We start from the raw sequence: 71,591 nt of genomic DNA on the forward strand, positions 1-71,591 counted from the left end.
TTGGGTGTGGCGCACTTGGAAGATGAGAGAAAGGGTCACGCGCCAAGGACCATGGGTGACCTGTGCAAGCTAGAAAAGAAAAGGGTTCTCCTACCGAGCCTCCGTGAGGGACGCAGCACTGCCAGCACCTTGATTTCAGACTGCTGACCTCCAGAACAGAAAGAGAATAAACTTGTGTTGTTTTTTAGCCACTAAGTTGGTGGTAATGTGTTACTGCCACCCCAGGAAATGAGGATACCTGCCTAGTATTCCTACCTTTGGGCATCTAGACCAGTTCTTATTTTCTGTGCCCATCTTTGTAAACATGTCTGCATTGCTCTTCCTTTAAAGTAATCCCTTTATTGACCTATAATTCACATACCATACAATCACTCATGTAAAGTGTATAATTCAATGGTTTTTATACAGTCACAGAATTGTGCGACAATTACCAGTTGATCGTAGAACCTTTTCAAACACCTCAAAAAGAAACCCTATATCCTTTACCACTCATCCCCCATTCTCTCCAGTCCTAGGCAACTACCAGTCTAGTTCCATCTCTATAGATAGGCGTATTCTGGACGTCTCACATAAAAGGGATCATACTGATGTGGTTTTGGAATACAGGTGAGGTTCAGTGGGGTGGAGTCCAGAGCCAACGACCAAGAAGAATTCTTGAGGCATCTTTGGTGCAAAATGGTGGTTTATTAAAGCACAGGGACAGGACCCTTGGGCAGAAAGAGCTGCTGCCCCGGGTTGTGAGGGGTGACTGATTATATACTATGGGGTTGGGGGAGGTTAGGAAACTGGGAGGTTGGGAAAGTACTTTCATATGCTAAAGAAGACTCAAAGGATACTGGGAGGCCTTGCAATTGTCAGGTTAAGGTGTTTTTCCCTCTAGCAAGGCATTAGCATTAAGACGGTTGGGGGCTTGCTGGAAGAATGTCACACAGGTCCCACCCAGGAGTAGGGGGTGGGGGAGGGTTGCAGGGTGTCAGTTTATGCTTTGTCTTCAGCCAGCCTTCTGCTCCCTCATCAATACACCATGTGGTCTTTAGGTACTGGCTTATTTCACTTTGCACAGCATTTTCAAGTCTCACCGATGATGCAGCATGTACTTCATTTCTTTTTATTGCTGAATAATATTCCATTGCATGGATAGACCACATTTTATTTATCTAGTCATCAGTTGATGGACATGTGGGTTGTCTCCGCTTCCTGGCTATTATGAATAATGTTGCTTATAAACATTCACGTTTTTGCAGTTGGTTATTAACAAGCATTTATTGGGGCACCTGCGTGGCTTGGCCAGTCGGGCATCTGCCTTCGGCTCAGGTCATGATCCCAGGGTCCTGGGATTGAGCCCCATGTCGGTCTCCCTGCTCAGCGGGGAGTCTGCTTGTCCCTCTCCCTCTGCCCCTCACCTGGCTTGTGCTCTCTCTCATAAATAAATAAGTAAAATCTTAAAAAAAAAAAACCAACAAGCATTTATTAACTGCCTATTGTGTACATAGCATAGGGGTAGAAGTGGGGGTTGGGGGGAGGGAGATGTAGCAGGGCAGATACCCAAGATAAACATAAGTATAAAATGTAGCTCCTGTCCTCTGACTAGGGGGGGAAGGCAAACTAAACTTTCAAGAAATATTTAAATAACTAATGATAAATATGTGAATTATTTTCTTGGGACAATTTTCATTTCATGTCTATTCTCCAAACTGAGTATAAAAGTGGGCTGGAGTCTTTAGAGTGTGTCAGTTAACAAAGAAAAGAAGAGACAGAACCCCTTTAAAAAGACAGCTTTGACCCGTATAAATATCCCACAGGGTGATGATGTCCTAGTATAGATGTTTGTCCCCAGAGATGTACTTTCCTCTGCAGTTTTCATCATAGGCAGGGACTTGGTACCAGGTCCGAAGAGCTCAGCATCAGGCTGACCTCAGCTCTCCTTGCTGACGTGGGAAAGGAGGCTGTTTGTTCTTTGCTCTCTGGCTGCTTCTTTCAATGGGCCCAAATCACGTTTGTGAAAGTCTGGCAGGATTTCATCAAGGGCAGACTTCAGGCCCCTAATTCATGGCCAGTATCATTAGCATCATTTGTTGAGTGTCTGCAAGTGCTTGGGAATGAGCAACAAATCTTTCCTGCGTTGTCTACGGCTTTAATGCAGGAAATAAATTTGGGTTCTGTCTGCACCATCCAAGGATCAGAGGCAATGGCTCATTGGCTCTGCAAGAATTGCTTTTTGTCATCCAGGGATACAGTACGAACCGGACTCCATGTGGCTATGAGGCATGAATAACATCGCAGTTTCTCAAGCTGTCAGGGATAAGTTGGGTTTTCTCATTCATTCATTATAAAGCTGAGGCAGTGCCATGTACAACTGGCGTGACTGAACTGGAGGCACTTAGCTAATGTGATAATATCTATTTACTCAGCATCTCCTATTATTGTCCACATTTGATCCTCAAAATAGTGCTGAACAATATAGGAGAGGCAGAAAACATGTTACCATTTGACAGAGGGGAAGTTTAATGCATACAGAAGTTATACCTTTAAAAGTTCTAATCTGTACCGGGACCAAAATCCCAGGTCTCCTAACCCCCAGACCTTATCTGCTGCTACTTCTGTCCATGGTGAAGGAGTAATAAACAGAAACGAAAACCCACAGGTAATGTGGTCTGGCTGTTACTGACTCCTTTGGCGCCCCCAGCTGGAGCCTTTCCAGAAAGCCTCCTTGCTCACTATCTAACTCACCACCGTGTGTTGATCCCAGACCCAGAGGCGATCCTGAATAAATATTTGATGAACGAACAAATGATTGATTGGTTCTAATCATTTTATTCCTTCTCAACCACTGAATCCAGATAGTTTTGTAGAACAGGTTTCCTTTGACATCTTTGTCCTTTATCTGCTCAATGTTTTGTTCTCCTATTGCATTTGCAGTGACAGAAAACTCCTCCTTTCTTGCCATGGGAAAGGCAAACAGCCAGGCAACCCTGGAAGATAGCCGAGCCGCCTGGGCAATAAAGGAGGCAAGCCAGTTAGCTATTAACCAGGAGACAAGATGATTCAGCTACTTATCAAGCTAGGCACCTCCTTCTGGAGGCCCTTTCCTTACTTTTCCAGCTCAAAGTGGTGAGGCAGATTAAGGCCTTGGGCAATCACAGCGTGCTCTTCCCCTCCCTCCCTTCCCCCACTGCACCCAAGTGGCAGGAGGTTATAGTAAACAGCAGGAAGCTTGAGGTGTAGGAAGTAACAGACAGGCAAGCAGTCTACAGACTGAGGGGTGAGGATAGCTGGAAAGGGGTTGGGGTGATGTCGGAAACAAAGGCAGAAGAAAAACTATTAAATTTCCTTACTGCCTACAGCCCATTGACAAGTCCTTGAAACAGGCAGAGTGACATTCCTCTAGGGACTCAGCTCCATGTTAAAACGTTGCTAAGGGCAATAGGCAATTTTAGCCAGACCCCCAGGATCTTGTAAGTCTACTTTAACATACAAAAATTCCTTTGGAAACTTCCTTTATCTCTACCCTTCAAGACACATGCTGGCAATCATCCCCCAAGCATATAACCCACGGATATACATCAGAAGGGTCTCTTGACTAACGGTTTACCAAACAGTAAAAAATGACCTTTTCTCAACAATACCTAGCCCCCTCAGGGTCCTGGAAACCTTGTTGCCAAAATACCTGGGAGGCTTGTGCTATCCCTAACCCCCTCCCAACTTGAAAGTATATAATGGGCCACTCCCTCTGACCCCACTACAGCTCTTTCTGCCCAGGGGTGCTGTCTCCACGCTTTAATACAACCACCTTTTTGCACCAAAGACATCTCAAGAATTCTTTCTTGGCCCTTGGCTTCGTATCCTCTTTCCCACGTCAGGGGGGAGACTTCAATAGCTCCTTACATTTTTCTAAAACTTCACGTTTATTTTGGTATCATTTAAGGCTTATTCACCACTGATGACCTCTCAAGGTATCCTTTTATTTTATAATTGAAGCAAAGGTACAAGTCACAGAATTGTGAAAATGTTAGGATATGCTTGAGAGATTGAGTAGTGTAAAGATATACAGAGGATAAGCTAATGTCTGTAATGGAAAATGAGGCAGAAAAGAGAGTTTGAGGTGAGGTGCTAGCAGTTAAGATAAAATATTTTTTACTTTATCTCACCAAGTTGATATTGTGTAAAAACACAGTTTTAATTTCTTTTTTAGCACTTAGTATCTCACAAATATTTATCCTATGGTGACTGAAGATTTCTGAACATGGAGACACATCTGTCTATGAACCTGGAAGTGAGCGCTCATCAGTGAATCTGCCAGCCCCTTGATCTTGGACTTCCCAGCCTCCAGACTATGAGAAATAAATTTCTCTTGTTTGTAAGCCACCCAGTCTATGGTATTCTTTTACAGTATTCTGAACAAAGACACCACTCTACCCCAGCCAAACAACATGGAGAAAAAACAGGGCCCGTCCCCACCCCTGTCGACAAAGGCCAAGGGGGTGACCTAAACTTCCATCCTTGCTCAAGGTACCCCCTGCCCCCTCAAAGAAGACCTGGTGGGGAGCTGGCCCTTTCATTCCTACTCAGTAATAATAAAGCTCCCCCCTCCCCCAAAAGGGTATCGGTGAAAGCCATGTGGTATGCTGGACTTCCATCCCTACCCAGCAATAATGAGGCACCCTTCCCCCTCCCTTCCTGGATGGTGTCAGAATTGGCCAAGTGGGAAGCCGGAACTTTCACCACCATTCAGTAGTAACAAGACGTCCTCCACCTCCTGAACTATCATTGCACTTCCCATAAATCCGTAATTCTTTCAAAACAAAAGTTAAAAACAAAAACAAAAAACAACTTAAAGACTTTGCTGTCTTCTTTCTTGACATCTCATGATCATGCCAGATGACTATATGGGGGTGGGGGGAGGGCATCAAAGAGAGAGAGAATAATGCAACACGATTGAGCCAATATCTAATTGTTTCTCAATTGGTAAATACTTTGAAACACTGTTTCTCTTTGCAACATTCTGTTGTCCTCAGTACCAGCTCACCGGGCTCCAGTGTATGGCACAAAGAGTACAACCAAGGTGTTAAGTATGAACTCCTAAGGACTGCTGGTCAAAACCAGGGAGCTGCCACATGCCAGGGGCTACATGAGGAGCATTGGGGGAGCTTTTTAAAAATATAAATTCCTTGGGACGCCTGGGTGGCACAGCAGTTGAGCGTCTGCCTTCGGCTCAGGGCGTGATCCCGGCGTTCTGGGATCGAGCCCCACATCAGGCTCCTCCACTATGAGCCTGCTTCTTCCTCTCCCACTCCCCCTGCTTGTGTTCCCTCTCTCGCTGGCTGTCTCTCTCTCTGTCAAATAAATAAATAAAATCTTTAAAAAAATAAAATAAAAATAAAAATATAAATTCCTGAGATGCCTCACTTGTGAGATTCTGATAGCTTAGATCTTGAAGAAGCATCCCTGAGCCAGTGCCCCAGTGGTTCCTGTTGGCTCCAACGGTTGCTTTGACTCAGAGTGGACAAGGTTAAGAGATGTCTGTGATAATCCTTGATCTGTTCCTTTCTAAATACATGACTTAGGGCATGTCATTTCTCTTCACTCGCGTTCGCATATTGTTTTTGATGACAGAGTTTTTGCTTCCCCAGTTCTGACGAAATTTCGGAATAAAATGGAGTGCAAGAAGAACCTGGAGTTCAATGAAACCTGTTGCCCTCACTGCTTTGTGTTGGCCACCTCTCCTGTGTCTGACACCTGCGTTCTTAACTGCTTCCTCTTGGGGGCCTGGATCCTGCTGGCAGGAGCCAGCCAGCCAGGCAGGGAGGTATGGAAGCTCTCCTCGGCCTCTACACCGAAGCTGTACTCTTGGAACACTGTGATTGCCTCTGACAGCAAGAACAAACTCACTGCGAAACCTGGAGTGCCGTTCGGAGCCGCACCGGCCAGGCCCTGACAGCGACACTCAAGTCTGTTCCGAGGAGCGGCCTCCAGACGGTAGTTGTTGGAAACAACAGCTGTGGATCTGGGGTTGCTTCCTGTCATGAGTGAGGACAACTGGGCTGCACAGATCCCCCAGGTGGGCTTAAGGCTCCAGGAAGACAACCCACTGTCAGCTTCCTCAGGAGGCAACAGGTTGCACTCTCTCTTTTTGTTTTTTTAAGATTTTATTTTTAAGAAACCTCTATCCCCAACATGGGGCTCAAACCTACAACCCCAAGATCAAGAGTTACATCTCTTCCAACTGAGTCAGCCAGGTGCCCCTCTCTACCTTTTTAAAAATGAGTTGATTATATTCAATAGCTTGATACATTAAGTGCCTGACTGGTTTTATGTCACTTTCAGGAAGATCCAAAGCTTTTGGTCATCTATTTTACCCAGAGGCATTACCACCATAAAAATAACTAGTTGGATCAGAGGGGAGGTGAACTAACAGTTCAGTACCAGGGAGCTTATATGTGCCAGGAAGTGTGCCATGTACTTTTTGTACATATTGTCGCTTCTATTCCTTATGATAACCCTGGGAGGTAGGTGTTACGATCCATATTTTACACAAAAAATGTATGGTTTGTGGAAGCCATACAAGAGGTGTACTCCCCAGAGATTAAATCTGTGAAGGTATGCATGTGTACGGGGGGTGGTATCCTCCCCTTCTTTAGCAAGAGAACTGCCACCTATGTCACGGCAAAAGCAGAGGCAAGAAATCACCTGGGGACTTTTGAAATCAGCTTCCCTTAGATGAGTAGGGTGGACCTCCCCGGGATCACAGGGTGGGACCTCTCTTAGAGGCAGGTGTAGAGGAACGACAGTTGTTTAGGAATCGCAGGTCACCAGCAACAGAGGGTGGTGGATCTGTAAGGTGGACTAGTCTTGAACCAGTACTCCAGGGTCACTGGGACACTGCTTGGGAGGAAAGGGGGGCTTGGCAATCGGTGTTGCCTGAGAACATGGACTTCCACAGCCTGGACCACTGTCACCTATTTCTGTCAGAGAAACAGCCAGCTGGGGCATTTTCTGCCCCCTTCAGACGGTCATAAGCATCAAGAGGAACAGAAAATCAGATCTCCTTGCTATTCTCTGCATATGGGGAACAAAGCAGACCTTAGCAGTCGCTCCTTGAACTTCATTAAAAATAACCGAGGAATCTGAGATTCAGAGAGAGGAGGCAATTTTTCCAAGCTGATACTGCTGTGAGTGCCAGGGCAGAGCACTGGGCTGTCTGACGGGGAAGCCCATGTATACTCTGTTCCCTGTGTTCGTTATAGCTGTGTCCCCTGCACCAGAACTGGATGCACACATAGGAATATTTTCATTTGTTCTTCAATCTAAATCTTGTTTCCTTCCTGTTTACCATTTCATCTTGCCTGTCTTTGGGTTCAGTACATAGAGACTCATTTTTAAGGAAAGATACCATGTTAGTTGTTATTAAGCATTTGAAAGTCTTAGCCTAAAATCATGCAGCAGAGATAAGCAGGACGATTGGGGTTGTGTACAACTTTAGGGTCTTAATCCATGCTAGCGGGACACAGATTCCAGGGTATGGAGTCCCTTGTGTGTCTCTGCCTCTACCTGGAACACCTGCTGCCCGCTGCTGCCCGCCCCACTGGCCCCTGCACTGAAGACCGCACCCACGGCTGTCCAATCACGTAGTCCCAGTGTTCTTGCTAGAGGAACCAGGACAGACGCACGCTCTTAGTGAAGGGTTCAGTTGGAATTCTGAGGACACAAGACCTCATGACTTACTCACACTATACCTAAAGGATACACCCTAGATTTTCCAGTTAAATGAACTTCTAATAACAGGCAACATTCATTGAGTGTTTACTATTGATTGTAGTCTTTTTTCTAAGCACTTTATGTGGAGTATCTCATTTGATCCACACAACAAACCTATAGGTACTATTATTATCCCTACTGATAAGAGAAAGTGAGGCACAGAGATTTCCAAGTGACATATACAACTGGGAAATATCCAACAGGGTAATGATAACATAAACTTTGAGGGATGAGTTTTCTGCCAGATAGAAACTATTTACATCTCTACCAGACAAAAATCTACAAGTTAACAGAGAACTTCACACAGTTTGGGTCCTAATCCTATCATTTCATCCATAAAAAAACAAAAACTATCGATTTTTTTTCTGGTTATAAAAATAATGTCAACCTTGGAGAACACGTGGAAGATATTGAAAAGAATAAATCCCGAAGTAGAAATTACCTGCAAAATTTGTAATGAACAAGTATATTACTTTTGTATTAACCATGAAAGAAGTTCAATAAAGGTTCATCTTTCTAGAGAATGAAGGAATAATTTGGAGGGCATGTTAGACAATGTTCCAGAATGGACCGAAAGGTGTGCATCCTTTTGGGTCCACGTAGTTCCCTTCAACTTCTGTCGGGATATCGGACTTCAAAGCCCAACACTCTCTCTTATTGCACAAATATATGAAACCCCGGTGGAAAAGGCAGCCTTCGTAGCTCCAAGCAATGATAATGCTGACCACAGATGAGTGATGGAGCCTGGGCCAGAGCCACCATAACCTGGTAGCTGTTGGAGTTGTTTTTTTGTGGAGTGCTTGGTCTTCCAGGAACATGGATCTCCTCCTTTCTCGGGCCACAACCAGCTTCCCAAGAATCCTCTTCTTTCCTTTCCATAGATCTCAGAGCCCTGCTTTCTCTCCTTTTAGCACTAATTCCTGGGACTCTTCTTTGCCCCTCTACCAGGCTGCAGAGTGGGACATGTGTCACAATGTCTTCAGCTACATTCCAGAGTCTCAGGGAATCTTGTTCTCTCCCGGTACTCCGGATTTTCATCTGCTACAAAAAATAATACATACACACACACACACACACACACACACACACACAGAGAGAGAGAACTTACAGAAGATGTACTTGATGAAGAAGGAAAGTTATTCTAGAAGGATCAGAGGCAGGTGGAAAAACAGCTTTCCTGGATATAATTCCAGAAATGCTCAACATGAATTGCTCATTTGTGTGAAGACATTGGCAATCTCTGTTAAAATAGACAACAAACATGTAATTTGGGAGGGATTATCAAAGGAGGCCAAAGTCCTAGTGTATTTAATCCCTAGGAGACAGCATTGCCCTGAAAAGTTGTTAGAGGTGGTGAGAGAATGGCCGGGTCCCGCACTGGGCAGCGTGAGAGCACTGGCTATCTAGGGAAAAGGAGAAGAGTCAGCCTTCAAAAGAAGGGGAAAAGAGGGACACTCAAACCAAGCTGTCTTCTTTATGGTTTTGCTGAGGACTGATTCTTGCTTTCCTATCAGACTTTCTCCTGGAAGGGGCCTCTGGTGGATACTGTGATGCACCACCCAGATGCCCCTTCAGTGAAGGACACGCTGCCCTCCTAATGGGAATGCTGTTGGTAGGGAGTCTTCAGCTCCCCCAACCCTTTCAGGAATTTCCTGAACACAAACGGCTGCCTCAACCATACCACATGATCATACCCTTCCCAGAGCTGCTCACCCCTTGGTGACAATCCATGCAGGGGTATAGAAGCCTGACCATCTTGCCCAATTCAGGGCCATTCTGAAGGACATTGGCCAAGACTATTATTGGACCTGCACAAAGCAGGACCTCTCCCTCTTGCCAACCTTGTTCTCTTCCCTACCCTTCTGCAGGAGCTGGGCCCCAGGATACTCTTGCCCAGGGTGTTCAGGGCACGAATTCTGCAACAGGGCTCAAGTATGGGGAAAAGAAATTCTATTTGGAAACCACTTCCTCTAAAGGGGAGGTCAAAGCTCTTGACACTCCTGTAAGAATCCAGTGCAGATGAAATCTCCCCTTTGCAGGTGCTGAGTGGATCAGTCATTCAAAGAAGTGTAAGAAGCTTTCAGGAGGGCCATGCAAGTGCATTTCAGAAAGTTCTTTGCCCTCAGGACAGCCATGGTGGCACTGCCTGTCCCTGTAAAGGGGGAGGGAAAGGGCCTGTCTCTGCTCAAGTCGGCCTGCGGTGTTAGCTGGTTCTTTCTTAGGATTGTGCTGTGCCATTCTGCCTCTCTTTGAAGCTGCACTTGAGTTGAAAATAATCCCCGGTCTTTCTGCCTCATTTCCAAAGGCTGAAGCTGTGTCTGAGGTCACGTGTTTCTGATTTGTGCTATACCATCTTCCATAAGTAAGGGCAAGAATACAAGCTCCTATTCTCTACATTTGTTTTATGAAGGGATTAGTCATACCGACAGTGGCGTCTGAGGGCTCAGGCTGGATCATTGGCCCCAAAGGCCCCCCCAGCCTCTCTTGGCTACAATATGTTTCTCTTCAAGCGTGCCTGTATCACTGAGGATGAGGCAGCTTTTCTCCTTTTGGAAGGCAGCTGGAGGTTTTGTTTTTTCCCCAGAAAGAAGTTGGCAGAAGTAGGCCAAGACCCCCATTCCTACGTTGAGACCTAGCCCCCAATGTGATGGGAGGAGGGGATGGGGCCTTTGGGAGGTAATGAGGTCATGAGGGTGGAACCCCACGAACGGGACCAGGGTCCTTATAAAAGGGACTTCAGAGCACTGTCTTGCCCTCTTTCTGCCAGGTGAGGTTATTAAGAGGACAGCCCAGAAGAGGGCCCTCGCCAGCACCTCACCATGCCGGCACCCTGATCTTAGACGTCCAGCCTCCAGAAATGTGAGAAATAAATCTCTGTTGTTTATAAACTACCCAGGCTGTGGTGTTTTGCTACAGCAGCCTGAACTAAGGCACTAGAGAAGGTTCTTTTTGTTCCATTTCCACGGGGCAGTCAGACTGCCTAGGTGAGCACATACAAAGCTTCAGCACGTCCACATTGTAGCAGGAAGGTAAGCCGTAATATTAACTGATGCTTTTCCTTCCAGCATCTTCTATTCTGGGACCCTCTTCTCCCTGATATTTCTACTCCTTCCCCTCATCAATTTCTTTTTGGTCTTCTCAGTCCATTGCCCCAGGAAAGGAATGTGTACCTTCTGAAAGCCCCTGAGAATGACAGAAACAACTTAGATTTAGGCCAAAACTGTGAGTTAATGTTTCCAAGACCAGAAAAGGATCCCAGGCTAGGAAAGAGGCAGGGAGCAGGAGAGCTTAGGTGTTGATTCCCCCTAGCCCCTCTGCTTGAAGGTGGAGACAGGTGAGTACTCAAAAGAATCACCGAAAAGGTTATATGAAGCAGGCTGTATTAGTGCATTGAGTCTGCCATAAAGCATTACAGACTGGGTGGCTTAAACAACACAGATTTATTTCTCACAGTTCTGAGGTCTGAAAGTCCAAGGTCAAGGTCCTGGCTGATTTGTGTCCTGGTAAGAATTCTCCTGCTGGCTTGCAGATGGCTGCTTTCTCACTATGTCCTCACATGGTGGAAAGAGAGAGCTCTCTGGTATTTCTTTTTATAAGAACACTAATAACATTGGTGTTTAATTCTAACTTACTTAATTTAACCCTAATTACTTCTTTACTCTGAATACAGTCAAACTGGGGGTTAGGACTTCAAAATGTGAATTTGGAGGGGGGAGATAACTTGGTCCATAGCCCAGGAACTTGTAGCCCCCAAGAAAGAGAGAGAGAGAGAGATGGAGAGACAGAGAAAGAGAGAGAGAGAGAGCGCGCCAACTGGTTATAAGATTTTGCTAAACGATGTGTCTAGGCAAGCAGGGATATTTACTATGTCCAACACAGAACCAGAGGGGCTGAGCGGTTCTCACGTATCCGAGAAGAACCCAGAGACAGCTGATAGAGCTAGACCAAAAGGAGTGTTGCAAATAGGAGGAAGGCATGATATAGCAGTAGCTGAGAAAAAGCTAGAAGGATGCACATATGAGGGGCTGCCTGTGTGGACAGAGGATCAAATGCTTCTTCCACCTCATCCACCCACCTTGCCCCAGCACTACTCCAAAAATTTAGACAAAACTCTGGTGAAAGGAGATGGATCTGAAATCCTGGCAAAATGGGGGCTCATAATAAAATCAAGGTAAAATACAGAATTATAACTCCTCTTATATATATAAAAAAAATCATATTTCCTTTACCAAGTAGAGACTCCACCAGAGTCTTGGTCAGATGCTCTTTTCTGGTCTGATCTGATTATAAATATCAGACTATAGATGATTTATTTCCTTAAAAACAATGCAAATGAGAGACTTTGTTCCAATAGATTGAATCTCTTTACTTAGCTCAGACCTGTCAAGATTCTTGGTGGCAAAGAGCAGAGACCACTTCAGGTTAAGTTAAGCAGAAAAAGACACTACCCTGGGGTTGTCAGCATGGACACCAGTTGCCTTGACTGCTGGGCTCCTAACTCCTCCACCAGCCCTGTTCTTAAGTCCCAGTTGTCTCCTTTTCCTCCCACATTAATGGCAACACAAAAGAGTGATGTGGTAGGAGGATGGATATATATGTATGCTTGTATATACACAAAATAGATCTGGAAGGCTGCACAAGAAATTGGATAATACTGATTTCACCCAGGGAGAACTGGATGGTGGGGAAACAGGTAGAAGGAAGATTTCTCACTATACACATTTTTTGTAACTTTTGATTTTTTATTCATTGGAAAAATAGCCTCTTTTAAAAATTAATAATTCTAAGTCCTGTTCAATCCAATTCAAAACATAAATCTTATACCTAATTCAAAGCTCCTTACCCTCTCCGATGTTTGGCATGATCTGTGGCTCCTCAACCTGCAGCTGGGAGGGAGTCAAGGTCTGTTTTCTCCTTCTTCTTTTACTCCTCCTCCTCCTCTTCATTTTCCTTGCTCTTGGCTCCAGCAGGGGTGGGGTATGGTTTGGATAAAATCTCTTGAATGGTGCAATCTGAGGTTCTCTCTGGTCCTTACACTCTGGAATGCTGGCTCTTTGTGGGTTTTTCAGTGGCCCCTCTCCTCCCACCCTGCCTAGGAAATTCCATCTGAATAGTATCCTGATGACTTACGTGCTCTTTGGCTGACCTCTTGTAAACCCCTCCCCACCATCATCTCCCTCCTGTCTCTGGGGGATCTTCCATGGTCTTTTATGCTATAGTCCTTTGCCCCAGCAGAGGATGCTTAGACGGAAGCTCAGCTTTCTTTTCTGGAATCAGTTTTACCCATGGGAATATTTCACATCTTGCCATACCAAACAATGCCCTGCCTGCAAACGAGGTTGCTCTAGCCAGCCTCCAGCCTTGAGTTCTCCAGTCAGGAACCAGGCATCAGTCTGTATGTTTAAGTCTGACATCCAAACTCAGGTTTTCCTGAGTGCTCTTTGACTTTATCTGCTCTCGGGCACTGAAGTAGGCTCATGGATTCTGGGGTTCTGCAGGGATTTAGCCTGGATTTAATGCCAGTCCTTTTTGTAAGGAGCCTCTGCCACCAACTTGTCTGGGGGTGGGGGAGAGGGGAACATTTAGGGGACAACTCATGACCCAGAATTCCCTCATTCAATGAATTCCAGTCTTTTGCTTATTTGAGCTGTAAGGGTGTGAGTGTGAGAATCCAAAGACAAGTTTGACCTCCTCTTACCAAAATCCGGAGGGAGGTGGCTCCTAGGCTGCCCTCCTCAGAATGTGGAGTTACTTATGTCCTGTTGCCCTCAGCTTTGGGGTTTTAGCTAACGTTTTGATATAAATGGAAATGTCCTATTCCACATCTGGTTACTCATATCACTAAAAACTTCAAAACATCATCCTGCCATGTGAAGAAGAAAGTTCTTATCTTTAATAGTAATAACTACCATTTACTGAATGTTTACAAGGTACAAAGAGCTTTACATATTAATGCATTAACTGCTCACAACACTATTATGAGATAAGGATTTTCATGCCCATCTCAGTGAGAAAGCCTGAGACCCAGAGGTCACATAAATCAGCATCAGAACTGGAATTTGAATCCGGATCTGTTTGACTCCAAAATCAATCTGCATATAAAAATGGGTAGTATAATTGTATCTACTGCAACTGTCTCCCACTAATGAGCTATAGAATTATGGTGGAGGTGTAGTTACTGTGAGTGATTGAAATACCCTCAGGTCCATCAAACATTGTGTGTGGATTCAATAAATAAATGTATATACTATTTCTTATCCATCAATTCAACAAATAATGCTCAACGAATACCTCAACAAATAATGAGTTCTCTTTTTGTGCCAGGTGGGGATACACCAGTACACAAAACAAACTAAAATCCCTGTCCTTGCAGGAATAAAAATTCATTAAAATCATACCAGAATTATATATTTTTTTGTCATCATGCATTTTACCAGTTAACTAAAACTGAAAATATAACTATTATCATGTGAAGGCTCAGGAAGAACTTTGCTATTGAAAATGGGTCTTCATACGGGGCCTGTGTGGAAACCACTAATAGTATTTAAATAAATGATTGCAAGGACGCAATACATTAGATGAAGGAGGGATTTCTGAGTAGTCAAGTCCAACCTGGGGCTGACAGTATCTGGGCCATAGAGGAAATATTGGGCAATCTCTGTTGGGTAATCCTACTCACACATCAGACAGCTCAGTGTAAATTATAATTACTACTTCAGTAAATTAGGATCATAATTCCACTGATGAGTATGATGAGGAATCTCAGGAACATGGTTGGAGGCAGGGAGATGGATTACTCTATCTCCTGTTTACCCTTTGACTCTGGGACTCTGAGATTCCTTCTAAAGCTCTTACAGGAGTGGGCGGTTTGTTTAAACAGGGAGCAGTCACATTTGATCTATAACTTCAGTTCTCCAGGATCCGCAGGAAAGAGTCACTCATTCACTTAGTGCTACTCAGAGGCTGTATCATAGCTTGTTTAACCCAAATTCCAATTCTTAATTCCAAGAAATTAACTGTCAGTAAGGTAGCTTTTGATCTTTCTCGTCACTTCCTTACCTTCATCGGACTAGAGCATGAACTCACTTTGTTACCATCGGTAATTCTTCTAGGTCCTCACAGGGCGGGGCCGGTGAGGAGTATGAGCCTCTCCACGTGCCAGCCGAGCTAAATAAAAGTGCAGATTGGTTTAGGGACACGGAAAGTCCTGCACTGCTCTTCGCACCACGCCACGGGCTCCTCATTCCTCTTGCCACCCCATCCGCTGGGTATGCGTAACCTCTTTGCGGCTCGCTCCGCCTCCCGCAAACCTCCACTTAAACTACAAACAGGTCGAGGTCACCAAACTACATTTCCCATAATGCTTAAGGGCCGACCGGCCTCGCGTAGAGTTTTCCTTAAGCTGGCGTTGTAATTAATGTTAGATCAAAGCCACATTTCCGGGGAACGGCTGAGTTGTTATCCACTTCTGCGTTCAGATACCTTTTTTCTCCTCCACCTGCGATCCCCAGTGTTCGGCGAAGAAGCCTCCGCTGCGGGAAATTCATTCAGGCAACTGCTATGGCCACCCATTTCCTCTTCGAGCCTCGGCCCTTGCTAGGTCCTCGGGGGCTTGGGAGTGTCATTGGTGGATGACCGCAGGTCTTGCTGCTGCCGCTGTCACCGCGACCATGGCCTGTGGCAGCAGCGGCCTGGCAGCCGCCCGCCTCCTATCGCCCTCCTTCCTCCGTGAGTCCAGCCGAGACTCTCTCCTCCAGGCCTCCGAGAGTTCCTGGCCTCGTCGGGCCCAACGTCCTGGTCCAGGCCGCGGCTGGGCCCTCCGGGACCGGACCTTGGCGGGGGCCTGGGAGCCGCGAGAGTGCGGCTCCAAGCCGGGGACCTTCTGGGGTGGAAGGAGCTTTGCTGGATTTGTGGGATGGGGACATGATCTGGGCAGCTGGCCTAAGTAGCTTGGCCGAGCCAAGATTCGGGTGTGGGAGCCCTGCAGAGCTGGGGGCATGGTCTACCCCCCGCGATGATGACTGGCCGGATGGGGGCGGCATCTAGACTGTCCCTATTTGGGAGTGAGAGGTGGGGTGGTCGAGGATTAACTCAGCTGGGAGAGTGAGTGTCTGGATTGAGAGGTAGGAGGAGGAATGTCTCAGTAGCAAATTGAGGGGAGAGGGTAAGGCGGTTTTTCCTGCAGATTGTAGGCTTAGCAGAAAGGTGGGTTCTGCACCCCAGAGTCAGCATAGCCCAGAAGACTCCTAGAAGTTTAGGGTTGGCTGGGACTTGAACCAACTATTTGCAGTGTCTCCACCAGGCGGTGTGAATTCCTCAGTTCCTGAAAACTTAAGAATACCCAAGGTTGCTAGTTTTTGAATAACGCTGACTGTTGAAAATTCTTGCTATGTTCAAAGTCTCTGTGTTAGGAAGGCTGTATAGAAAGAGACTTTGGAATCAAACCAAATCACGTTTGAAGTCTGGCTAGTCCCTTACAGTCTGTGTAATAACCCTGGGCACTTTTCTTAATCCGTTTCTCAATTTCTGTTTCCGGTTCCATAAAAATAATATTTTAATGAATCTGAGACACCATCATTTGTAAGGTGCACCATTATTTTGTGTACTACTAACAGTAGAAAATGATCTCTAATTCAAATTGTGAGACGCCATTAGTTGTCAGATGCATCCAGATTTAAGAGATGTTAAAAAGTGAAAAAAATGCGCATCCTGGAAATGGTGAAGTACAGGATAATCTGGGTTCCTGTACAGAATAATTGAAACAATTTACATAAGGCATGGGGGATGTAATATACACTCAACTAAAGCTCATTTTCTTCTGTCTTCCTTCCTTACACTTTACTCCCAATTCTGCTTGAACTGAATATTGGGCAAGAGTTAATTTATTTCTTGAGAAGATCAAATTCCAAAAGTGTTCAAGGAGAAGTGTGCACTCAATAGCTGCACTTACTTACCAGACCACATGAGGACAAACATCTGGCTAGATAACTTTGGCAAGTAGGAAGAAGTTGGGTTTATTTGGGAAAGTTTTCTGGAGATTCTTATTGTATAATTTAAAGGACAATTGAAGGTGTCCTAGGCAGAAGGGAAAAAGGGATTTGTTACAACCATGTCATTCTTGCCTGGGGTCCTGCTCATCCGAGTTTCTGAAAATTCCTAGCCTCAGATAGGTCTGCTCTCTTAGTAGCAGAAGAGTCTAGCTAAGTGTCTAAAGATCAGAATCTTTAATCTGCCCTTCGCAATATTTAGCAATCCTTTTCTTACAGAACTAGAAGTTTTTTGTTTTTTGTTTTTTTTCTAGACTCTCAGGACTACGAGGCCTTAAAGGGTCATCTAGTTTAGCTTTCTGATACTGGAGTGCTCTTCATTTATCCTAGTCATGTGATTAATGTGTTATTAAGGGTCTGAGAGGTCTCAGATCTAACCAAGTTATCTCCTGTATTAGAGGGGTTACAGACTATAGTGTTTAATGCAGAAAAACCTCTAAATCCCCAAATCTTCTCTTTCTCATGCCACACGTTTAAGCCCATTTCCACTCCTACTAGGAAAACAGCCACAACAATATCACCTTACAAACTTTTTTTAAAAGGGTGGTCACAAATTATTTAGGCTCTAAGGTTAGTAATAGACTTGGAGATGGCTAGGGAGTTTTGTTACCTCTGTTTTATTAAGTTTCAGTTGATGGTACATTTGTGCTAAAGGTCACAAGTGTTGCAATATTGATTTGAGTTAGAAAAAACAAAAACAAAACTCAAACGCTTGTAGACGTCTTCCAGAGCTCTGTTGGAATGTTTAGAAGTTTTTGAGCCAAAAAAACAAACTAAACCAGTTTTATAGGTTATGAAAAAAGGGAAAGAATCCAGTTGAAGTAGGGAGAGAAAATAAAATGAAAAGTAGGGAAGATTTCGTCCATGAGAAAGTTTAAGGATTTTATAAGCACACTTGAAGTTAAGATAGTAAAGTTTTTCAAGAAATATAAAGCTACGCAAGGTCATTTTAAACATAAGCCAGGAATTCCTATAAATTAGGTCTTGTAGAGTAAGTAGGGAACAGGAGCCAGTATTTTTGAGCCTCTGAATTACTGTGTTTTAATGCCAGAAAGTGAACCTTACAATCCGGCTGGTCTCATATCTGTTGGCAAGTGAGGAAATAAACCCAGAAAGTTTCCTGGCCAATATCAGAATGGGTATTAGAACTCAGATCTTCTGACTCTTCAGTGTCCTTGCTGGTATTACACGTTGTGTGATACTGTGAGTCTCCTTTTTTGAAGCTCTGGTCTTTCTTCCTTTCTTTTTCATTCTTTTTTTTCCTTTTTGGCCACCTTGTTGTTTTGCTCAAAGGTGCCACCTGCTTTTTCCATGTGTTTGCCAAGTTTTGTAGGCCACTGTTGGAATCAGGCATTTAGAAGTGTAGTTGGGAAAAGGGGACCCTCAACAGTGTGTCTGTTGCCATTGCATCCAAGAACCAAATCTCAATTTCAGAAATACAGAATGGTCTTGATCTAAATGTACCAGTGTAGCCATGAGAAGGCAATTTGACTTTCTCACCTCAGACTCATTTATTATAGAAACATAATTGGGGATGTTCAAAATAATTTCTGTAAGTATAGGAGAACAGTTTCATTTTACTAAAGGAAGGGGATGTTGTTGCTATGGATGCACCTTTTTTTTTTTTTAACACTATAACATTTCTAAAATTGGGATGTGTCGCAGTTGATAGTATCTACAATAAATTGGCAGCATTTTTTTTCTTTCTTACTAGTACTTACTAGTACTTAAGTGATATTTTAGATTTGATGAAATATGACACTTTTGGCCAACTAAGCTTCATTTGTAAGTAAATATTAAATGAATATATAATTTTGCCTTTGAACAGTGGATTGTTTGGTAGTAAGTGGCTGCTGAGTTACTCTGCTATAAGGTTCTATAGGTAGGGACTGCGATAGCCTATATATATTATGTATATATAATACATGTGATTAATAAATAACCACTTATTAAATTGATGAGTGCATGCACAAATAAATGAGTAACAAGGACACAGTTTGCGAGGTGACGTTGGAAGAGGAGTATTTTCATGAACAGAGTCTCAGATTATTGGTTGGGAGTGTGGTATTGGTCATATAAGGCTGTGGGTTGAGTCCCATCTGGGCATGCGCTCTCTGGCCATACCTCACGTGCATCCCATAGCTATCTCACAAATGCTGCTGTTGCTCTCTTTGGGGAAGAGGACTCAGCATGTAGCTAACTGATACAAATTTATCACCCTTCTTGAAGGCCTTGTCCTTCCTAGGCTTTGTTACAGTTTGCAACTTTTGTAGTTTCATGTTTCTTTGTTTAATATTTAGCAGTCTTACAGGGTAGGGTGCTTCACGTGGGTAGGACCTGAGTTCATTTTGTTTGCTCATGAATTCCTAGTACCTGGCAGATAGCTTGGCACAAAGAGTACATCAAAGCAGTATGGTTTTCTCATTCTGCATTGGTAATCATAATGATAATAGATAGCTGTGAAATAGTGAAATAGCACTCGCTGTACTCTAGGCATTGTTCTATGTGCTCTTTATATTATGAACTCGTTTAATTCTCATATCACCTATGAGGTACATAGTATAAATATCCCCATTTTTTTTTTTTTTACAGTGAGGCTGCACCTTTAAAAATGTTTCATATGGTAAAAATTTACAAGTATGTGTGTACATGTGTGTACATGTTATATGTAGACATGGATTAGTATATTTATAGATAAACATAGGCTATGCATGAAGACTATATAAAACATTTCTCGTTGGATTTTTTTTTTTTTTTAGAGAGAGAGAGAGAAAGGGAAGGAAGGGAGAAGCAAAAAGAAAAGGAGAGAGAATTTTAAGCAGGCTCCATGCTCAGCTCAGAACCCGACATGGGGCTCCATCTCACAACCCTGAGATCATGACTGAACGGAATAAGAGTCGAACGCTTAACCAACTAAGCCACCCAGGCGCCTCAACGTTGAACTTATTTTAAAATATGAATTATATGTTCTCTATTTTTAGGAAATGGTTTACCTTTTTGTTCATGTAGGATGTGAACCCAATATTGGGAGCATACCCTCTACTTTGCTACCCAATTTACAGGCCTCATCTCATATCAACATCACAGAATCCTTGTGGGCAGCTGTTATTCCATTTATAGATGGGAAGACTGAGGTTAAGGGAGATGGAAAGATCTGTCCCAGCTCAGTGGTTGGTGAGCAGCAGAGCATAAACTCAGGCCCACGCCTGTCTGATTCCTCAGAGCAGTTCTCAGATGCTCCTGGGATACAGTCCCAAGGTTAGGCCGGCTGATTCCTAAGAACCTGAAGAGAAGGCGACACCACCACATTCCCTGGAGGTGGCCCAAGGTGTGGCAGCAACAACCTTCATCATTGGGAAATTCTTCCTGGTGTCCAACCTCAGGTCTTCCTGCTGCCATAATATTTAATTTAAAATGCTCATTTTCTTAACATTAGTTAAGTTAGGTATCTCAGCATCTATTGATTTATCATTTGTCTGTCTTTAGCTTTGTTTCTTGTTCATGGCCTTTATCCCGCTTTTCTGTTAGGTTCGGGCTCTACCTTGTTGGCGCTTCATGTTGCCCAAATTAATTCCTTGTCTGTTACATATTATGAAAACACTCTTCCTGGTCTGTCACCGCCTTAACTCTCCTGTTGTGAAATAGTCCATTTGTATTACATTAGTGCTTCTGGATTTTATTTATTTTTTAAAAAAAAGTTTGTATAGAATTTATACTAGATTAAGATAAGAGCTTTGAGGATTGCTAATAGCATTTAGGGCTGGACTTCTGTACAATCTTTCTAAGAATTTTAGGGCGACCTATGATCTTTGCATACACAAAAATGGATGTAGGCTTTTCTCCTAAGTGGGAAAAAAGAGATGGAACTTATGACATTTAGCTTAATGTATGTGTGTTTTTTATAGACTATCTCTTGGCCTAAAATTCAGTGAAACATTTCTTGTACCCCAGCTCTGTAAGGCACTGTACCATATGGGAGACACCACTATGTACACGGCGTGGGCCTTATAGCCGTGGCATTTTCACTTAGAAGTTCTAGAGTATTGAGATGATACTTGAAATAATCTTGAACTAAACTTAAATAATTTTTCTTAGAAATAATGGAGTAAACAAAGTAACAAAATGTGTGCACCCCTCTACATACGGCGTGTGGCATAGTACTGTATACCACGTGGGAGTGTTTGCAGGTTCCATTCTTCTTAATCTCAGATCCCCTAAATACCCCCCATTATAGTCACAAGTCAGGAATGTCATGTGAGGATTTAAGGATTCCTCACTGTGCAGTGTTTTATTTAAATGTGAACTTATATGAATTAATGCCAGTGAAATTCTCAGGGAGTTGTTGAGTACATTGACTCTGTCATTGAAATGTGAGAGATATTTGCAAGATGGTTTGACCACTGTTGTATGCCCTGTGTTCTTGATTTTTGGCTTTACAGAATAACTTATTCTGGTTACTTGGTAGTTTTATCATAGAATCGGGTTTGTATTTAAAACCAAAATATGATTGAACATCTTTTAGCAGTGGACAGACAATTGAGGGTTTGTACCGTGAACTACTTAGCATTCTTCAGCAGAGGTGGAAGAGGCCATTTTTCATTACTTAAGGCATTTGGTTTGGGTGGAGAGGAAATCAAGTAGGGAAAGAAAATGCAAAGAGCTGCTCTGACAGATTTAATGTTTACAGCAGCTAGGAGGTTACAGTCTACCAGCCCACATGAAAGAGAGTGGTGGGATTGTGGGAGGGAAGGTGAACAGGTGCAAGGGTGGGGTTGAGGACAGGCTGCTTTCATGGCGAGCCTCCAACCTGTGATTCTGGACTTGGATATTATAAAGTAGGGAAGAATGAGGAAAATGGTACAAGTAAGTTAGAATTTGGTGGTTTGACTTGGAGTATAAGCATATTTTGCATTATTTCCATCCTAAAGCTGTAGAGGAGGCAGAAATTAAGGTGAGGAGAATGGTAGTGTACAGTCAGCCTGCATAGTTAGGTCCTCCTCACAGCCATGGTAGCTGGGAGAGTGTGCTTGGTGTAAGGGCCAGGGACAGGGTAGGTTCATCTGCTATGGGGCGAGTTTCTGGGATTAAAAGAGCATTTGTGGTGATTATAGAGTACCATCATGGCTTGCTGGGGGTGCCTCAGGTTTTCCTCTGGGTTTCAGAAGCCATTTTTTAAAAAGGATTTTATTTATTTATTTGAGAGAGAGAGAGCGTGCACAGGAGTGGGGGGTGCAGAGGGAGATGGAGAAGCAGACACTCCTCTGAGCAGGGAGCCTGACTGGGGCTCGATCCCAGGACCCTGAGATCATGACCTGAGCTGAAGGCAGATGCTTAACCGACTGAGCCACCCAGGTGCCCCAGAGGCCATTTTGATTGCGGCATTTCTCATTCAGTCCTAGAGCAGCGTTTCAGAAAAAGAGGACTGTAATCAGTGGTTCCTTATCTAGGATCTCCTGTGACATGTTGATCTTTACCATACAGGTGCAGGTGTCCGGTTGGCTGATCTGGGGCCAAGTTGGGTTGCATGGGCCGGGACTAGGGCAGAGGTGAAGAGAGTTTTTAGTTGTGGAGAGATCACAGCCATGGCCAGGAACCAAACAACCCTCTTCACTTTCTTTAGGAGGTTGGAGGTCAAGTATCAGGGATTTTAGGAGTGAACTGCTGGAAGTTCTGGGCTCATTTTGGACGAAGCCCCAGTAAGGAATCCATCCTTTAATCCTACCCACTCTGGGGCTGTATTCCCCAAACCCTCCCCACCCCCAACATATACAGACTTACTTGGAGCAGGAGAGTGCACCTGCCCCAAGTGTCCACAGCTTATTCCCACCACAGTACTTTTCGCACTGTGCACTTAGGCCTGTTTTATGTCAGTTCAGGTAGATTGTGAGTTCCTTGAGGGCTGAGACTGTCTTATTCAACACTTTATCCTTGATACCTGGCATTGTGACTTGGCATAGGTGTTCCACAATGTTGATTGAATAAACGAATGATGACAACTCCAAGAACTGGGATATGCGTGATTATTCTAGCATCCTCTCATTTCAGTACCAGTGGTACCTGGTCTGGCATCATGTAGGTTTCTTGTCAGGAATATGATCAGGAATTTCTTATGTTTGAATATAGATTTTGGGTTTGGCCCAAAGGTGATGGTAGTCTATTAGTGCTAGCTTCCCTGCAGGTAAGTCTTATGAGCCTGGGCTGATATGGTAGATGGGAGATCACATGCACACTTGTACACATGTGCACACACATACACGTGCCAGGTTTCCCCAGATCGACTTCCACAGAGGGTTAGAGTGCAGGGTCACTGCACAGGCTGAGTGGTACCAAATGGCTAGGAAACTGGCAGGTGAAATGCTAGTCATCACACTTCCTGATGCGGTTCCTGCGGGTACTGGAGATCTTGGGTTGTGAGTTCCTGAGCTCCATAGGGTTGATCTAGGAGGTCTGGAGTAGAGTAGGAGAGAGTGATCTTAGCTGTTCTGCTATTGAGCCATGCTTTATGGATGTAGGCAGACCTGTCTTTTCTCAGGATGACCAGGCCACTCCTGCCCCTGTGGAAGGAGAGGTGAACTGTCTGATTGCTCCTTTCATAAGAGTGAGTGTAAGAATACTTGTGGAGGCCCAACTTTACCTTCAAAAAGCAGGGATTTCCTTTTAGCAAGTGTGGGCTCCAGATATCTTATAATTGGATCTTATAATCAAATCTGCTATCCTGTCTGAAAACTGATAGATGGATCATGTATTGAAGATTCCAGGAATGGAAAGGACAGGTGGACAGATTCTGCCAGGAATAGCAGCAGGGATACTTCCAGCTGGGAGAAGCGGGAGCCACAGGCAAGAATGAGCCTTAAGTGACAACCCTGGCTAGGGTGGGCCCTGATGCTGCAAATTCACTTTGTAGTGTCTCTTGTCGCAGGTTCAAGTGCTTAGCTGTGCCCACTGTGGCAGGACTTGACCCTCAGTGCCCCCTCATGGCCCCTAGTTCAGCATAATCTAGTCCAGGAATTCAGCTGTCTGTTACCCAGGAGATCTGTGTGCACACAGAACACTCCTCTTCCAATTGGTAAGGGTGACATCTTGGCCTGTCTCTTCCCTAGAGGTACAGGGGATTCCAAAATTCAAAGTTGTTAGGAGCTGACGTCAACACGGGAGTGGAAGACAACTTGAGAGGTGCCCAGAGGGCCAGATACAATCGATGATGGAATCTCAGTTCTGAGGATTTAGGAGGCCATGAGGCAGTGATTCAAGACAGAAAGTATGAATGGACCCTGGACAAATATGTGATGAGAGATTCTTTTCTGGAGCTAGCTCTTATGGGCTACCTCAGCGGTAGGAGGAAGGCCTGACAGTTCAGAAGGGCCAGGGATGGGCTACAGAGACGGCAAGATGGGGCTGGAATGAAGGTTTAAAAGTAGAAAGTAGCCCACAATTTTAATTCATCATGCCCTACTTTCTACTGACTTTTGAAATACGGTGAGCTGGCAGTAAATAACTACACAGATTTCTCAGTTTTCACTGAGGTAGATTGCTGAAAATAAGATATTTATTACATGTCTTTCCCTCATCTATTTTATTTTCCCTATTTCATCTATATGTAAGGTCTGGTGTCTTATATCAGAGGATACCAAATTAAGTAACTTTGGATTATACATATTAGACAAGCTTTCTCTCTGACTTAAGATTTAATCTTAATATTTAATATTAACATTTAATATCATTTTGGGGAATGAGTTGCAGAGTAGTTCCTACAAGTTCTCTTAACAAAGTGTACCTCTTAGCTCACCTGTTATTTGTAGATGTTGAACTGAAACAGGTTGGGTAAAGGGCGCCTGCCTGGCTTAGTCGAAGAGCATGTGACTCTTGATCTTAGGGTTGTGAGTTTGAGTCCTATACTGGGTGTAGAGATTACTAAGAAAATAAATAACTTAAAAAAAAAAAAAAGTTGAGTAAAATGGGCAAAGGATGTGGCTGTTTTGCAAACATTGTTAGTACAAGTGATACCTAGTTTCCTGTCCCTGGGTTTAGTTTTGAGCCATTTGTTGGCAAGCCCCAGTTTTCCTTCTGAGGAATGACAATTATAAATTTAAGCTTTTCTTTGTACATTTAGAACAAGCTGCAATATTGTGGTTCTCGGTAAAGGGGGGCTTCTGGAGAATAGGAAGTTGTCTTTGTTTTTCTATTTCTGTAGTCTTTGTGTCTCATTTGAAGTTGCCATGACCACAAGATAGCCCCTCTATTAGAGGATTTTGTGTGTGTGTGTCACTAAGTTCAATTCATGGTCCAAAAGTTTGGGTAAATTATAATGTGTCATATTTTCTTCACTTTTCAGTGCAACAGAATGGAATTCGGCATTGTTCCTATATAGCTTCCCGGAAACATCTCTATGTTGATAAAAATACGAAGGTTATTTGCCAGGGTTTCACTGGTAAGCAGGTATGTGTCAAGATGTTTTGTAAAGATGCATCTTACAGATACAGAAACATTTAACTATTTTCTTTTTTTTTCTTTTTCTTTTTTTTTTTTAAAGATTTTATTTATTTATTCGACAGAGATAGAGACAGCCAGCGAGAGAGGGAACACAAGCAGGGGGAGTGGGAGAAGAAGAATCAGGCTCATAGCGGAGGAGCCTGATGTGGGGCTCGATCCCATAACGCCGGGATCACGCCCTGAGCCGAAGGCAGACGCTTAACCGCTCTGCCACCCAGGCGCCCCTATTTTCTATTTTTTTAATAATCACAGAAGTTACACGATTGTTGTAGAAAAGTACCGGTACAGCGATGGAGTTGTATCTTAGGAGGGGGTTCGGTGTGATAGTCAGGGTGTAATATGAAAATAATGAATCATGGAACTTTACATCAAAAACTAGGGATGTACTGTATGGTGAGTAACATATACTATAATAAATATAATATTAATATATAATAAATATATAATTTATAATAATATAATAAAAATATTATTAAATTTAAAAAAAAGAAAAAAAAGAAAATTATGTTTAAACTTACCTTGAAAATCCCTTCTTGGAGCCCGTTATGTTGGAAACCCACATACTCTCTTTCAGCAAGTTTAACACCACGGGTTTTCCTCCAGCTTTGGAGTAGATTACTGTTTGGTTAATTAAAAACTAGGTAAAGTAAATGGCTTGCGTTTAGGCCCTTTGCAAAAATGTGCCCAGTAAAACACAGATCAGTGTGGGGAAATGCGCCAGCCCAGAGAGGCTCTTGGGAACTGAGATGGGCAGTAGCAGCAGCACGCTGACTTTTCTCATCTTATACTCTCTCTAGGCAAATGGTCTTTGAGGGGACTAGCCGGCAAAATTGCCTGAAGTGTTTTAATTTGTTCTCATTCACTTATATTCATTCTCTCCCTATCCCTGCTTACATCGTAGAATTTGCTAAGTTTTAAGTATATTTGCAATGTGATTCCACAGAATACAACGTAACACAGTAAAATGATCATATCTATCATTTTACTCTATAATGTATATGCTACATTTATATATAATCTATAAAGTAGATTCAAAAAGAAAAATGAATGTCAGGGTTCTGTGTATTTAAAATTTTAACAGCTATCGCTAAGTTACCCTTTAAAATATTTATATAAATTTGTTGTTCCACCAATGTAGATTCGGATGTTTTTAAAACAAAGGAATGCTACCAAATCAATTAGAAGATGCCCTGAGTCTTAACCCGGAGTATCCCTTTCATTATTAAAAGAAGACATGACAAAATAAAAACAGTTAATGACTTTTGTGTGTGATGTAAAAGTTAATGATTTTTCTGTAATTACAAGAGTTGTCATGTCCATTCTGTGGTATTTTGTTATCTAGGGCAGGAGTCTGCAACTTTATTCTGGGAAAGGACCAGACTGTAAATGTTAGGCTTAGTAGGCCATGCAGTTTGTGTCAACTACTCAATAGCATTGTAACAGCAAAAGCAGCTGTAGACAATATGTCAGTGAATGGGAGTGATTGTATACCAATAAAACAGTTTATAAAACCAGTGGCAGGCCAGACCTTTAGGCCATAGTTTTCCACACTTTGATTATAGAATAATACCTAAATATCCAAATTTCTGTAGCTTTTGTTTTTAAATTGCTTTAAAATTCTGTAGGTTTTTTTTTTTTTATGAATTTGGTTAGAAGGTTGTTTCATATAAAATATCCTTTCACTTTTTGACTTTTTTCTGAAGTAATTGAACACAAAAATGTGTTATTTTTCTGAAATAACTAGACCTTTTTCTTCTTCTAGTCCTCTGCTATCTTAAAAAAAAAAAATCCACACCAACAAAAAAAGGAACACCCAAAACCTTGAAATTTTGTTCCTAGGTAAAATTGGTTTACTTATTTTGATAGCCATATATTTTATGAGTATCACTTCAACATCTGTATATTCTAAAGAAAATTGATGCTCATTTAAGATTTGAAGTACATTTTATCATTCCTCTGCCAATTAAAATCATATTCAGTCCCTTTCTGGTTATATATTAATTGTGTTGGCATATAATCAAATGTTTGATTAATCCAAATTCTCCACATAAGCTTATTATATGTGATGTTTTTGTTTGTTTGCTAAATTTCATATGATCCTGTGACATCTTCACCTCTGACCTTTTTTTAAAAGAACCATTGTCCATGGTGTAAGCAATATTTGGAACTGTCTCTGCTTCCTGAATTAAGTGATGGTTTGCCTAAATATTGAAATCCAAGGTTGGTTTCAGTGTCTTTCAGTTACCTGCAAGTACATTGCTTCTCATTCACTGTTTGTTTGTTTTTTTTTTTAAGTAATTGAGAGTCTTACTTGTCTCAGCTTTGTTAGTTAAGATTCTCTTAGTGTAGAGGTAACAATGAGGTTTGAAATCTAGAGTCTACAGACTACAGTTTGAATAGCACTGCTTAAAGAGAGAACGTTAGCTTTCAAAACAAAAATTTCTGAAGTCCCTCTTAACCCCAACTCTTATGCGTTTAATAGAACTTGAGTAGTCGGGTCATCATGTGTAGGTCCCTGTAGAATGACCACATAGATCCATTCAGTGTCAACACCGCTTATCGAGTGTCTCCTGTGTGTCAGGTCGTGGGTTAGGTGCCACCTCTCAGTAGACAGAATCACTGCCTTCGTGGAATTTACGCATTAGTCGTGGGAGGGAGAGAAACATAGCGACAAAATCAGTGAGTAGATTACGTGGTAGATTAGAAAGTACAAATGCTATGGAAAAAATAAACCAGAGATAGAAACGTGTGACTGTGTGTGGAGTTGTGGTGGTGTCCGGGTTGGGGGAGGGAAGATTTTGTGTCAGGTGGTCAGGGGAAGCCTGACCTTAGTCAAGATCTAAGGGAGATATGGGCATAAAGCAGGTGGATATGAAGGGAAGTGCATTCAAGGCAAAGGGGAGAGCAAGGCCGTGAGGCAGGAATGTGCCTGTTGTGTGGAAGCCATAAGGCCAGTGTGACTGGAGTGAAATGAGCAATGGGAGAGCAGTAAATGAGGCCAGGCAGGTAAGGAGTTTGGATGTGAGGGTGTAGATTGAATATTGACTTATGAGCCAGTATAAGGAGTTTGGCTTTTACTGTGAACGAAGTGGAAAACCACTGGAGAGGTATGATCAGAGGAATGATATGATCTTGCTTATGTTTTAACAGGGTTACTCTGGCTGCTGTGTTGGGAATAGGTGAAAGGGAGCCAGGGGCAACATTCTGTCAAGAGTTGATGATGACTTAGACTAAGGTGGTAGCAGTGGAAGGGATTGAGACATTGTCAATTATATTTTAAAGGTAGGGCAGTAGTGTATCTGGTGTGAGATATAACAGAATCACGGATGACTTCAGTGTTTTTGGTCTGAACGTCTGTTAGGAGTGGAATTGTCATTAACCAAGTGTGGAGTGTGGAGAGGAGTGGTTAGGAATTTGGTTTTGGGCACATTAAGTTTGAGATACCCACTAGTTGTCCAAGTGGAGATGTGATATAGGCAGTCGACGGTGTGAGTTTAGAGCTCAAAGCAAAGATCTGGGCTGGGTATGAGTGTGTGTGAAAGAGAGAGAGAGAGAGAGAGAATGGGAGGGGTCGCCATATGGATGATATTTGTTGCCGTGAAAAGGGATGAGGTCACCAAGAGCACAAATTTAGGTGAAAAGAGAAGTCTAAGGAGAGAAAAAGAGAAGGGGAGGTAGAGCCCTTGAAGCCTAGTGAAAAATAATCTTTCAATTTGTGGAGACATTTTTGGTTGTCACAGCAGCTGATTGGGGTGGAGAGGAGGGCATGGTACTGGAGTCTACTGAGTAGGGGCCAGGGATGCTGCTAAACACCGTACAAAGCAGGGGACAGGCTCCCATGACAGCGATTCCATGTGACCAAATGTCTGCAGCGCCAAGGTTGAGGAGGGAGAGTGAATGGATAGGGAACTACAGGGTATTGGCTGGGCAGCATTAAAAGCTCACCTAAGGTTAGTGATCATGGATTTAAAGACCGGTTATCATGGTTCTGTTTTTTTCTCCAGCTTCTGCTTGGCCGCACATGTGCAGTCTTAGAGTAGGTAGGTGACTGGATTTAACCAAGACTGTGGTTTTGCCAGATGTGGAAGTTGAAGTGAGAGAGAACCAGTGTCGTTGTGTGTTTATAATGACTGACCATGGATTTTATAGTCCATAAAAGAGGGATGTGAGGACATTAGGAGTTGACAGAGGAGCAGTGAAAAGGAGGGTTTTTTTTTTTAAGTAAACACGAGTGTTTCAGACCATCAGTCAAATTTGAAGATGGAATGAAAAAAGATCCTCCTTAAAAAAAAAAGTTATTTTGGCTTTTCAGAGGATTATACTGTTTCAAGGTTCAAAGCTAGGTTTAGCAAGTTTTTGAGATTGCTGGATATATGTGTCTGTCACATTTTGTGAAATAGTTAACCTATTTGTTTTTCTTTTCCAAGTTGCTGAAGATTGCCTTCAGGCTTCCCAGCCTGCCTTTTCTCCTGAGCCTTGTGTTTTCCCCACCCCGCAGGGCACCTTTCACAGCCAGCAGGCGTTGGATTATGGCACCCAGCTGGTTGGAGGAACCACTCCAGGGAAAGGAGGCCAGACTCATCTGGGCTTACCAGTCTTTAATACTGTGAAAGAGGTAATTAATGGTACTGAGTTTGTTAAGCAAAGAAAAGCAGGAGAAGAGCAAGCATATTTGGGTTGGAGATCTTAATTGTGTCCCTTTTGGGAGAGTCACTGCTATTTTAAAATCCAGTAACATAAAGAAATTTGAATCCCAGTAAAAACCTCTGGGTTCACTTTAGTCACACACAGTCAGGATGCCTTCCCACGCCTGTGTCCTCTTGTTTATAGGCATAGATCAGCGTGAAGAGAAGAAGTGCTATAGCTTGGCTTCCATTTGGCTTCTTCTCCTTTCCGTACTCTTTCTTCTTCCAGGATATTAGCAGTGCACGTGTCAACATCCAGCCCCTAACCTGACTGAGAACGGGCTGTTTGCCAGGCACCGTGCCAGGTGCTTTATAGACATTGCTTCATTCGGGCCTCCCCATGGCCCCCTGAGGTGCAGTGCTATCACCATCCCCATTCTGAAGACAAGGGCACTACACGTGCAGAGAGGTCAAGGGTCCTGCCCATAGTTCATAGCTGCAAAGTGGCAGACTTAGCACGGCTCAGGGTAAATAGGGTGGTAGTAAGATCCTGCCTGAAAAAACTCAGCCGTGAAGTCAGACGGACAAATCACAGAGCCCTTCCCCAAATTGCTGATCCGTTAATACTTTTTAAAGTATTTTGAACAAAACTTTAATTCTATGTTACAAAATTAATATGTGCTTATTGTAAAAACTCAGATGATATAAATGTATGTGAAGTTAAATTTTATAGTGCTTTCACGTCTCAGATTTTGCCTTTCTAGAGAGCTCATTTAAGCTCCGTGTGTATTCCTTCATTCTCTTTCTATACTTGCATGAATATATAGGAAAATAATAGTATTATAAAAAAAACTATGGTACAAAAATCTTGCCTATATAATAAAAAAGAATCTAGGAAATAAACTTAGTACTTGGGACTGATGTATTGATGAAAAAAGATGTATCCCTCCCCCTCTTCTTAAAGGCATGTTTTAAAGTTTTGAGGCGTGTTTTAAAGTATCACATTTTTTTAAAAGTACAATTTACAGACTTAATACCTTTTTTAGAATACAAACTTCAAATTGAAGTTGATTTGTATTCTTGATCCTAAAATGTAGGATAAAACAAATATTCGAATGTGGAATTTTCACTTTACTTTAAACTTAACAATAGGGTGTAGTATATGTGTGTATGTATGTTTTAGGTGTGCTGTATTTTAGACTAAAAAAAAGTTAAAATCATATGTTCTATAAAAGAATCACTTAAGGTCATATGTTCTATAAAAGAGACATTTAAAGTCTTCTTGCTTTAAATTCTTGGTGTTTCCCTGCACCCCTTAAGTTCTCCTATGACCTCAAAATACGGAGAAGAGCTGTTTTCATAATTCCTCTAGGTAGATTTGACTTTTTCATGAGCCTTTTTTGCTTTCTTTTAAAGAAAGTTTTTGTTGCTAAGCAACTCATTTATTATTCATCATGATACAAATAGATGTGACATTTGCAGTGTTTTGTAAGTTCTCTGACAGATACTATATTACTCACGTGTTCAGCACATACAAAGAGCTTTCTCAATGAGCAGGATGGATACCTTTCATCTGGTGTCGCTTGTTAGCACAGACCCCGTTGTCATAGTCGGCTTCTGGCAGTATTCGTAGCCTTAAGAGGTAGAAAACTGCAGGATATATTTTCCAGAAAAATACCTTCATGCCTATGATCTAACTCCTTTTGGTTCAACCTAGGTGGTTTTTTGTTTGTTTGTTTGTTTGTTTTTGTACCCCCGTCTCTGTTATCACCTTGAACAGAGTTTTGAAAAAAAAATTATTTTTAACCCCTGGTATTGTTTGTTGATGATCTGTCAGCATCCTTTGACTCTGTTCTTCTGTCAGCGTCGATACCTCTTTTTATTTGGGATACTGTAGAGAAAGCTCCTTGGTCTCTGGGGGTTGGGGCGTCATTCAGGGATGATTCGGAGAGACACGGCCTTTTACTTCGGTCCCTTCTAGGTGTACCTGTATGCTCTACAGCTTAGTATCTCTCGCCATTGTAAAAGCCCATGCCACAGCCTTCCTGAAGGTTTGATTTATATCTTGATTAAGTTATATTTTAACATTTATAGGGAGGCACCCTGCTGTCACTGAAAAGAACAGACACTTTGGAATCAGAGATTCTTAGATCTGAATCTTGGCTCTGCCACTCACTTCCTAGCTATGTGACCTTGTGTAAGTTATTTACTGTCTTTTGGCCACGGCGTCTTGATTGTAGATGTGGATACTAAGCATACAGGGTTGTGGTGAGGCCTTAACAAGACCTGTCTTGAGCCCTCTTGCAGGGCCTCTCAGAGAACAGGCACTGTCTCTCTTGGAGAGTCAGAGATCACTGACAGTCTCTGTCTTCAAGGAGCTTCCGTTACATTGGAAGAGACGTGACACACATAGAGGTGGGTAGGAGACATCGTATTGATATGTGTGGAGGGCAAGTGGAGACCACGGACAGAACCGTGGTCAAACTGATGGTCTTAAGTGCTTTGCATTTGTGGGGGGTGAGGTAGAGTAGACCCTAATGCTTATTTGGCCCACATTCTCATTCTATGGCCATTGATGCATTTGTATTTTAGTTTATTTTTAACTAACATTGCATTTAGAGTAAAAATTGTGAGCGTAAAAACCACATCACTTTTGACATCTCTTAATCATATTTATCAAGTATGATATGTTTTGAACGGTGTTTGAGAGCTGCATTCTGCAGCTCAGCAGCTGACTCACCCCTTTTCTCCTGGGGAGCTGTAGGGTCTTCGGTACTGAATAGGTGATGCAGTGTCTTGTAGGGCAACAAAAATACGGCCGCAGGAATGAGAGGACACTATCTTGAATCAGGCAGTGCCTTCCGCTTTCCTGCCATGCCCTCGCCTGAGGGAACAGGGCGTCATAGAACCTTTCAATTCAGAGTGGCAGTCCCGGGGCAGGGGGCAGAGAGGAGGCCCTGCTTGATTCTGCTCTTTTCAGACGGCGCAGTGAACTTGCTAATGGGAAGAATGAAGACATCCAGTGTCTCCTGGTGGTGTCCTTTCCTGATCCCAAGACATTATTAAAATCATGGTATTGAATGCATTTTACAGTGTTTACAACTTAACCCATAATAAAGTGCTTCATGGGTAATATTTCAGGCCAAAGAAGAGACAGGAGCGACAGCCTCTGTCATTTATGTCCCTCCTCCGTTCGCCGCCGCTGCCATCAATGAAGCTGTCGAGGCCGAAGTGCCGCTGGTCGTGTGCATTACAGAAGGCATCCCACAGCAGGACATGGTGCGGGTCAAGCACAAACTGCTGCGCCAGGGGACGACGAGGCTGATTGGGCCCAACTGCCCGGGAATCATCAATGTGAGTGGAGGACACAAACAGGCCTGGCTAGCTGGCTTTCAGTCAGTCCAAGTGTGTTTGTGTGTATGACCTGTTAGTTACCGGTTGTGGTTTTTTTCATTTTTCTGAAACCGTGATTTCCTTTCCTTCAGCCTGGAGAATGTAAAATCGGCATCATGCCTGGCCATATTCACAAGAAAGGAAGGATTGGTGAGTATTTTTCTTATAGATTAAAAAAGAAAAATTCTTTGCCCTAAGCTCAGAACTCGCCAAGAGAGTTTGTGACTGTGCAAATCTCATTCATTTTAATTAACTGTGGTGGAACTTACCAGGGAGTTCTGTAGTGAATCAGTTCTGTATCTGAGTTGGATGAGATTAAGAATCTATAATAATTCTGCAGAGTCAATGAAGATGTTTTTTGGAGTTTTTAAAGATTCTTTTCCTGCACAGCATGCCGTGGATTCTTCCGTGTGTTTACATGTATCAATAGCTCATTTCATTTTACTGCTAAGTAATATTCTGTTGTGTGATTCTACCACAATTTGTCCATTCACCTATTGATGAACATTTGGGGGGCGCCTGGGTGGCTCAGTAGTTAAGCGTCTGCCTTCAGCTCAGGGCGTGATCCCAGGACCCTGGGATCGAGGCCCGCATCGGGCTCCCTCCTCCACTGGGAGCCTGCTTCTTCCTCTCCCACTCCCCCTGCTTGTGTTCCCTCTCTCGCTGGCTGTCTCTCTCTGTGTCAAATAAATAAATAAAATCTTAAAAAAATTTTTTGGGTTATTTCCAGGTTTGAATCATGAATAAAGCTAGGTGACATTTGTGTATAGGTCTTTCTGTGTACACATTTTCATTTCTCTTGGGTAAAATACTTAAGCATGGAATCACTAAGTCATAGGTTTGAAGTATGTGCACCTTCTTTTTTTTTTAGATTATTTATTTGTCGGGGGGGGGGGGGAGAGAGAGAGAGAGAGAGAGGGAGTGCACTAGCAGGGGGAGCTGCAGGCAGAGGGAGAAGTGGGCTCCCCGCGGAGGAAGGAGCCCGATGCGGGCCTTGATCCCAGGACCCTGGGATCGTGCCCTGAGCTGAAGGCAGGTGCTTCATTGACTGAGCCACCCAGGTGTCCCGTATGTGGAACTTTTTAAGAAATCGCCAAATAGTTCTGTGAAGTGGCTGTTCATCTTACATTTCCACCATCAGTGGATGAAAGTTTCAGTCCCACATCTTCACAAAGTGTTCTCAGTCCTTCACTCTAGCCATTCTGCTAGGAGTGAAATGGTGCCTCGTGGTTTTCATCTGAGTCTCTACTCAGTCTCCAGCTAATGGTGAAGAGCGCTGGTGCGTGTGCTATTGGCTGTTTATATATCTTCTTTTGTAATTATCGGTTCAAGTTTTTTGCACATTTTTTATTGGGTTGTCTTTTTATTGTTGACCAAGGCAAGGGGTTCTATAAATATTCTGGATATAAGTCCTTTGTATGTGCTACATATGTGCTTTGAAGATTTTTATTGTTAGTCTTTCTAAAATCCTGTCTTCAGATGACTTTGCCCTCTAGGATATCACAACCTCTCTCAAAATGTCTTGTGAAAATTCTGCTTCTTGTTTAGTTCCTCGAGGAAATAACCAAATTAACATTGTGGGGGTGAAGAGGAACTCATCATCAGCTGGCAGAGATGAAAGTCCTGACTGCCTGCTTGGCCCTCTCTTTCACCAGTCTGGCCGGCATGTTGGGGTGCCTCAGTGTGGCTTCCTACATGTGGAAGTCTAGGAGTCCCTTTTGGCCTTTGCATGTGAGCGAGGGTGGAGGCACAGTTATCTTCTGTAGTGCTTGGTTGGTATGGCATGGTTATGGTCTCAAAAGTTTTCTGTTTTGGGGCACCCGGGTGGCTCAGTCAGTTAAGCGTGTGCCTTCAGTTTAGGTCATGATCCTGGTCAGGGTCCTGGGATTGAGCCCCAAGTCGGGCTCCTTGCTCAGCGGGGAGTCTGCTTCTCCCTCTCCCTCTGCCTGCCACTTTGCCTACTTTTGCTCTCTCTCAAATAAATCTTTAAAAAAAAAAAGTTTTCTGTTTTGCTAGGCTGTCCTTGGTTCTCCTGCTAGAGTGAGCAGGTTTTTGGGGGAAATTTTTTTTTTCTGTACCCTTCTGTGTTTCTGGGATGCTGGCTTCTTTGGCTCCATATCTGGGATGCATGAGGCAAAAGAAAACCCAGGGAGCTCACCAGTGTATCATTCCTCAAGTCTCGAGGATCCCAGCCACTTTGCCTTCTTCATCTCCTGGTGATTTCTTGTATTTGTATTTATTTTACATATAATGCCCAGGGTTTTTAGTTGTACTTAATAGGAAGAATAGAGGAAAGTACTTCTACTTTTCAGAAGCAGAAGTGTCCTTGTGATAGGTATTTTTAAGTGATAGTGTCTTTTACTATATATAGTTTAAGAGTGACAGGTATTTTTAAGAGTGATAGGTATTTTTAAGTGATAGTGTCTTTTACTATATATACTTTAAGAGTGACAGGAGTAATCGACATGGCTTTCATTACCTTCAGTGTATGCAGTTTGCATTTATATAATTTACATATCATTTATATAATCAGATGAAAGCCACTTAAAAGAATGATAACATCCTGGTGTTAGTTTTCACTGGCTATTATACTGATCCATCACCAGACTAGAATAAATTAAATAGTTGTTTTTCCCAGTAATCTAGGATGTCGGGTGGACACCTGGCCCATAATCGTACCACAAGAATCAAGTAGAAGGAGTGGAAAGGAGACTAGATAATTGAACACAGGAAGTACAACTAAGAAATTGCCATCTATACTTTGTTTAAACAAAGCTAAATTTACTGAGTACATAGGTAGGTAGGTATTACCTACCCAACCTTCTCAGTTATGAAAGGTCCCGCAGAGGAAGGACTGTAGTAAGGAGACAGTATGTAGATGGAAAGAAAGCTCAGAGAGTAGGGAAAAACTGATGAATGAGACAGATGGGAGATAGTGGTAGTGATTGTCATTTGTTGTGAATTAGGGTCCAGTGATTGGCTAGCCTTAAGACTATTGGAATTAGGTTTTGCTTAAGAGGATGGTTGTATTCCATTGAAGGGTTTTCAGTTTTGATCCATTCAGGTAAGTATTGAGCTCCTTCTGTGCAGGATCTGTATTCAATACTGGGAACACAGGAGTGGGGGAAGCAGTCTTGTTTACCAAGCCCCTGGAGGTTACGGGATAGCAAGGAAGACACAGAATCTTAAACACCATTGGTGGTCTCTTACTGAACCAGATAGCAAGAGAACAGTATCCGTATTTGAGGAATCAGGAAAGACGTGAAAGGAGAGTGGCATTTGAGGAGGTGAGGGGCTCCGTTTTAGGCAGAACCAACCTGACTAATTGGGGAATAAATTGGTTTCACTATGGGGCGCCTGGATGGCTCAGCCGTTAAGCGTCTGTCTTCGGCTCAGGTCATGATCCCGGGGTTCTGGGATCGAGCCCCGCAGCGGGCTCCCTGCTCTGTGGGAAGCCTGCTTCTCCTTCTCACACTCCCCTTGCTTGTGTTCCCTCTCTCTGTCAAATAAATACATACAATCTTTAAAAAAAAAATCGGTTTCGCTGGAGTAGGGAGGTAATGGGAAACAAGTCTGGAGAGGTAGGCTGGCACGGAGCTGGGCTGCGGAGTCCGTGCAGGGTTCTGTGTGGAATGGGCAGTCCTCACCGAGTGATGCAGCGGCTGCTGTCTGGTGAAGTTTTCTAAGAGAGCAGTTGGACGGTGTTCCGTGGGGTGCTGTCTAGCGGTGACCACGATACACACGTCTTTCCATTTGACCTAGTGGTGCAGAGGATCTGGTTACACACACCCGAGTTCATAGTGAGAAGATAGATATTCATGCACCATTCGTAGACTTGTTGATTTGGATGACAAGTCGTGGGGTGGATTTTTTATATACTTGTACCTGTAACATGATAATCTGTGAGATGAACACAATCTGATATTTTAAAATTCTCTTCCTTTAAGGTATCGTGTCCAGATCTGGCACCCTGACTTATGAAGCGGTTCACCAAACGACACAAGTTGGATTGGGGCAGTCTTTGTGTGTTGGTGAGAGATTTTGGATAGAATAATTTTATTATAATGCAGTATCTTCATTGAATGGGTGCAGTAATAATTATTGTTTTGGTTATTTGCAGGAGGTTTTGATAACCATTATTAAAACAGATGTTACGATCTTGAATTTAATTCGCTTCAGTGTGAAGCACCACTATAAATATTTTCCAGATTCACGGTCCAGGGTTTGACTTGCATGTCGAGGAACAGGAATCGTGGGACATGTGGCCCCGGAAGAGCCTTGGTGCCTGCAAACATCACTTCCCTCACTTGTTGTGAAGAAATCGTTCTTCATGTTAGGGCTTTGAATACTATAATTATCATTTTGTTATCATTATAAGCTATCATTCAGTGCTTCCTGGTTATGAGTTCTGTGCCATTTATCATCTCATTCTTAAGGCAACCCTCTGAGGCACCTCTGAGCTGAAAAGTTGTACTACTATAGTTTTATTTGTGAGAAAAATCTATGTTGAGGACGGTTGAGCTCCCCAGAACTTCTCTTTTTACACATTTTATCACCTACCACTTTTAAAAGTAAAAAGGTTTTACATTTTAAAATAATTTTAGTATTTGTTGCCAGAAGCGAGGCAGGTTGCTCATTTTTATAAATATTTTTTTCAAATTTTAAAAGCCTTTCAAAAATAGCTTTTCATAATAAATTATAAAATAAAGCCCTGGACGATTTTCATTAGGATTCAGATCCATAAAATCAGTACTGGAAACAGTAATCGAGCTTCCCTACGTACAAAGCACAATCTTAGCCACAAAGTAACTTAGTGTGATGGAGCATCAGAAAAGGTTTGAAACAGAATTGCAAAATTCATATTCTCCAGCCTCTGTCTTTAATTTGTAAATTGTTAATACTAAAGCCCAATTCACAGAGAGGTTGGAAGAATTAGGACATGGCAGGTCTAACGTGTGCTGAGTCATGGTACTTGACACACAGCTGGCACTCAATAAATGCTGCTTCTCTTCCTCAACTTCGTTCTTCAGAGGTGCACTGAAGAGTAGGAAGTCAATCCTGCTTTCAGAACGCTTCTAATGTAAAAATATGAGACTGATGCGTGGTGGGCTGCGCTAAGGGGGCAGCTTTGTCATGTAAAAATTTAAAAAGTGGCAGCCGGTCTGCTGGGAGCAATTCCTTTACTATCCAAGTAGTGGTTATCACCCTCCCTGGATATAAGGGAAGAGGGGTCAGTGCACCCTCAACTCTGTCCCTCGTTCGGACTTGTGTGTTAGGACTTGTGTGTGGTTTCTCTGCAGTGGGCCTCATCTCATGGTTACTTTGTGCAAAGACGTTTGTAAAGTGTTTAATCGGAGGAGAGACAGTCTTGCTTCCTTGCAGCATAAACACCCTTTTTTTTTTTTAAATGCCCATTTTGAAAAAGTTGTTTGGGAATAATTTCGTGGGAGGAAAGGAGCTTGATAAAAGAGCTAAAACAAAAATAAGGTTGTCTTTGTGAATATCCGAAATCAACCACCATTTAGCATTCATGGAATAATTAGCAACAGAAATAAACGTAGCACTTTGTGATTTTTTAAAATGTTAAATGCAAGAGTGATGATACATTTTAAAACACTGGTGAGAGGGGGAGGCAAACTGAGTTGAAACAACATTTCTTGGCCTGATTTTTATGGTTCATCCTTAAATTTTCACCCGGTGTTGATACTCTGACTTTTTCAGGCATTGGAGGTGATCCTTTTAATGGCACGGATTTTATTGACTGCCTTGAAATCTTTCTGAATGATCCTGCCACGGAAGGCATCATATTGATTGGTGAAATTGGTGGTAATGCAGAAGAAAATGCTGCAGAATTTTTGAAGCAACATAATTCCGTAAGTTTGGGTTTGGGTTTGGAAAAACACAGCTCTCCACACACAGTAGGCACCGCGCGAGCTCGTCACTGCTGTGCTGCTGTTGAATCCCACTCCCCTGACGTCGCTTTTGCAGAGGCTACCAGCCTCCGTGCCTTCTTCATCCTCTCTATCCTCTTGGTTTTTCTCCTGTTTCTTCTCATCTTAATTTTTCCCTGGATTTACTTTCTGTGGCTTATTCCTTCAGTGTGAATGATTCTTGTATGTAAACATCATTCTTCATTTAGTTTCCAAGACAGAAACCTCAGAAGCCTCTCGTACTTCTCTCTCATCACCTGTTTCCACTCAGTTACCAATGTCCTCAGTAGTATGTTGAGATTCAGAGCGTCATCTGTAATTTGTCCCTCTGCTCTGGTTCAAGCTACCATCTTCTCTCCCCTGGACCATGTCAGTAGTTTCTTCCTGATAATCTCTACTCCCGTTCCTCAGCCACCACCCCTTCCTTGTCTCCCAGGCCATCAGGCTCCCGGCCACCCAAATCACCCGCCCTTCTGAAACAGACATCGGCGCCTCAGACCCCCTGGTTTTAAACCATGACAGTTTCCCATTACACATAGGATAAAGTGTGGACTTAGCGTGGGATTCCAGTCCCTTCACACCTCCCTAACCCTCTTCTTCACACCCGTGTCCCATTTGACCTGCCAGTTGTTTTCATTCTCACTTGCCTTTACTTATTCCTTCTGTGAGGCATGCTTAATATTGCCTCTGTATCACGGACAACGGGGACTGGTACCTTGGTGCCCAGCCCAGTCCCCTCGCACATTAGACACCAGTAAGTGGTGGATAAGGAGGAATAAAGTAGGATTGTCAGAAGCCTGGGGTAAAATGTTACTAGAGTCTCTTAAATTCAGAAAAGTTCTAAAGTTTGAAATTTAAATAAAAATCGACTTTAGGAAAGATTTAGGTTATTGTGACATGATGCTATGTTAAAATGAATTTTAAGATGTACTTAGGCCCAACTCTGGATCTCTTGAATAGCTTAGAATTTAGTGGGGAAAGCTAAGCATATATATTTTATTTCATTTGGCACATGTTTTCCTATTCCTGGTTAGTTCTCATGGGACAAATTTTTATTAAGGACCTACTATGTACAAGATTCTAGGTAAAAGCAGTAAAAAGTACTAATTTTATTAAATCCTGACCCATGAGTCTGTATTTTGTGATGAAGTGGGAAGTAAAGCACCTTCCCAATTGAGTTGTGAGCTGAACTAGCTGCTTTTCTCGTGGAACACCAATTTTACTCTCAAGAACGACTGGCAGACAAACTGGTTGTTCAGACTGGGGTATTTGGCAGACCTTTTCTCAAAAATGAACAGAGTGAACCTGCCATGGCAGGGAAAACAACTTATAGTATTTGTTGACAGTGATAAAATTTGAGCTTTCAAGTGAATATCCATATTTTGGAGAAGTTGTTCCAGCCACTGTGAACTCGATGACTTCCTCCTACTGAAGACTTTGATTGAACCTGATAATGATGATATGATTTGTTGGTATTGAATAATGAAACGTGTCCACATTTAGAAGATGTACATAACTCAGTAAGCTGTATTTTTCATCTGACCAATGAATGTTACAAAATCATTATAGGTAAAAGATCCATTCAATGGATTTTAAAGTAACAAAGGACGGAAAGTTCATTGCTGTGGTTTCAGATTCCGACATTGCAATGAACCTTTAAGAAATTACCACTTGAAGAGGTTCATATAGAGTCAAAGAAGAATATCCACAATTATCTGACAGGCTATTAAAATTCTTCCCCTTTTCCAGCCATGTATGTGTGTGAGCCCAGATTTTCTCTTAGTTCAGCCAAAAGAACATATCGTAATAGATTGAATGCAAAAGCAGATATCAGAATTCATTTGCCTTTTGTTAAATTTGACATTCAAGAGTTACAAAAATATAAAACAACACCACACTTCTTACTAGAGTGTTTTTTAAAATAGTTTTTAAGTTCTTATTTTTAAATGAATATTTATATAATTTATTAGTTCTCGTTTCCAGTACAGGAAATATCAGATATAATCTACATCCACAATAGTTCTTTCGGATTCTCAATGGTTTTTGTGAGTGTAAGGGGTTCTAAGACCAAATGATTTGAGAATTGCTGGCCGAGGGGAAGGTGATGGTGCCTGAATGAAGGCACTCAGGTTCCGCTTGTGTTCACGTTCTGCTTCCTATAGGCCTCTCTGTATACCTTGCAACCTCTGGATTCCTATGATGAACATGGTATTTCATTCACTGTGAAATTTAGCCATATATTCAAAAAATTTTTTGGTATCTCAACTAATTGATAATATTTGATATTATTTTTGTAACTGTATTTTAAGTCTAGAGCACAGGAATCCTTTTATTTCCTGTGTGGATTTTTATTTTTAACCTCAGAATCTGGTACAGTGCTCTTTATCTACATAGAGGTTGAGTATTAGAATGGATAAATAAAACTAGTCCTGACCTTCCTTAGACTTGAATAGAGCTTCAGAGGAGAAAGGACCCTTGGCCATCATTCTGGTTTAGCCACTTCATTTCATAGACGAGGAATCAGAGGTTTACAGAGCTGATGGGCCTTGTCCAAGGTGAACCAGCTTTAGTCAACAGAAAATTGAATCTGGCGACTTCCAGTCCTGCATCTTTTCCAATATACCTCCCACTTCATCTTTTTCTTCTAGCAAATCTATTATGGGTAAACTAATAATGAATTAAGACATTAGATCAGGTTGAAATAAAACAACCTGATCTAGTGTCTTAATTCATTATTATCACAAATTACATATGTTTTCTAGTATGGTTTTGTTTTTCGAATGAAAGAATCACATATATTTTGGTAAAAATAACTTGTGGCATTTAATATCTAAACAGACAAAAGCTTTGCTCAGGATCGTTTTCCTGAGTTTGTATGAAAAGGTGAGTCATGTCAAAGGTGAATACAGGGGTTTCAATTACAGCTTCATGTGCGTGTTGATTTTTCTCCGTGAGGATGAGTGATGGGCCCTGCCCATGCCATTTGCCATTTACTTTCAGAGTCGTGAATTTGACGTCCAGTTTTGGTCAACTTCTTCATTAGAATGTTTGAAATATCACTTTCCAGGGTCCCAAGGCCAAGCCTGTGGTGTCCTTCATCGCTGGTTTAACTGCTCCTCCCGGCAGGAGAATGGGTCACGCGGGTGCGATTATTGCTGGAGGGAAAGGTGGCGCCAAAGAGAAGATCTCTGCCCTCCAGAGTGCTGGAGTTGTGGTCAGCATGTCTCCTGCACAGCTGGGAACCACCATCTACAAGGTGAGCTCTGACAGTGGCCTGGGTGCTCTCAAGTTATAGGCCTTGTCACGCAGGGCCACACCGGTGCCCAGAAACCATGGTCCTTTCTTCTGGGTCTTACTGTTTTTTTTTTTTTCTGGTGTGCAGCGTAAGTGTCTGTAGCAGCTCCATTCACGTCCCAGGGTCCTAATTGGGCATGACCAGGAATAATGTTCTGATTTGAAAAAACTTACTTCTTTAAACATTGGGATTTGCTCTTTTGTGGGGGACAAAATACAACCTACAAGAAAGTGTTTCAGAGACCGTAAGTGCCAGGACCCTCAGCTGGGAGTACTGCAGGGCATCGCCTTACATTTCTTCTTTTTCACTGAGGGAGGGCCTTTGGGGTAATCGCTACCCTCATCTCATAGGTTTCTGTTTCTGGGGAAAGGGGCTGAGTGACAAGAAATGAAAACTGGCTGACGAGGGAGTTGATGGGGAGTGGGCAAGGGGGATCGGAAGAAGAGGGTGGGGGTTTCCAGCCTGTAGCTTCGGACCCTGGCTGTGTTGGGATGCCATCGTTTGCAGGCTGGAGGAGAGACTTCTTAACGATATGCTTTCCTTTTCCTTTTTAATGGGACATCATGGTTTAAAATGTTCTAAATGATGGTATCTTCTGTAATCTCTTTGCAGTGAGTTTTAGCCTGACTCTTTAAGTGATCATTTAAGGCTCTCTTTCTTTTTATTTTTATGATGGTTATAGCTTTGGGAAAAAAAAAAAAAGCAAAGCAAAACCCAGACATTTTAAGCATGTTGAGAACAGGCACAAACTGTATCCCCAGGAGGGACCATGTTTTGGCTCAATCTTTTTTGCCCTCGCCTTGCTCCTTGTTTTATTGAATCTTTGCGTGATCCTGTCTTTGAAGCAAGATACTATGTGTCACATTCCGGGTGGTTAGTGAGTGTGTGTAAGGGGGTGGGGGCAGGAAAGGGGGGTGAAGCGAATGCTTGCATTCACTTTGGAGACATGCATTACCATTTTGCTCCAGTAAGTGGCAGCAGGCAACTACACATTGGTCGTATTCTAATTACAATCTAGAGAGATGTGATTTTCAGTATTGTTTCCTTTTCAGATATTTCTGAGGTGCTTGACATTCTGTTCAAATCTTAACTGAATCTGCGTTTAGTCTCTTTCTTGGAGAAACTAAGCAAAGCTGTTTCCATTGCCTTTTTGAAAAGGCCAGTGTGGTTCATGTGTGGCCTTGAAGGCTTTGCATAAGTAGTCAAGTTTGTCAGCTCTTAATAATAATACTGCTGTAGAAAAATAACTACAGTTCAAAGTCTCTCAGTCTCTGTGTTTGGGAGACGGAAAGTTGAGGCTCTGCATCTCGTTTCGTGAAGTTCAGGCTGACACAGCCTGATTCGAAAGCTGTTCTGTTGTGTTCAACACCCTCATCCTGGTACATTTCACTTCTGTCATTTTTGGTTGTTCAAAGGATCCTAAAGATAAGAGGTTTCAGAATCACTTTGACCAGAAATGTAATTTGAATCTTAAATCTTTTTTATTTTTTTAAAGATTTTATTTATTAATCGACAGAGATAGAGACAGCCAGCGAGAGAGAGAACACAAGCAGGGGGAGTGGGAGAAGAAGAAGCAGGCTCATAGTGGAGGAGCCTGATGTGGGGCTCGATCCCATAACTCTGGGATCATACCCTGAGCCGAAGGCAGACGCTTAACCGCTGTGCCACCCAGGTGCCCCTGAATCTTAAATCTTTTTATCCTGTCTCTCTTCTCTGTTTCTGAAGGAGTTCGAAAAGAGGAAGATGCTATGAAAGAGAAAACAAGAAGTTCCCTAAACCTCTGGAATGAATCATTATGGCAATGTGAAGCAGCAGCGGTTTGCTTCTGTTGTCCGTGATTGTCAGCCTGGCTGCGTGTCGCTGGGCTGCCATACAGCAGGAAGCCAAAACGAGGTTCCGAATGTCTGATACTGAGATGTCTCCACCTCATTGCGTAACGGCCAATAAACCTACCATTTGATTTGAATATGCTTTTGGAGCTTTTTCTTGACCTGACCAGGAGGGGAGAGGGAGAGTGGGAGAAATGGAGGAGTTGGGGGGGGTGTTGTGTGGGTTTTAATGGGCTCTGTGGAGAACATGGTAACCAACTTTGGAGAGAATGAGGCTGTAAAAATGTCAGTGTGGCATTGGCCTAATTATCTTAGACGCAGAGTGACCTTAGTTCTCTTCCGAATCAGTTTCCTCCCGTGTCCGTGTAACGGCACTCTCTTGTAGGGCCGTGTCGAGGATTAGAGCAGGTAATAAGGCAACTTAATCGTTGTCAGCGCCACTGGCAGCGGCAGCAGCAGGATTCCAGGCAGAAGCTCACCTGGGTTTCACCTGAAAAATGGAAGGTTTTCAGTAGTGTGGTGTTTTTCTATGGTTCTGCAGAGGGCTCTCCCCTTCCCCATCCAGAGCCTACTTTTCTTTGCTTGAGATTTAAGACATCTGCTGCAAAAAAACCCAGGAAAGTGGTTAGCCATCCTACTTTCATTTAAAAGGGAGCTTGTTAACAAGAAGCAATTTCAGTGGATATTCTCCAATTGTGTAACTGCCCTGAAGGAAACACACAGCATATTAGGGAGAAGGCCCTGAAGATAGACTGTCTGGGGAGGCCTTCCTGGGGAGGGGCTATGAGTTGGGGCCTGGAGGCTGAGAAGGTACCAGCCAGGCAGCAGGCTGAGTGCCCAGGCAAAGGCAGGGAGAGGGGAAGAGCTCACCTCGAGGAGGGAAAGGAACACTGGGTCTTTGGGGGCAGTGAGCCCTGGGAGGGGTGGGGGAGATATTGGGGAGCAGGGGAGATAGGTGCTTTTGGAGCTCCCATGACCATGGCCAGGCTGCTGAGGGCACAAAGAGCAGGTGTCAGGCACAAAAGGGTTCTGCCTGGACCAAGGGACACATGGTGATGGGCTTTGGGTCAGTCTTTAGTTCCCGCTCATAGCTGTTTCCTCATCTTGAGAGTGGGGTAATGACCCCCATCCCACAGGGTACCTCACGGGATATGTGAGGGTACTCTTCACACAGTGGGCTTGGCTGGGGCTTGGCATTGCTCATAAACTGACCTTGCCTCCTGCTGTGGGGGGGCGGGGAGCAGCCCAGGCTGACACCGATGGCTAGGGAGGAAGGCACTGCCTGTGACAGACCCCAAGGTCTCTATGAGGCAAACATATCCTTTTGTCTAACTAAGGCTTTGTGACAGGAACACAATTCAGATGAGGGGCAGGTGACCCGACCAGAAGAGATGCTTTTGAGAGCCCACTCCTGACTCCAGGCTGCCCCGGGCCTGGCTCGGCCCCCCGTCCTGTCCCCCGAACGTCCATCCCAAGACAACTCTTGCCTCACAGCTCTGTTGCTTTCACTCACCAGCAAACTCAGTGCCCTCTCGACCCTTTCTTCTCTCTCCCACCCCACCCTCCCTCTCCCACGCCTCTCCCCACCCCTCCCAGGGCCTGTGAAACCACTCCCTCCTGACCATCTCTTCCCTCTCCCCTCCCACCGACTTCCCCCACCTCTGGTCCCAGCAGCTCAAACAGCAGCAGGAGAGATACTTGGTTGTGTTTTCTCTGATTTCATTTTTACAGAGCCAAGAATGAAAGTTCCACTCATGACCCCGGTGCATTTTTTTTTTTTTTTTTTGGAAAGCTCGGGGGAGAGGGAGAGGGAGAATCGTAAGCAGCCTCCATGCCCAGTGTGGAGCCCATGTGGGGCTCAATCTCATGACCCTGAGATCATGGCCTGAGCCGAAATCAGGAGTCAGTCGCTTAACTGACCGAGCCGCCCAGGTGCTCCCCCAGTGCATTTTTTAGAACTATCATTCCAGAAACTTTGAAGCATTTGCAAAATAATTACAATAAAATAAGGAACCCCTTCTACTCATCACCCAGCTTTGAAAATGATCGACATTCTGCTCTTGTCCTGCTATTGTCCTATGATCTCTACCTCTAGTCACCTCCTCCCCCCAGGACCCCCAGAGCTATTGTTACAGTTGTTTTGTGAAGACAAAATGTACTCATGGATATACTCGTATATCCAAGAAGAAATGGCTATTTCTTAACCAAACACATCTGACAAATGGATGAAACTATGTAACCACCCCCTTCTCATGACACAGAATATTTCCATCGTCCCAGAAAGTTCCATTCTCGCCTACCCAACAGGTGTACTGTATTCATCTTCGATTACTTGTGTCTGTCCTAGACATTACATGAAGGGGGCCAGCTCGTGTAGCATCCTTCATGTCGGCCTCATTCAGCATAGTTTCTGTGATGTTCACCAGACCAGGCACGTGGCCACAGTTCACTTCTGCTAATTGCTGCCTTCTACCCCCTCGCATGGTTATGCCACAATGTGTCCCCTTTTCCCTCTATTTTCTTAAATGGACCAGGGTGAAGGAATGTGCCACTGATGAAGCTGGAGAATTAAGATGAGAAGAGATCTTGAAGGCCGAGTTGAGACTTTTGCCCTTTATTCCAAGAGCAGCGAAAGCTCTTGAGGAATTTGAAGTAGCTGCACCTGCATTTTCGAGAAAGCTTTCTGGCCCCTGTGTGGCTGCAGGAGAGCCGTCAGCGGTTTATTGCATTAATGCTGCCGAGGGCTGATGGTTTCTTGGGCCAGAATGTGGCAGGAGAGAGAGAAGAGGGTGGACGCTCAGGTCTGAGAGATCTGTAAGGAGTGACCTGGACAGTACCTGGTGAGTCACTGGACTTATGGGTCCGGGAGGGGAGGATGAGAGATGAGACAGCCAGTCGCTTTCCAGCTTGAGCAGCGAGACAGCAGAGGCCCTGGCTTGATAGAAAAGGAGGAAACTCGAGATGGAGTGTTGAATTTGACGTTTCCGCCAGGGGACAAGGAAACCACAGTACACGCAAGTTCTGGGCACCCGGGCTTGTCTTTGTGTAGGAGTCACAGAAGCTACAGGAATGATGGTGAGCGTCTAGGGAAAGAGGAGGAAAGGCCTGGGCCCCTTCATCTCTGAGCGTTTCCACGCCATGCAGAGGTCACACACTGAAACAGAGCTCAAACCTACCCACAGCACGCAGAACGGTACAGCATGCCTTCTAGAGGCCACGGCCGTAAACTGGAGGTCCTTTTCGATGCTAACTCCTCCTGTGCAGAGTTGAGACTCCCAAGACTGGTGGGGGAGCCAGAGCTCAGTGATCGTCCCACCAGTGCCGTCCTTCGTGTCACACAACCTTATGAGAATTTTCAGGGGAAAATTGAGCTGATGATGTGTTCCTATGGAACCCGTGGATGGCAGATGCCAACTATGACATATAAGGGGACACCCAGGAGAGCATTATCATCCTGCACCGTGCTTTTGACAGGAGCAGAAACATTTTCTGTGGAGCTATGAGGATTTACTGGGCTTTGCCTCTGTTTTCAAAGTGGCGTTTGTTCTAAGTGTTACATATTTGTATTGCAAGGCCTGGGCTGGGGAGTAGGGAGGTGAGGGAGCAGGGCCTTGTGGAGAATTTGGAAAGCGATGGGAAATTAGTACTGATGAAACTGAAAGCAGTGGGACTTTTCTTTTCCCCCAGGAGAAAGCTGAGTGGTAAAAGGATGATAAGGCTAACTGGAAATAATGACCATTTATGACCCCAGATCCCTTGTTGAATCCAATGAATGCTGTGCACTCTGCCCAGGAATACATGTGTACCGTGAGCACCAGGATGGAGCCCTGGGCTTAAAGTCTTCCCTGAGGCACCTGTATTTTAATACTCGGCTCTTGGAGAAGGAACTTAACATGGAAGTCACAGAGTTCATTGTGTCCTTCCTCCTTGAAGCCAATCTGTGTATGCGAGCAGCTCATACCTGCTGGCTAGAAAGTTGAGCACGATTCCCATTGGCAAGCCCTTTGGAAGCCCCTTTGCTTGTTTCTGACCTGGTTGGTTCGTTTGGTCCTGTCTTCTCTGGCTCCTGGCCTTCTGGCCCTGCGTCTCCTACTGTGATTGCTGGTTTGCTCCTGGACCAGGCATTAGAACCTGTTCTCTCATGTATTTGAACTTTGGTTCCCTTCAGTGGATCCCTTTGGCTTGGGTGTCCCTTTGGCTTTTAGCACTCTGCACCCTGGGTGGTCCCTGGGAGGCGGCCGACAGGGGGCACATTCAAAAGTGAAGCGCCCTGGGATCAGAAAGAGCAAGAAGCCATGACCACCTTTGTGCCTGCATTAGCAAGGAGAGGAAGCTGTTTTCCCAATGTGAGACCTGTAGCTTTGTGAGAGGGCCTGTGGCCTTGAGAAGGGGATCCCAAACCACTGCCCAAGTCAAGACCTGACATGGTGGAAGTGAGGGGAATGAATGCCCTGATCTCACACCCCTCCTTGTCCTCTCGTCTCTCACCAGTACGAGGGCTGGCTGGACCCACTTGGAAGGCAGGGGTGGGCAAACCCATGTGATGCCATGCGTAGTACAGCCTCCTGGGGGCACAGAGTGGAGCTGAGCAGGGCAGAGAAGGGTGGAGAAGGGATAGGAAGGGGTCCACAGAGAATCACGATTTTACCCACCCTGGCTTCGCACCAGGACAATATCCCGGTCAGGGCAGCAGCAAGTCCATTTTGGAGGGAAGCTGATATCAGGTACTGTGGCAGATCAGCATGGGCACATTTGGAGGCGACACCTGACAGCCCCAGGGAAATCTTTAGTGGAATTTTGCACTTCACCCTATACTAAATAGTATTCCCCAGGGGAAAAATAGTTAATTGTTTGTGTGCTCTGTAAGGTGTTGAAAGATAAAGGGGCATTTTTGGTGGGTAGACCATGGTATTAGGCGTGGTGAGTGTCCCATGAGACAAGAGAAGTGAGCTTTAGGGTGTTCAAGGAAGGGGGGCTGCAGGTGCAGATGAGAACCCTGGGGCCTGAGAGGTGAAGGGCCTGGGACGCGGGAGGGGAGAAGTCAGGAGGCTGGGCCAATGCAATGTTTTCAGAGAGTCCAGGACTCATGCTCTGTAGTTCCCAGAGTCTGGAGGCAACGGTGCAGGAGTGAGTTCCCTGGTCCCAGGCTGCTCTCTGGCCGACTTCTCCAGAGGTCATGGAGAGGTTTGCCCAGAGCGCAGCAGGCAGGACCGGACTTGTACCTGAGGCTCAGAGGCAGGTGGCCCTGGCCCAGGAAGAATTCCCTTCACGTGGGTTCCGGACAGTTTGTCTTCGTCCCTTGCCTCCTGGACGACGCAGAGCTGCTGTAACAGAAAAGATCTGAAGAAAGATCGACCTAGCCTCGTTTTGCAGGTGAATTCAGGGAGCCTAGGACTAAAATCGCAACCAAGTTGGTGGCAAAACCAAAATTTGAAATTTGGGACGGGTTGCCCATTCGGACTCCCAGGCCTGTGGCTCACTCAAGGGGCGTGAGGAGGGCATCTGAGCCATTCATCATGAAACAGTTAGAGGCGATAGGAGGTGCTTAGAACAGACGGCATTTTCAAGGAAGCTGCACATGCAGAAATAGGTATTCAAACAGTGTGAAGACAACGGTGGCCCAGCTTCCTTGAGTTTTATATATTCCACAAGTGGGATAGGCTCAGCCTGGCAGGGGGCATGGTCGGAGAGTCTATGGCCCTCAGATGGAGTAATGCAGAACAGGGCAGGGGTGAGAACCTTGTTTTTGGCTTCCGTGTCACAGAGCTAGACTCTTCTCGTTAATGAGCCAACCACAGACAATTGGGATGGAAGATTCCAGGCGGACTTGGAGGCTTGAGGCTACACGACCGGAAAAGGAACCGGGATTCCTTATCAATTACACTTTATCAAGACTTCCATCAAAGCCCTGTGGGGCTGGGCATCTGGTGTCAGCTCTGTCAGATCTAGAATCGAGATTTGAAATTGCTCAAGATCAAAAGCTTGGTAAGGTATGCTGCAATCCACGGGGAAATTGAGCGACGATGTGAAGGTCAGTGCTGACGGCTTTTATCCCAATAAAGGAGTTCTATCTTATAATGCTTTTTTTGCTCGTTAGTATTCTGATACGGGAAGGGAAGCATTCTCAGCTGCGGAATTAACGATGTCTCGCTATGCAAGAACTTTAATTTTGACACCGGGGGAGCACGGCAGTCCTCCATGTGATCTGGTTGGCCTTTGGTGATTCCTAGCGGCTGGAGAAGGACTAAGCAGTGATCCAGAGAAGAGTGTGAGAGATGCCAGCCACAGGTTTCTGGTGATGGGGTGGGAGTGAGGACAAAAGAACCTCAAGGGAGGAAGAGTCACCTGCAAACACCATCCAAGACTGGACAGAACAAAGCCAACTGATGATAGTGTTGGTCAAGTTAGAACTTTCCTGCTGTCCTACTCTGACGCTGGAAGGGTGAGAAACACGTGTGGAAGACGGTGAGGGGGGAAGAAAGAAGCCAACTGTGCCCTGTGCCGGGCACCTGACTTCGTGCCTGAGGCAGGCCCTGGGCCCCGGTGGAGGCTGCGCCGAGGTGGGGAGTGGGAGTGGGGATAGTGATGGTGAAAGTGGTGAGAAGCTCAACCTCTGAAGGGACATTATTGATGATTACTTGGAATTGGAAATATTAATTTCTGAAGCAGTTGGTGATTTAAGTTAGTATTAGGATTTTGAATCTTCTGCATGGGAACAAATAAGTCAATAGGGGTAAGAGAAATAGCCCTCTGTTATCGTCCCAGGACTGCTGCAACAGATGACCACAAACTGGGCAGTAACACAAGAGGACTTTATTCTCTCACAGTTCTGGAGGCCGGAGTCCGAAATCAAGATGTCAGCAGGTCTGCACCCCCGGCCCCAGAGGCTCTGGGGGACAGCCACCAGCTTCCAGAGGCTGTAGTGTTTGTTGGGTTTCCTTGGCATTTAGGGCTCTTCTGGGTCATCCAGGATAATCTCTTCATCTCAAGAGCCTTTGCTCAATCACCTAAGCAAAGTCCCTTTTTCTAGATAAGGTAGTATTCACAGATTCCTGGAATTAGGAGGCAGACATGTTTTAGGGGGTGCGGGGCACCATTCAATCCATGACACCTCCCCAAGTTGCTTGTGTTCATGTTCCATGAGTCATGCTCGTTCAGTGCAGTGGGACTTGGGAACACACAGTGAAGCCGGTGCCTGGGGCACAGGTCTGGATTTGCACTGTTTTCTGAAAGCTCCAGGACGGCTCTCCAGAGATGGGATCAGGCACATTCTTTCAGCAGGAGGGAGACAAAATTCGGGGTTTTTTTGGGTGCCACGTGGGAGGATGCCGGAGTTGATAGTTGTTTCTTCTTCTTTTTAGAAAACTCTCGATGGAATGCCGATGAGGTCATCAGCTGACAGTGAAGGGGTGGCAGAGATTGGTTGGAAGAACAGGGAGAACACGTGAACTAGCCTCAGGAGAATAGTAATGCAACACGTTTAGGTCTTCATCACGCTTCAACTAAGTGCTCATAATTGTTCCCTGCCTCAGATCTCTCGACCGTCTTTGTCTTCACGCCTCCCCTCCTCTGTTTTTGCTCAACAACCTTCAGTGAATCCTTACTGTTAAGAGAGTGGAGTTGAAAGTCCACAGCCTAGTAAGGCCCATGACTACCTGGACCCCGACAGTTCCCCTGTTCCTTGATCCGTTCAAGTGATCGCTCCTCAGCTAAGCCAGGAGGTAGGGTTTTTTTCTGTAATGAACCACATAGTAAATATTTTAGGCTTTGCCAGCAACAGTCTCTGTTGTGACTACCCAACTCCGCTGTTGCGGTGAGAAAGTCAGAAAAAATACCGCATGAACGAGCATGGCTGTCTTCCAGTCACTTGATTTGTCGGCTCTGAAATTTGAATTTCATAGAATTTTCATGTGTCACGAAGTATTTCTTTGATGGTTTTTCAACCATCAAAAAATGTAAAACCCTTTCTTCGCTCGCAGCCCTTACGAAAACATGGCAGTCGGGATTTGGCCCGTGACCCACGGTTCACTGAATACTGACATAAACCGTGTATGTTCTTTCTTTCACTTGGACCACCCTTCCTGCCCCAAATCCATCTTCTTACAAGTCTACATCTGTCCTTTACTTTAACCTCAATGCTTTCCACTCCTTTTGCTTCAGGGCTCTTCGATCTCCCATTTGCCCCAAAGCTCTTAGGGACGGTGCATGGTGCTTGACTTTCTGTAGCCCAGGTGTCTGTGCTGCTTACGATGTTCAGATCGGTCTGTTATTTGTCTTTTCTCTCCCTATCTTATGCCTCCCAAGCAGACTGTATATTTCTGGAGGGAGGGCAGAGCTGGCATTTTATGTCTCCATGTGTCTCATAGAGTCATGCCCTACACCTACTTGGTGTTCAATAAATACTCAAGAAAAAAAATGCTACTTTTTAGACGCTACTCTGTAGGGCTCGACGGGATTGTTTTATGCGCAAAGTTCAGAAATAAAAAGCCAAACTCCAGCAAAATAGCTTCCTTTTGCATTCTTCATTTTGATGATGTCTCTAAGGTGTGGTTTCCTAGATTCTTTATGCCCCTAATACAGTTCAAATTACCTTATATTTCTGTTGTATCTAATAGATAGGAGGTGACACGTAAGGGTACAGAGCCCCCGGTCACCTAGAGTCATATACCGAAACCTGTCAGAGTAATGTAAAAAATAGACCACACCAGACGTTTTATTAAAGGCTTTCACCTTGGACCGGGTAATTGTGCACCATCAAGTTAATTCACAATGGAAAGAAGCAAAAAGAATTTGGGGTGTGTTGAATGTGGCTCAGCCAGTTAGGACAATGATTAGGACTAGTCTGCCTGAAACTATGGCATATCGTTCGGATAGAGGCGCTATTTGGAGGTCATCGAACAGATGTTATGTGAGAGACTGCTCTACTCTGGGAAGGGAGGCTAGGGAGAGAACACAGATTCTGAATGTTCCGCATCTCAGGTACGCCCCACCTCACCGTAGGCACATTCACAGTCCACCTGTTGAAACTGCAGCCTGAACTCGAAATAGCCACCGGGCTAGTTTTGCGAAGTGGACAATAATAATTGTTGAAGACGAGTCTCCCTCTAAAAGCATTTAAAAAAAAAAATAAGGGCTGACCTAACATTTCCTTTCTTCTCTTGAAGTTCATTATCCCCTGAGTTACCTCGGGGCAGCCCATGGGCATCCAGCCTTCACCACCATAGCGACATCCTGCTCTCAGACTTCTCTGGTAGAAAAGACAGACACCACAAGCTCACGGGCTGGAATTCTGCCCCTTCCTTCCTCACCAGGCTCTCTCTCTCCCTACAAAATCAAACTAACTCATTGCTCAGTACACCTAAAATATCTGGCACGAGGGCCAGTTATAGAAGGAGCCTGCGAAATGCACGAGCAGCAGAACGCCGGTGATCGCTCCCACCCAGGGCTCTCATGAGGCAGTCTCTCGGGAAGACTCTTGGAGACTGTCCAACTTTTATAGGACTTTATACTTTCCGGGAGGTCATTACACCATGACCAACCAGGTCGTTAGCCTAGACTTAACAGAGGAGACCTAAGACCTTCTCTTCCTTGAGAATTGCTAAGGCAAGTGCAATGTGCTCAATCCGTGAGACCAAGTGCATCTAATTCACAGCTGCATCCCTGGAGTCCGGCGTAGAACTGCGTACAAAGTAGATGGGAAATAGATAGGTCTCCTCGGGTCATGCTCATAGACTATTAAGTGTCCTATAATTTTCAACACAAAGTGATACACTTTGGGTGTAAGCTAGCAAATACATGTGTATTTGTTAAATGATCGAATGAATCTTGACTGCCCCCGTTATTGTTTTCTTTGGGATGCCGGCCTGAATGGGAATGAGTGCTCAAACGGGGGTGTAAGTTTTCATTAGTGAGCTCCATGAGAGGCTCTCCTGACTCCAGGCAATGGGAGGCCCAGGACTGGAATGGAGATTTCTGGAAGACTTCCCGTGGAGCCAACCACACTTAAGCCTTGAGTCTCTACTTTGCCCCTGCCCTTCCAAGCCTATGCTAGGGGCCCTGGCATTTTTTTTTTTTTTTTTGTGTGTGTGTGTGTGTGTGTTCCCCTTATTGTATTCTTTTCCTCCTAGCTTCAAAAGCTTCAGGCCTCACAAAACTCAGACCTGTCCTGGGAGGTTCTCCTTGGAATCCTTTGATTTCCATGAGACCTGTTTTGATCAACATGTATTTCAAGCCTCAGTTGAAAAGACGCAACTGGTGTGAATATTTCCCAGACTTCTCTAGCTTCCCAACTCCCCACCCCCACCCTACCTCACTCCCAGCAGCACACTCACCTCCTTCAGTTTGTGTAAGTCGTCAACCTCTTTGCCACCTCCGGGACAGCTCACCTCTTATTCTCTCTGTGCCCCCCTGGTCCACATAGACACAATTAGCCTGACGAGGCCCTTCCCAGCCATCCTGCAGGTCTATCTTCTCAGGCCCCTCAAACTCCGTATCGACCCCTCCTTGCCCTTGATCATTCTCTTTCCGAGAAGCACCTGCAGGCTTCCGCCCTTGAGATCATCACACACGCTCGGTTTACGGTGATTTGCACGCGTCTCTCTGCTCCACCTGTCTTCCCGCAAACCCGAGGGCCGGAACTAGAGCTGACTTGTGTTCACCCACGTTTGCCGTCTTAGACTCTGCCTGGCACGTAGTGCGTGCGCATTGACTAATGAATAAATGAGCAAATGCTTCCTCGGCACTGAGTGAAAATCACGTCGCTTTATGGTTTAGTTTTTATTTGCTTATTTTGTCTTTATTGTCTCTTTCACTGCACGTTCCTGTTCTTAGAGGACTGTGTGTTTTTATTACTTGTGTCAGGCACATAGGCAAGTGCTCACAAACATAATAACAATTAGGAAAAACCCTCTCACCCTCTCCCTGGGGCTGGTGCGGAATCCGTGCCGTGATTTTGTGACTGTCCGCTCCGAGGTGCCTGCTTTGTTTTCTGAGGGAGCAGCTGAGCTGGAGAGAGAATCTTTGAGCCCCTGGTGCTCCGGCTTTCTGCGTCCCGTCCCTGCTGGCCGTAGGCTTTAGAAGGAGGAGGCAAGAAACACGTTCCCTTTATCGGCTGCCCTAAAGAGCTTCTGAAACACCGGAGCGGGGGTCTTCAAACTGCTGGGGAAGATCTGAAAGAGCGCCGATGTCTGGCCCCCACACCAGAGCACTTACAGCGGGATCTTGGCCGTGGGTCCGCCACGGAGATGTTCTAAAAGCTTCCAGGTGAGACAGAAAGACAAATACTGCACGGTATCTCTTATTTGCGGAAACTAAGATCAAAGTCGAACTCAGAGAAACAGAGAGTAGAATGGCAGTTGCTGGGGCTGGGAGGTGAGGGAGATGGGGAGATGTTGGTCAAAGGGAACGGACTTTCAGTTGTAGGATCAGGAAGTTCTGGGGGTCTACTGTGCGGCATGGTGACCGCAGTTAACAATACTGTGTTGTGTACTTGAAATTTGCTAAGAGAGTAGGTCGTAAGCACAGAGGTCACTAGGTGACGTGATGGATGTGTGGATTAACGCGGTTGTCGTCATTATCCTGTAATGTATGCATGTATCAAACCATTACATTGTCTACTTTACATATATCCAATTTCGCTTGTCAATTTAACCTCCATAAAGCTTGGGGAGAAAAGAGCCCCCAGGGGATTCTTTTGTGGAGCCAGGTCTGAGAACCACTGGCGTGGAGGGGGAGACGCAGCGAGGGTATTGGCCGAAGAGGGGTTCATAGAGTCTTGACTGTAGCAATGACAAGCACTTGGAACCAGTCTAAGTTTTTTATGACAAACAAGTAGAGAAGCCTTGGTCCCAGGCTGTAATCCACTTCTTTTCTCACACATGCATGGAAGGAATAACCCTCAGAAAACTGGAAAACTTCAGATGGGAAACAGGGCTTTGGGAGCCAGCGATTCTCATTTGATTCCCTATACTTTTTCTGTTGTCGGCGGGGCAGGCAGGATTTACGAGGTCTGCAGTGGGGCCAAGGTGATTTGAAACTTGATTATTTGGGGTGTCGGGGTATTCAGGAGAGAAAGATCAAGTTCCCAGGTGATGATGCTCTTGGTCTGGGAATCACAGTTGGACAGCCTTTGGCTTATTATCCTAGGGTCATTCTGTCTTTGGTTTCCTAATGACTGATCACTTTGAGATAACTGAGGCATCATTGAAATGGCTTTCTCAGAGGAGAGCGGGGATAAACAGCAATCTGCTCACTCTGCCTTTCTTCATCCTCTCCAGCAACTCAAGGCTTGTTTCCTGGAACCAACCTTCTCCGGCTATTTAATTCAAGCCGAGGAGCAAGTACCCAGTGCTTGATGTGTCCTTTGGCCCATAACTATTTCAGTAGAGTTAAAAAGTATTTCCCATCCAACATCTCATGTAACTCTTTAGAAAACCAAGTGTTCCGTTCTCCTGCTTCTACTGTTTATCACGGCGTTTCTTCTCCCATAGAACTTCAACTTTATCCACCCATCCATCCATCCATCCACCCATCCACCCATCCACCCATCCATCATCTACTCATTCCTTTGGCTTCCTGTAGTGCTGAGCCTGGTCCTCATTCAACAATTACTCTTTAGTTCAAGAACTTATCACGATTGGACTACAGCCTGTGTCTCTCAGTTCCAATTCTCAAGAAAGAGAGTATTTGATTAGCTACCTAAACCCATGGGTGAGATGCTCTTGGGTCAGGTGCCACCTCACTCCTACCTCAAACCTTCCGATGGGAAATTGAGGTAGGCCACGCATGGATGGAGGCCCGTTCAGCAGGGTCATTGTACAAGAACAGGGGTCAATAAAGTTTTCTCGAAAGGGGCAGACAGTAAATAGTTTAGGCTCTGCAGGTCATACGGTCTGTGTACTGTTACAGCACCCAGGTAGCGGAGACAGCATATAAATAAATGGGTGTAGCTGTGTTCTAATACAGCTAGATTTACATAAATAAGATTGGACTGTATTTGACCCCTCGGCCATAGTTTCCTGACCCTTGTATCTGAGCACCCCAAACATTTTAAACTTCTTAACTGCGATAACTTAATCATAATTTTTCTCTCTGTTAATTGTGTCACTTGCAAAGGCTTACAGAGCTCTCAAGACAGACATGTCATCGTCTATTTTGTTTTCCTCACAGCACTAACATGGCAAGTGACGCACTTTGTGTCCCAGCAATTGTTTTGTAATGGATGTAAAGAATGTGTGGATGAGCTATTTGGGCTTCCTAGAGACTGGCGTGATGTAAATCCAGCCAGTCTGTTTTATAAAGTTGGCCAAATCTTCTAATCGGAACACATGGCTTAATTTTCCCCGTAGAAGCCAAGCGTGATGCAGATTGGGCATTATTCACCAGAAAAACAAAAACAAAAACAAAAAAACCTCCTGTTTGTCTTGATACCACAGACCATAGGATTCTTTGCAAAAACTTCATTCTTAAGTCCCTGGCCGGGAATAGCCTAGATGGGGACAGAGTAGGGATCTGCTGAGGCAAATATTCTTACTTGGGCTGAACATTTAAACATTAATTTAATTAATCTGATCATTTAATTTCCTTTTAATTTTCACCTGGCCAGCTTTTAAAAATGCCAATTGCCAGGCTGAAGATTCTTTGAGGATGAGACCCAGGCATCATGTCTTGTTGTGTGATAGGGACTAGAAAGATAAATACTGTATTTACTATAGTCCCTTCCACTCGGGTTCCACAGATGACCCCGCTTCTTCCAAGCAGACACACCCATGCAAGACCAGAAGGACAAAGTGACCATCACGAGGCAAATATAGTTGTGGAGGTGTTTAGTACTTTTCTGTAGCAATTGTCCCAGAACCCCTAGTGTCTGGTTCCAGCTTTGTGGGTACTGAGACGCATGGTACCTAATTTGCTGGCAAAGGTCACAGCAGAGGTGTAGTGATCTTGTGCCAATAGGTGGCTTCCCGGCCATGGTAGAGAGCAGCAGCTCCCTGGTGAGCTAATACTGCTTTGTTCTGAGGGTAATTTCTGGAAGCTCAGCTCAGTTATTCTGGTGTTTTTTGTAAGTCACCTAAAAATGAGCATTAAATTCCTTTATACTAAAACTAGCTAGAATGAATTCTGTTGTTTGCATGCAACTGGGAGTGATATCGAAATCAGGCAACAGAAACTCAAGGATGGGAATCTGGGATAGAGGACATGACTTGGTTGGATTTGAAGGTCCTGAGGAGCTGGTAACCATTAGAGGGTAGGCTACTGATAGACCATGGCAGGACACACAAGTTACTTCAGTTACAGAAATTCCAGGGTCATCTGGAATAAAAGGCCTATTAGAATCATGGTGCTCTCAGACTGAGTGACTGTGTATTGGGGTAGCCATGGGAATGGGCTGACTAGCTTATTTATTTGTTTACTTGAGAGAGAGAGGGAGAGGGAGGAGCAGAGGGGAGGGAGAGAGAGAGAGAATCTCCAGCAGACTCCCTACTGAGCGAGGAGCCCGACTGAGGCTTGATCCCAGGATCCTGAGATCAAGACTGGAGCCGAAATCAAGAGTTGATGCCCAACTGACTGCATCACCCAGGCACCCCTGTGCAGGCTTTTTATAATAGCATTTGAAAACTTTAAAAAAGAGAACTTAGATTTTAAAAATCATTCAAGCCTCAGCCAGAGGCCTAGTAAGTTTCTTCTGCCCTAAAAGAATCTCTTATCTCTTACTGTTGTAGGGTTGATACAATCAAAGTAGCTATGCAGTCTGATGGGGGGGGGGTGATTAATTACAATGCAGGTTGAGCTCTTAGCCTCATCAGATTGCATGTGAAAGTTGGAACAATTGTGGGAAGGAGTAGGAACTTAACATCGGAAATGACCACATTTGGGAGGATTTGGATATGTTCAAGAACCCAGAAGCCCCAAATCCTACCGAGTTTCCTTTGCACCCGAAGCCTGCATTTCCAGACTTCCTTATATCCTGGGCTCTGCAAATGTCCTAGCTTCCACCAGGCAGACATGGCCGCGTGAGACGGGGAAGGCCGGGTGCACACAGGCAGGCAGACGCCTCCATTCTGGTAGTGCTGATGGTGGCACAGGCGGTATGAGGAGGTGGCAGACATGACAGCAGCTTCCCGAATCCTCAGCTGTCTTTCTAAAATGACAGAGGCTCCCTCAGAGGTGAGTTCTGCTGTATGGTTCGGAAAGTTGCTCCTAACATCTCAGCCTCAAGCCTGCTCTCCAGGTATTTCTGCCAGCCACCTAGTAACATATAATAAATTCCTTTCTGCTTAAAGTAGCCAGAGTGAAGTCTGTCCTCTGTAGCTGAACCCTGATACAGAGAGGTAAGAAATCAATTCATCATCAGCTTTTCTAGCTGCTGTGGAAATGGCCCATAACCACCATAAGAAAAAGGCATATAGGCTCTGCCTGAATCCTTCTAGGGACATGTTTCTCAAGCAAATCATTCCATTTTGAACAAATTCCAATTATCAAAACAAAAATTATCGTTGTCTGGAATCTGTCTACTTGTGACTTGATCCCATTGATTTGGTTTCCTGTTAGCACATTTGTTTGGTTTCCTCTTAGTCACTTGGACAAGCTAAAAACTCATTCCTCTACTTGTTTTCTCTGTGACATGTTCCCGGATTCCTCCACACTGCCTACGAGCAGTGAGGAAAAGAGAGAGGTCAGGAGAGGTAAGGAGAAGAGGAGAGGAGAGGAGAGGAGAGGGAGGAGAGGAGAGAGAGGAGAGGAGAGGAGAGGAGAGGAGAGGAGAGGAGAGGAGAGGAGAGTGGGAGAGGAGAGGGGAGGGGAGGGGAGGGGAGGGGAAAGGAGGGGTGGGGTTAGTCCTGATGGGGACTGTTGACCCTGTCTGAGTGCAATAATATATGCTGGTATAAATCTTTATGTAGAAAGGAAAAGCAAAATGGGTAGAGAAAGTGTATGTGATTAAAACCTTCTTATTTAGTAAGAGTCCCTGGGCCAGCTCATGGTTACTTTGTCAGCCTCATTGGAACATTTTATTTTCACAGTAATTTATCTTTCATCTATTAATTCATCCTTCTGTTGGCAAATTAGTGACCCTTGGTTCATCCACTCAATAGAATGAATTTTGCTATTTTACCCAAGGGGTAGTTATCCATATCGAAAAAGAGACAGGAAAGGGGAATAGAAATTAAAAACAAATCTAAAGTAATGGGGGATTAAATAACATCCCTGGTTATTTTTATTTCTCAGACTACTTACCACGATCAAAGAATAGTTATTTATATGCTTACTGTCTGTTTTCTTTTGCCAGAACATAAACTCTAAGAGGGCAAAAAATTTGTATGTTTTGATCCTTGCTGTATCCTCAGAGTCTGCTCTCTCTCTCTCTGTGCTAATTTAATGAATGCATGTTAGCATAGATACAATGATAGAAACAGGGGAGGTGGAGGGACAGAAGGGAGCCTGTGTTAATTTCCTATTGCTGTATAACTAGTTATCATAAACCTAGTCACTTAAAACAACACACATTTATTGTCTCATACTTCACATGGGTCAGGAACCTGGGAGGCATTGCTTGACTGGGTCCTCTGCTCGGGGGTCTCACCAGTCTGCAGTCGAAATGTTGACTGGCTCCATTCTTATCTGGAGGCTCATCTGAGAAAATACCTACTTCTGAGCTCCCTCAGGTTGTTGGTAGAACTCATTTCCTTGCGGTATAACCGAGGACCTGAGTTTCTTACTGGGTATTGGGTGGAGGCTGCTCTCAGCTTCTAGAGATCGCCCCACAATCCTCTGTCACATGGTTCTCCCATGGGCAATTCACAGCATGGCTATTTGCTTCCTCAAGGCCGGCAGAGAACATCTCTCTTCACTCTGCTAGGAGTCTTACAGAATGTAATGCCGGCATGGGAATGCCATCACCTCTGTCATAGTCTATTGATTAGAAGCAAGTCACAGGCTCTGCCCACACTCAAGGGGAGGGATTTATACAAGGTTATTCCTTGGGGATCACCCTAGGGTGTGTTCATCACAGAAGCCCAGGAAAAATTAGAAATGGTCAAGAACAGAGAGATTTGGCTCTTGTTTCTCAAACATTTCTTCTTATGAAATCACCTTACATTTTACAATCAAAATATCGTGCAGCTCGGAGACTTGGTTTAGAACACCCACAATCTTACACATTTTAGCAAATTCCAAGGTCCAGAATTTTTGGTTTGGTTAATGAGTCACACTAGGTGGAGTCCTTCTCTGGATTTTAATTTCTCTCTGATGAAGAGGAAATTTCAAGGTAGATTTAGATGGGGTCTGGCTCCCTCGCAATTTAGGAAGGAGAAGTGTCTTGGTTAACAGGATGGGTAAAAGCGCAAGCTGAGAATTTAGAGCACCCAGCACGGATTTCAGCGGAAGGATATGGTTGTGGGACTGGCCTTTCCCCTCAGAATGGCTTCATTTAATAACCAATGACTCTGGACTGGTCAGACAAGTTGCTTCGTGTAGCTCTGCAAACAGACAGCCCTAAAGCCTGTGAAATACCTTCTTGGCCCTTGTCTCTCTTTCACAGTAGTTGAGTAACCAAAATGTCAGCCCTTACCCTGGTCACATGGGAGAGGGGCTTGCCTACAAAGCCTGTGGGTGTATAGCTGACGATGGAGTATGTATATTTGGAAATCATAAGAAAAAAAGATGGATTGACCATGCTTGCATTAGAGAGCCTGCCGAAGTCCTAACATATTTAATTGAATCAAAGGCACCATCCGTTGCAAGGCACAACATTATTTTATATGTCACTAAGGAAGAAAGAGCAAAGCACTGGCACTTAAATAGCGACAAGCCATTGATGATAAGATACATCACAATTTCAGAGGTATTAGTGTGTGCAAAACAGGCATGTCTTAGAATTGATGAATAAGGTTGGCTTCCCAGGAGCAAACATACCTACAAATGGTATTACCTTCAGGAAGCCCTGATTCTCAGCAGGGCTGGGCTCTAGAAGACCTGGGAATGTGACACTGACTCGTCTGCTGTCACTAGGAAATGAAAACATTCAAGTTGGAAGTGTCCTTGAAGTCTTATAACCCAGCCTCCCTCCCAGGGCAAGAGAAGCTGTGCCTCTCTTTCTAACAGATGTTTTTCCAGTCTCTGTGGAAATATTTGGAGCAATGAGGAACTCACTACCTCACATAGCATCTGGTTGCATTTGGGGGCGTAATTTATCAGGTCATGGGGTCCCAATTTAAACCTAACGATGCTTACCTTGATCCAACTATGAGCGAGAATGTCTGGGTGATTTTAGGTTGGGGGTCATCTGCGAAATGAGAAAATGAAGATCCGGTAGAGAAAGCTCACGCCAAGGGAAGAGGAAGATGGGCCGACAGGTGTGCCCTGATAGTGCCTCAATTTATTTATTCTTTCTTTCCTTTGGTGAGAGGACTTGTCAAGTGCCAAGATCTAAATCCATGACAGACATCAGTTCCCAATTTCCACTCCTCTGAGCTCATAGCTCCCAACTCCAGTTTGAAAAATACAGAAGAACTCTGATCGGACATGCTTGCCTGGGGTACCTGTGTGTGGTCCCAACACTCAGCACCCAGGGGTGTTGTAGTGTAGAAGACAGGTCACTGGACTTTCTGTTCTATAGGCACCTTGACACGGCAGGTAGCTTGGGTGCCACTGGGCACAGCATGGGCAGGTGTCAGCTGGAAACGAGGATGAACGATGGCACATTGCTTTGCTTAGACCTCGAAGAGCCAGACTGAGGGTGATTGCAGAGAAGGCGGAAAGTGATCACACATGGTATCAAAGAAGGCTGCATTCATCACACGAGAAGAAGCACCTTGATGGGGTGCCCGAAACACTCGGGGATTATGTAGCCAACAGGACCTTGAGGTTTCCGTCATAGAAAATAGGGACAGAGCCAGGTGCACGTTCCTAGCCGGTGTTAAGTAATCCTGCTTTGACCGTGAGCAAAGAGATCTGTGGAAAAACATGGATTATATTTTTACGAGTTGCACTCATTATAACTTACACCATTATAGTGCATATTGTCATTAATAAAATATTAACATGTTGCTAAAACTTTAATAATAATAAAGTGCTAATGCGTTTTATTTATATTTGATAGTGCATAATCTCACTCTTCTCTGCTATGATTAATGAGCCCACTGTTCAAACTCTTAAGAGAACTATTCATAGATGCCTGTGTTAATTCAGTTTTAGGAAATAGAAGTAGACTTCCAAAATTCTGTGCCGATGACTTGCAGATGGTTATGGAAAAAGTGAAATGAAAAGAAAATTATTTTCTTTTGAATATAAAAGGTGCATTTGGTTTTTATCAGGGGTGAAGTTAGAGATATGAATAGAAGGAGAACAATATCCGAGCTGATTGCAGCACTCACCATTGTAACAGATTTTCGAAGTTAGGCTCTTGCAGCTTGATTTACACATATCGATTATTGGCATCCCACAATTTTAGCAGTCTCAAAACATTTTACTCTTCTCATTTCCAATTGTTTTTCTCTTCCTTCATCATTCTCTCTGTCTTGGTAATGTAGCATTTCATGTTGGAGGAATCGTCTATTTTACTTTTTTGGCTTGTTATAGTAATATTTCTTCCCTAGGTTCTTAGAATTCTCCTACACAGTTGAGCCCCTTTTAAAAATTTCCTTAAAATGTGTATCTTTTCTTAAGTAAAAGAAAGCTCAAAAAGGCACAAATAACTGTTTTTTTAAAAAGATTTTATTTATTTATTTGCAAGAAAGAGAGAGAGAGAGTGAGAGGGAGAAGAGAATCTCCAGCAGACTCTGCACTGAGCACAGAGCCCGAGGCGGGGCTCGATCCCACAACTGCGAGATCATGACCTGAGCTGAAACCAAGAGTCAGACATTCAACCAACTGAGCCACCCAGGCGCCCCGGCATAAATAACTTTGTACAAGAGAATGAAAACATAAAAAACCCATAATTCTTACAAATATTTTAATTTTGGCTTTTTTAAAAAAGGTTTTATTTATTTATTTGACAGAGAGAGAGACAGGCAGCGAGAGAGGGAACACAGGCAGGGGGAGTGGGAGAGGAAGAAGCAAGCTCCCACCGGAGGAGCCTGATGTAGGGCTCGATCCCAGGACTCTGGGATCACAGCCTGAGCCAAAGGCAGAGGCTTAACGACTGAGCCACCCAGGCACCCCTAATTTTGGCTTTAATTTATGGTAAGTATTTCAGACATTCAAAAGATGTACACGGTAATATAATGAATACCAGGATAGTTGATTCCCAGATTAAGAATTAGAATGCAATCAATACAGTTGAAGCCCTTGTGTATGCTTCCTCAAATGCATTCTTCTTGCCCCTACCCCCGCAGAAGCACCATCTTGAATTTGTTTATTATTCCCATGCATCTCTTTTACATATTTACATATAATTACGTATTTAACATGCCTTGAATACTATATATTGTTCTGCATATTTAAACATTTTACATAAATGGTACCATTTTGCATGAATTATTTTGCAACTTACATTTTTCTTTCAAAAATATATATTTGTCCATGTTGGTATATGTAACTATAGTTCATTTCAACAGGAGTATGTTATTCTAAAATACCTCCATTTATTTTCATTCTCCTGATGATGGGCATTTAGTTTATTTCTGATATTTTTGTCTTTTTATATGTTATTAGAGCAAATGCAACAAAGTTGCTTGCACATGTTTCTTTGTGCTCATGATGGGGAGTCTCTCTAAGGAAACTGTTTGGACTGAATTGTGCCTGTCCAGATTGCTATGTGGAAGCCCTGACGCCCAGTATCTCAGCTCCTGACTGCATTTAGAGAGAGGGCCTTCAGAGAATGATTAAGTTAAAATGAGGCTGGCAGGGTGGAGAGGAATCCAATCTGACCAGTGCCCTCCTGAGAAGAGGGGCCTGGGACCCAGAGAGAACCCTGGGGATGGATGCACTGAGGGATGGGCATGGGGAGAGTCCATAAGAGGGCGGCTATCTGCAAGCCCGGGTAGCGTTCTCCTCCTATTCCTATCTCTAACTTCACCCATGATAAAAATCAAATGTGTCTTTTATATTCAAAAGAAAATAATTTTCTTTTCTTTCTGTTGTTGACGCCACCCAGTCTCTGGTCTTTTGTTACGGCAGCTCGAGCAGACTGATACGCTCTCTTAGCATGACACTGCTGGACGGACGGATGTTTGCAGGTTCAACTTCTGGAGCTACTGCCACACCACTCTTGCTGGTCATTGACCCACATCTGACTCCCACCGCCGGGCCTCTTCTAGTGGCACAGCCTCACCAACGTCAGAGGAGTGTCGACATGGTATCATCTTATGATTTTAACTTGCTCTTGATTTTTAGTGAGGTTGAACATCTTTCCTTGTGCTTCATTAGCCATTTTGCTTTCTATTTCTCTGTAAATAGTCTGTACGTTTATTTTTGCTTATTTTTTTATTGGATTGACTTTTTTTAAAACAATTGATGGGTGCAGTGTTCTATTAAAGCCATTAGTTTAGATTTTTATATTCTTACTGATTTTTAAAAAAGATTTATTTATTTATTTGAGAGAGAGGGTGAGAGAGACAATGCGTGCATGCAAGTGGGGGGGGGGGCTTTTAAAGGCTTTTGAGTCCAGGAAGATTAGCTGCGTGTCAATAGAATCCAGTGCATATCTCTGTTTCTAGTTATGGTTCTGATCACATTCGTTTGGAAGATGCATGTTGAAATGTCTTTCTTTTCTAGACTCTGAGCTTGTTAATGGCAAGGAGTGTGTCTTTATTCCTATTCCCAGTGTCTGACACAGTGTGACCTGATTTGTATTTGATGAATGAATAAATACAATAATAATATGATGTTACCATGAAGAAAAAGAATTTGTTTGATAAACTATAAATCACATCACTCTCACTTCTGATATTTGTATGCTTTTTCCTGTTTCAATGAGAATGACTTGCCTTCCCAGCTGCATTGTGAGTTTATGTGGGCGGAGGCTGTGTTTCATGGAGGATTGGTGCTGCTTTGGTCCTTTGCACAGTGTTAAGTATATGAAAAATCCCAGAAGATAGTGTTTGATTGACAAAAGACTAAAGGTAGCATACATTCTGATCATTTATATTTTATCTTTTTATTTTGTATTTGTATCTTTTTATTAAAATTAAGGTATGACAATTAGTATTAATAATGTACTAGTTACTTGAATAAGGTGACATATATAAAAAGGTTTAAATGCTGAGGGACAGGCTCACCCCACCTTCGTTGGAGCCAATGCCGCGTGGCTGCCAACTGCTGTAGTCAGTCTCTGCCTTTCTCCAGTAACCCAGTCTCCTGGAGAGGCCCATTTTGACAATCTCAGCAGGTCTTGAAACTTCCTTCTGGTTTACTCACTAATTTTAATCTTTTTTTCCTTCTCAGAAACAGAAAAGCTAAGAAAAACACATATCTTCGCCCTTAATCTGAACATAATCTTTTTTTCAAGATTTGTCTATTTGACAGAGAGAATGAGAGAGAGAGAGAGAGAGAGAGAGAGCGCGTGGGGGAGGGTCAGAGGGAGAGAGAGAATCTCAAGCAGGATACCTGCTGAGCATGGGGCCCTATGCAGGGCTCGATCTGACGACCCTGAGATCATGATCTGAGCTGAAATCAAGAGTCAGATGCCCAACCTACTAACCCCCCCAGGTGCCCCTAATCTGCACATAATCTTATGAGTACTCTTTGGTTTTTGTTTTTCTTTTCAGGAGAGATCGCTTTTCTTCCCAATGAGCTAAAAATGACTTAAGGTGAAATCCTTTAATAGCCAAAAGTTTATGAGGCTACTGTTGCTCAGCAGTTATAAATCGTGCTTTAGACTGATGGCTGTCCACGTGTGGTCCCCAGGGCATCAGCATCAGCGTCACTCAGGAACTTGTTAGAGATAGATATTCTTGGTCCCCCGCTCAGACCTACTGACTCGGAAACTCTAGGGGTGCAGCAATCTGTGTCTTAACAAGCTCTCTAGGGGATTCTGAGACACGCCAAAGTCTGAAAACCACTGCTTTCAACCTTCTGCTACGGGTCTAAAAGGTGTAAATACCTCCCTCCCCCATCTTTTCCTTCATGATTCTTTTAAAGACTTAAATAGCACATGACTGTTTTGAAGCAGTCATACAACAAACAGTGTTAGAGCAGGACGCGATTGGGGTACATAGTAGCCAGAAAGACAGAGTAGAACAGTCATTATTAGGAGAAGAACTCTGAGACCAGAAGTTGGCTTGTGTTCACGTCCTGCCTCCACCATTTCGTCCTTGTGTGACCTTGAGCACGGTGCTCAACGTCTCCGTGGTTCTGATTCCTCATCTGTAACACTGAGATTCTGGCAATACCTCTCTTACGGGGAAGGCTGTTGCTGGGAATGAAGGATTCAGATTGATAAGTGCTTAGAGTAGAGTCTGGCATGCAATGAGCGCTCTGTAAGTGATTGCTCAATAAAATCAATGAACTTGAAGCCGAAGGTTTCGTAACCTGGGGTAGTCCCCTATAAGAGGGACACAGAGCAGGTGGGCGGAGCAGGTCACACCCCTGCAGAGTGCCCTTTGCTGCTGCCTGCCGGTGGCCACTGCCTGTGTACCAGTCCAGAGTTGTTCTCCCAGATGCGGAGGGAGAGAACTGGACCACCAGTGACTGCACAGTGCAGGAAATCTGTATATATTTAAGGAGGAGTCAAACTTGTGCTGCTCTGAATCCTGGAGAGGGAGGCAATAAGAAATGCAATTCTCCTTCACCAGGATGCGGCAGGTGTCTGAGATCCCTGGGCCATAATATGGCCAAATCTTGGTTGTCAGAACTTTCCCGTGTACTGCTTTCAAAAAAAATCCATTCAATATGAACTAGGCACCAACATCCATTTCCGTTGGTTGCTGGTGTATACTCCATCACTCGGCAGATTTGATGTATTTTAACCTAGCTTTCAGCTTTCTGTAATCTCGCTTCATCAATCCTTCTCTGCTCAGGCATGTCGGCCTGCATTTGGCAGACATGGCAGGTTTTTCATTTCCCCCATGTAAATGACTTGTTTATTACAGTAGGGGTCCCCGGTCTTTGGAAACAGCTTATAGATATCCTCACACAGAGCTGAGAAAGGGCTTCATGAATAATAATGCCCAAGTAAACCTGAGATGAGCTTGGACGTTGCCTCTTTGAAATTCATACATCATTCTAAGTGCCATCATTTAAATAGAAAATGTGGAAGGTTTCCTGGGAAGGCTGGGTCTGAAATATGCTTTCTTTACAAAACTTATCATTTCAGCACAAAACAAACAGCAGATAGCAAAGGTGGGAGTATGTGATTCCTGGTATGTGTTTTACTTGAGCATAAAATTTGTTTTTCTGATTGTACTGGGACTTTTCATAGCCCCATGGTTTTAACTTTTTAATTTGCATTTCTCTTTCTGCTAAATGTTTCTCAGCTTCCTTTGAATTTATGGTAAAAAGCACAAAACTGAAGATGAGAAGACCGCCATCCAAAGTAAGTTAATGCTCAATTCCATTTGTCTTGGGAGACAAAAGAGAATTATTAATGAATTTGTAGCCTGGACTTTAGCTTCTGTCTAGACTGGAGGTTCTCGAACTTGGCTGTACACGGGAGTCACTTGCAGACTGTTAAGAATACTGATGGCCAGGGACACCTGGGTGGCTCAGTTGGTGAAGCTTTTGCCTTTGGCTCAGGTCATGATCCTGGAGTCCCAGCATCGAGTCCTGCATCAGGCTCCCCGCTCAGCAGGGAGTCTGCTTCTCCCTCTGACCCTCCCCTCTCTCATGCTTTCTCTTTCCCTCTCTTGCTCTTTCAAATAAATAAATAATATCTTAAAAAAAAAAAAAAAAACAAAACCTGATGCCCGGGACCCATCCAAGGTGTTCTGGTCTGGGTGTGTCCTGGACACTACGATTTTTTGAAGATGCCCAGGTGATTCTAACATGTAGGAAAGTTTGAGAACAAACCACAGGTGCACCTTGTGTTGACTGCATAGATTTGGAGATAGCCAGCCATTCATGGAGAAAGTCATATGACCCAACGGAAGTCTATTTAGAGGTGGACTGAGTGGCCTTTGGGGAGAGAACCGATCTTGAGGGAGGAAGGAGCCAGGCATCCTTAGGTAGGAAGCTGGGAGTTCTGCAGCTGGGTGTATTCACTTTACTCTGTCCCCTCCCTACTGCTGTGGTTGCAAATCTCCAACGGAGGGAGAGAGAGGACTGAGCGGAAATGGAAGTGCTTTTCCAGTAGAAGTTCTGCAGAGCACTGGGTCCCAGCAGAAGCGGTCACCAAGTGCGACATGATGACACATGGGAGGTGGGCTCCTCTGCCTTGTCAACACACCGTGCAGCAGTTAAGGCCTCGAGGCTGGAGGGCAGTGGCACCAGGGGCCCGGTGAGCCAGAGTGTCCTCCCGCAGCGCCCTGTGTGATCTGCAAGGGGCCGCGTGGGGTGAGGAGAGGTCGGCCCCACGGGGTGTGCAGAGTGGGTGCGGCGTCCAGCAGAAACGCTGGGAGGACGGCGGATTTGTCAGAGCGCTGAGGTCAAGGAGTTGGCAGGTAACTAGGTGTGTATCAACCAGCAGATGAGGCTTGGGGACTCAGCACAGTTTATCTGTGTAAGTAAGGATGCCAAGATACAACTACCCTGTTATATATAGACAATCAGAATGCTACCTTCCTGACCACATTGGCTTAGCTCCCCTAAAGAACGGTTAGACGTTATTAGGATGCCCTTTGTCTGAGTCGAGGAAGCAGCTATGTAAGAAGGTTTTGGTCTTGCTGTGAGCTGCTGTTAAAGAAATTGTTCATTAAATCCTTCAATGGTCCTCCTAAGGCCCCATGTAATAAATTCCTTTTGAAATTCAAGAGCGAGTCTATCTTGAATAATTGGTATGCCTCCACTTATGAGATAATAAGAACTATGCAACCCATTACATTTCCTGCCCTCCTCGCTTCCTCAGCTGTCAAGAATTTCAAAACCAAATACAGTGATTTCTTGCAATAAATATAATCTCTGGTGTTAACAACATCGAGTACTTCTTATTATGGCTTTGCTGTGGTTTAATAAACTTTTCTATGTGTGTCTTGTTTTAAACCACACTAAAAATTTTTTTTAAAGATTTTATTTATTTATTCGACAGAGATAGAAACAGCCAGTGAGAGAGGGAACACAAGCAGGGGGAGTGGGAGAGGAAGAAGCAGGCTCCCAGAAGAGCATGGAGCCCGATGTGGGGCTCGATCCCAGAGTCCCGGGATCACACCCTGAGCTGAAGGCAGATGCTTAACGACTGAGCCACTCAGGTGCCCCTAAACCACACTAAAATATTTTTAAAAGAATCAAAGGATGGGGTACCTGGGTGGCTCAATTGGTTAAGCATCTGCCTTGGCTCAGGTCATGATCTCAGGGTCCTGGGTTTGAGCTCTGCCCCGGTTTCCCTGCTCAGCAGGGAGCCTGCTTCTCCTTTTCCCTCTGCTCCTCTCCCCACCCCCTGCTTGTGCTGTCTCTTTCTTCCTCTTTCAAATAAATAAATAAAATTTTAAAAAAAGAAGCAAAGGGAAAAACATAAAAATCTCAGTTAAATAGATCTGATTTTTAAAAGTCTATTTTTATAGCTTTATTGTGGCATAATACATACAATAAGCTGCACATATTTAAGGTGTAATATTTGTAATAATATATACCCCCAAAACCGTTACCATGATTGGTAATCCCCCCAAAAGTCTCCTCGTGTTCCTTTGTAATCTCTCCCCCAACTCTCCCTGTCCCTAGGCAACTTCTGATCTGTTTTTTGCTACTATAGATTAGCTTGCATTTTCTAGAGTTTTATACAAGTTGATTCATACATTATGTTCCTTTTCTTGTCTGAATTCTTTCACTCGGCATAGTATTTTGAGATTCATCCACCTTATTGAATGCATTACTGGTTTATTTTTGTTGCTATGTAGTACTCCACTGAATAGCTCCATACCCAATGGCTTCTATTTAGCTGTTGATAAACATTCGGGTCACCTCCAGTTTTGGCTGCTCTCCATAGAGCTGCAATAAACATTCACGAACAAGTCTTCATGTGGACGCGTGTTTTCATGCATCTCGAGTCAATGAATGAACGGCTAGATTGTATGGTACGGGCACAGGTAGCTTTTTTTGAAACCGCTGCAGCATTTTTGCGAGTGGTTGTACCACCTTACGTTCCTATCAGCGGCGTATAGTTCTAGTTGTCCCACATCCTCCCCAGCACGTGGCATGATCAG

At 44.0% G+C, this 71,591-nt stretch overlaps 1 protein-coding gene and 1 long non-coding RNA gene across 3 annotated transcripts; one reads left to right on the top strand and one right to left on the bottom strand.

The window, feature by feature from the left end:
• Window positions 1-7,792: 7,792 nt before the first annotated feature.
• Window positions 7,793-15,195, bottom strand: LOC103671445. The gene is made up of 2 exons (XR_570895.2): window positions 12,599-15,195; window positions 7,793-8,796 (listed from the first exon to the last, which is right to left on the bottom strand). It is a non-coding gene; the product is annotated as an uncharacterized LOC103671445 (long non-coding RNA).
• A 130-nt stretch (window positions 15,196-15,325) lies between these two features.
• SUCLG1 (succinate-CoA ligase GDP/ADP-forming subunit alpha) lies at window positions 15,326-44,501 on the top strand. Of its 2 annotated transcripts, none has more exons than XM_008700058.2 (9): window positions 15,326-15,483; window positions 25,135-25,238; window positions 29,791-29,907; window positions 33,059-33,271; window positions 33,403-33,460; window positions 37,258-37,341; window positions 39,032-39,183; window positions 42,308-42,496; window positions 44,261-44,501. In XM_008700058.2, exons 1-9 carry the CDS (start codon window positions 15,387-15,389, stop codon window positions 44,285-44,287), a joined length of 1,041 nt encoding a protein of 346 aa, XP_008698280.1. In that variant the 5' UTR covers window positions 15,326-15,386; the 3' UTR covers window positions 44,288-44,501. The 2 variants fall into 2 exon arrangements, with proteins under 2 accessions (XP_008698280.1, XP_008698282.1); XM_008700060.2 differs by lacking the exon at window positions 15,326-15,483 and adding an exon at window positions 19,412-19,439.
• The last annotated feature ends 27,090 nt before the right edge of the window (window positions 44,502-71,591 follow it).

The sequence above is a fragment of the Ursus maritimus genome, unplaced genomic scaffold, assembly GCF_017311325.1.
Source record: "Ursus maritimus isolate PB19 unplaced genomic scaffold, ASM1731132v1 scaffold_6, whole genome shotgun sequence".
Classification (NCBI taxonomy): Eukaryota; Metazoa; Chordata; class Mammalia; order Carnivora; family Ursidae; genus Ursus; species Ursus maritimus.

What these genes read in the sequence shown, in the direction of transcription:
- SUCLG1 (XM_008700058.2), top strand. Translation starts at nt 15,387, where the DNA reads ATGACCGCAGGTCTTGCTGCTGCCGCTGTCACCGCGACCATGGCCTGT. An exon ending in CCTATCGCCCTCCTTCCTCC is followed by an intron (nt 15,484 to 25,134) that starts GTGAGTCCAGCC and finishes TTCACTTTTCAG; the next exon opens with TGCAACAGAATGGAATTCGG. An exon ending in TGGGAACCACCATCTACAAG is followed by an intron (nt 42,497 to 44,260) that starts GTGAGCTCTGAC and finishes CTGTTTCTGAAG; the next exon opens with GAGTTCGAAAAGAGGAAGAT.